The 72,089-nt window shown below is 45.1% G+C and overlaps 1 protein-coding gene across 1 annotated transcript; it reads left to right on the top strand.

Moving 5' to 3' along the window:
• Positions 1–15,692: 15,692 nt before the first annotated feature.
• On the top strand, positions 15,693–53,037 carry LOC143765025 (uncharacterized). Its single transcript, XM_077251254.1, has 7 exons — positions 15,693–15,820; positions 48,664–48,811; positions 48,941–49,120; positions 49,195–49,318; positions 49,402–49,487; positions 49,627–49,717; positions 51,234–53,037. Exons 2-7 carry the CDS (start codon positions 48,734–48,736, stop codon positions 52,739–52,741), a joined length of 2,067 nt encoding a protein of 688 aa, XP_077107369.1. The 5' UTR covers positions 15,693–15,820; positions 48,664–48,733; the 3' UTR covers positions 52,742–53,037.
• The last annotated feature ends 19,052 nt before the right edge of the window (positions 53,038–72,089 follow it).

Here is a 72,089-nt window from a genome sequence, read left to right as displayed (position 1 = left end):
AGATGTTTTGCCAAGGCATTATCAGTGAGTAAAACAGACCAATGCTTGGTCATAATTTCACGGATCCGATCCCAGCGGCAATTAGCCGTAGAAACAAATCTGGTCACACTATCTCTTGAGGTGTCAACTTTCTTTAGTGATGGTAGCAGTAGGTCCTCCCTACGGGCCTGTTTGGCTCGTCTGTACCCAGCCCTAATGCACCGATTGCTGTACCCCCTGGCTCTAAACCTATTCATAAGGGTCATGGACTGTCCCTCGAAGCGGGCTTCTGTTGAGCAGATACGCCTATTCCTCAAGAACTGGCCAACTGGGATGGCCTTAATAGTTGAATAATTGTGTGCCGAGGAGGCATGCAGTAATGCATTAACTGCTGTCTCTTTGCGATAGAGATCTGTCTCAATAGATCCATCCTCGGCAACACAAATGGTAATATCCAAAAAATTAATCCGACTGTAATCATAAACATATGTAAATTTCAAATTAAAACAATTGGTGTTGAGGTACTGCATAAATTGGGTCAGGCTGGTCTCGTCACCGTTCCAGATCATAAGCACATCATCGATGTACCGAAACCAGCCCACCACTTGGTCCGCGGCATGTGCTCCGTCTCCCTGGAAGATGGTACGTTCCCAGTAGCCCAAAAATAAATTAGCATAAGACGGAGCACATGCCGCCCCCATGGCAGTACCCTGTATTTGTAAATAAAATTTATCTTTAAATACAAAAAAATTGTGCGTCAAAACAAATTCCAACAATTCCAAAATAAATTCAGAAAAATGTCCATCCCAGTTGGCTGTCTCGAGGAAGAAGCGTGCCGCCAACAGACCATCACAGTGCCTGATTGAAGTGTACAATGATTCTATATCAATCGTAACCAGGAGCATGCCCGCCTCAAGAGACAGGCCATTGACCCTTGTAAGTACATCAGTAGTATCCCTGACATAGGAGGGGAGTGTTTCTACAAGTGGTTTGAGATAGAAATCAATAAACTTACACACATTGTCACTCAACCCCCCTATGCCAGAGACTATAGGTCTGCCAGGGGGGTTAACAGCATCTTTGTGCACTTTGGGCAATAGGTAGAAAGTAGCAATTTTTGGTGATTTAGGTAAAAGACCATCCAAAACTTTTTTAGGAATCAACCCTGACTCATATGCATATGATAAGATGGATTCCAACTCCCTGGTGAAGCCCTGTAAGGGATTACTCGTCAAGATCTGATATGTAGTTTTATTTCTCAGTTGACGGAACGCCTCTCTTTCGTATTTATCGGTAGGCCAGATGACCACATTCCCTCCCTTGTCCGCCGGTTTATATACCACTGAGTCCAAAGATTGTAGGTCCCTCAGGGCCTTCCTCTGTACACTTGTAAGATTGTCATTACATATGTATTTTGGTATTTTTTTAAGATCCTCTGTAACCAATCGACAAAAGATCTCTACCTGAGGGCAAAGGGACAAGGGAGGGAATGTGAGAGATCTGGGTACAACCGATGCAGGAAAATTACCTAAAGGTTCGGGTTCTTGTTCCCTCAATAGATCCTCCAGTGCATTTAACGCTTGACGTTCCACATCCGTAAGTGGGCCTAGGTCCGGCTCTCTCTTGCTATATAATTTCTTAAGTATCAGCTTACGACAAAAGAGATGTACATCTTTTAAGACTGTGAAGAAATCAAAATTATTGCAAGGTACAAAATTCAGACCCAGTTTTAACAATTCAATCTGTGTTTTAGAAAGAGCATGGGAGGATAGATTGATTACCTCCAAATTGGTATTTTTCACTTTACAATCATATTGCATTGGAGATGTAATTTTTCTTTTATGATTGTATCGTCCTTTTGCTGCTCTTCCAGGTTGAATTTTTCTATTTGTTGCTCTATCAGTGGATCTTGATTGATCAGATGCAGCACTCGATTCTTCAACCGAGGTCAGGGATGTAATGGAACCGGACCTAGGTTGTGATGGAGGGCGTGCCTTTTTGGAATGATTTCTCCACCGATAGACTTTATTGTCTTGATAATCAGTGTTATCCCTTTGTAGTTTTTTAGTCTTGACTGCACCTATTTCTTGCTCCCATTTAGTGAAATCCTTATCTAGATCACCATTGAGTTTCACCAGGGCTTCTGGTGTCAAATCTTCTTTGATTAATATCTGTAGAGTATCAATCTCTTTCTCAATATCATTCAATTTGGTTTCATCCAATCCCATTAACAGTTCTATGAAACCTCTAGAACATTGGGTGGCCAGCTCCTCCCACTTCCCTTTAAAGACCTCATCTTCAATTACAAATGACGGGAAGATTTGGATGCGCAAACCCCTGGGTATTAGATTACGGGCCAGATACTGACCCAAAGAGGCCCTGTTCCACCACAACCTCGTCCTCCTGTATAAGAGCGACTTTAAACGACTAATCCTCTCCCCTGAGTCTCCTCCGTCTAGTGTTAAAATACCACCAGAGTCCTCTTTAAACACCTCTTGCAACCGGGAAAGCCATGTCTGGTCCCGGGTACGAAAATCCATTTGTTTAGAGTTTGACGCTGTGAAAAGCACAGAAAAATTATTTTCAACAGAAAACTCAAAAAACCTACAATAGTTTTGTGGCCAGGGGTTCAGTCGTATATCCCCTCCAGTAATGCTGTCCAAATCTAAAGGACCATTCAGGAAACTCCCACACATATATAATACAAGAGAACGGAGTAACAAAATCCCAAAACTCATGTTAAAAGTAGTATAAATTTTATTCAACCAATACTTACAACTCAAATAACAATACAAAACAGGCACATAGCCAAAAATAAGGTGTGGAGGAAACTAATGGTATGCATGAGGAATAGGAGGGAACAATCAAAAAATTAGCACCCTGGGTTGCTGAGCAAACATGTGCTAATCGTATTATGGGTGTGTGCCACAATCACACAGTCCCACATGACTCCATACAGAGTCCATTGTACCATCAGGACTATTGTACTTACAAATCCAATATCTCAAACTCGTATGTGAAGGCACAATTGTTAATACAAGTGAATCAGCTTACCCATAATGGTGGATGGTTCCCTCCGGTTCCACAGGCGGCCCCCTGACGCACGTTTCGCGGTCTGCTTTCTCAAAAGGGGTATGTCTATTGGTCACTCATATGGGTTTAAATGGGGAAGAAACCGGAAGTGTATTTGGCATGTCGGCGCGTGCGCACTTGAGATCAGGCTCCTGTCTCCATAGCAGCCGTCATTGCCGTGTGCGCATAGGGCGGAAGTCCGCCTATCGACGTCATGTTTATATGCGCACACAGCTGTGTCAGATAGCCCCACAGGAGAGAGGAGAGGTGTGGATCCGAAGCGCGCATGCGCACAGCCAGTGGCCATCTTGCCGAAGACCATACAGACCGCCATATTGCCAGGGAGATTTTTACAAGAGCGATATAAAGTAAAAACGCTATTATAAGGTAAGGTAATGAATTATACATAACAGCAAGTTACTATATCACACTATTGAACCACAATTAGTAAACAAATAATAAAAAAATCCCCCAGCTCATATACATAATCAGCGATCCTACTCTCATGACCGCAACAATAGTACTATCAACAAAATACGTGCCAAAATAACATGGTGTTACACTGTAATATCTGATAGCGAAAGGGCAATACAGATTTGTGCAAATAAGACGTATATCTAAAAAAGTATACAGCATACATGATTAATAAAACATTTTTCCCCCATGGTGCTTATCCGTATACTACAACAACTAAAGTGTACAGATGCAATATATGTGTAAGAAAGTGCAAAAGTGCATAATATATAAAACATTTTTTCTAAAGGCAAAAATACACATAACACAAATGATAGTACAATATTAAAATATTGAAAAGAGGTCCATTTCATCCATAGGAGACATGTAGGATGTCAATCTCTGTAGTCCGGCGGTTGAAGACAAGACTAAAGGCCCGATAACATTAACCCCATATAGTCAGGATAGCTAAAAAGAAAGAACAATAAACATTAAAAACAAATTAAAACCAAAGAGGGAGGAGAAATATACAGGGGAAGAGGAGAAGTCATCATAAGTCAAAAAATGAGGACGAAAAGTCCCCACCAATATCGCAAAAAAATATATATATATAGAGGACCAAGGAAGTGGTGGAACATAGTGGGAAGCCCCCCACCTACCACCCATCACAAGAAAGGAACAAAACTGAGTTGTTCATTTAATCCTTTGGGGGATACAGTATCAAGGGTGACAATCCACCTACACTCACGTTGTGCAAGTAATTGTTTTAGATTGCCACCCCTGATACCCCCATGGACTATCAGGGGGACTAGAAGAGGACTAGGAAGAAGTAGTATACAGATTGCAATAACATATTTACCACTGTACCTCTTACGCGCCTTTCGCTGCGTCAGCTTCCTTAGAGAGTATGGATAAGTGTTTCCAAGGGTGTTTTTATATGGGTTTATGGTAAGCCAAAAGACCTGGACTGATTAGAACACATGGCAAGTGTTTTTTTTTGTAAAGAGTAAAGGCCCCGTCTCACTAAGCGATTTACCAACGATCACGACCAGCGATACGACCTGGCCGTGATCGTTGGTAAGTCGCTGTGTGGTCGCTGGGGAGCTGTCACACAGACAGCTCTCTCCAGCGACCAACGATCAGGGGAACGACTTCGGCATCGTTGAAACTGTCTTCAACGATGCCGAAGTCCCCCTGCAGCACCCGGGTAACCAGGGTAAACATCGGGTTACTAAGCGCAGGGCCGCGCTTAGTAACCCGATGTTTACCCTGGTTACCAAAAAAAACAAACACTACATACTCGCCTTTCGGTGTCCAGGTCCCTTGCCGTCTGCTTCCTGCTCTGACTGAGATCCGGCCGTACAGTGAGAAGTGAGAGCAGCAGTGACGTCACCGCTGTGCTCTCACTTCTCACTGTACGGCAGTCAGTGAGAGCAGGAAGCAGACGGCAAGGGACCTGGACACCGAAAGGCGAGTATGTAGTGTTTGTTTTTTTTTGGTAACCAGGGTAAACATCGGGTTACTAAGCGCGGCCCTGCGCTTAGTAACCCGATGTTTACCCTGGTTACCAGTGAAGACATCGCTGGATCGGTGTCACACACACCGATTCAGCGATGTCAGCGGGGCCTCAACGACCAAAAAAAGGTCCAGGCCATTCCGACACGACCAGCGATCTCGCAGCAGGGGCCTGATCGCTGGTACGTGTCACACATAGCGAGATCGCTATGGAGGTCGCTGTTGCGTCACAAAACTTGTGACTCAGCAGCGATCTCGCTAGCGATCTCGCTATGTGAGACGGGGCCTTAAGGGGTTGTCCCCAGGTATTAGCTCCAAAGCATGTATCTGTGTTAATCAGTGCATTGCAATCACATTGGTAGTTGCTATTTCTTCCATCTTTCAAACCTTATTTGACCCGTTAGAAATGCCATGCCAGATTGGACACACCCTTGGCATACCATTGGCCTATAGTACCACAACATATTTTTCCTGTGGGCATTTTTCTGGTCACCATGCTTCTGCGACGCTCCCGGCTGATGTGGCGTCCAGGAAGCAGAGTCATAAGCGATACCTAGTAACTAGTAACTCCGCCCCTGGGCACCCCCGATTGGAAGGTGTCACTGAGGGGAAGTGTCCGGAACGACGCTGGATAGACGCATCGTCATGGAGACCAGACGGGTCGACACACAGCGAGAGTTCAACACCTCCAATGAAGCAGGAGGTTCAGGATGAACAATAAAAGTAAAGATAAAGTATTTTTACTGCCTAGTACCGAATCATCAAGTTCCATAGCTATGATAGACAATAAATGTAGAGGTAAGTGTTAAACAAAACAGTCCATTTGAATGAGATAAGAGAGCAACCAAAGTGAAATTGTGAAGGTGCCAGTGCCACTTAATATATATATATAGGCTTGAAAAAGGCTCAGTGTGAGCCGAAACGTTGCACAGAGATGTGGGCTGAATAAATCCCTCTTGTTTTCACCTTGATAAGTATCTGGAGTGCTGCCTTCTTTTTGCTTTTTTTTATATATATATATATATATATATATATATATATATATATATATATATATATATATATATATATATATATATATATATATATATATATATATATATATATATATATAAAAAAAATTCAAAGTATGAATAAATATGTTGGAATTGACCAAAACTGAATAAGTTCAAAGTAAATATAAATAAAATATGTAAAAAAAGGTGTGTAGAAAAACTTGTTTGAGTGAAATAGTGATTCATTATAAATGTCAGATGGTGTATAATGTATAAAAGGGGTGTAATATACAATTTTTAATATATATATAATTTTAAAATAATTCAATATATAATTTATTATGTGCGATCATAAAACTGAAATACCTGGTATACTTACCAATGTATTGCACTTCCATCATAGTCCTGTTTGCTCAAATAGGGGAGAAAGGAGGGGGGGGGGGGGCAAAAAACACCATATAGGACAATCACTCTCCATAAGGAGAAACACTACCCCTTAGACCCCAGTCCAGAGCCTCTCACCTAGCCAAATCAGTTCTCATGCTTCGCACTGACGAGGGCCAACAGCCCGAAACACCGTGTCTGCGAATTGAGATACTGATTTGGCTTTTATCCTAAGTCATATTGCACGACTCGTTAAAGGGTTGTTTGTGACTTGTAGGATCGCTACTTCCAACAGGTGGCGCTATAGAGTTTAAGTCCTCTTTTTCTCAGAAGAGGCAATTTGCATATAGGACAAAACATACAACTTAACCAATGAAAAACTTTTTTTTTTTTTTAATTATTACTTGCAAAAATGCAATATTAGTAGATTTTGGTCTGTGTCCCCCAAAATATGTCATCATTGTATTCAATGTACAAAGATAAAAAAGTGGGGGAGGGGGAGAGAGTGTGGCACATAACGATTATCCGGAGTCTATAGGGTCTTCGCCATAGGAAATAACAGTCCAGATAAATTATTTGGTGGTCATTAGACCGTGGGGAGACCTGTTGAAATAAAAAAATAGAAGAAAAAATAAGACACATAAAGTCAATTAAAAACCGTTTTTTTAAAAAGTGTAGAGAAAACATTCAAACCAAAACCTCATAGGAAAGGGTAAAAACTGAGAACTTCATTTAGGCTATTTGGACGCATGGTGTTAAGTTGCCAGATCCAATTGGTTTCTAGTAGTGAAAGATCTTTTTCCAATCACCACCTCTGTTTGTGACTAAGACCCTATCATTGCCGGAGACACGTAATAAACTAGAATCACAGTTGTGTTTTGCTTTAAAATGTCTCGGCAGGGGTTTTAATTAAGTCAGATCAATCTTCCTTGAATTATTAATGTCTCAGACATGTTCCCTTATTCTGACTTTGAGTTTCTTGATGTGAGTCCTATATACATCAGCTTACAGGGACAGGTGGCCAGATAGAAGACAAACTCTGTCTCACATGTTATGTGATGGATAATGTCGACATTCCATCACTCAAGCTAAATGTCCCCCTCCTCGCCATATTGGGGCAAGCAATGCATTTATGACACCATTTGGGGCCTTTTGCACCAAAGAGATTTGGGTTTTGTCACTCCTCTAGTGGCTTCTCACCAAATATATGCATGAACAACAGTCTATCAGACACATGCGACCTATTTGGCAGGAGCTGCTTTACTCTGCCTTCCGCTGATGACCCCCTGACTGCATTTATGAGGGGAGAACTCTGGATGGGGTACTCTGCTTTGAACATCTTATATGAGGGATTTATTATAATCCTATATGTATTATATGTCTTAAATTTTGCTATATGAAACCTGTCTTTCATGTATGTACTATCACAGGCTGTAAGAAGGGTGCATGATAATCCCATACATGCCATATTTGTGATTCTGCTTATGACACATTTTATTATTTGCATGTGCATTATCATGTTAGGGGTCTGCAATCCCATATGTGCCATACTTGTAAAATTAGTGTCATCCCTTGTTATGTGCATATATGTGCCCATTGTAGAGAGGGTCACACATGTTAGAGTAAATCGAGCACGCTTACTACTATTTGGCCCTATCTGTGACTGATACTGATATATGTGATCGCAGTCACTCTATCACATATGTACAGTATTCCTTTTAGTGTAAAGTTTACTAAACAGAGTGAGCACATAGTGATCTATATGTAATAACAAGGGGCACTCACACAGCTATTATCAAAAAGGAAATAGTGATAGGAAATATCTGTATAGCACTTAAGCATTTTAAGCCATGTCCACACGTTGCGGATTTTACCACAGATCTGCGGTGCTTTTGACGCTCTGGATCTGCGGCAGTTTTCCATGCGGTGTACAGTACCATGTAAATCTATGGAAATCCACTGTGCACATGCTGCAGAAAAAAACGTGCAGAAACGGAGCGTTGTTTTTTCCGCAGCACGTCAATTCTTTGTGCAGATCTGCAGCGTTTCTGTACCCATTGACTTGCATTGAGTGGGGCACATCCGCAGCAAAACCGCAGATGTAAAAAGATCTGCGGTTTAGCTGCGGGTGAAAGGCTGCAGATCGGGAGGAGGGAAGTGTGCGGAGACTGTGCGTGTAAGTGTGTGCGGGCAGGGGGTCTGCGTGTGTGTGTGGGTCTGCGGGGCTGTCAGGGGTCTGTGCAGGGCTGCCGGGTCGTCTGTCGGGGGTCTGTGCGGGCTGTCGGGGGTCTGTACGGGGCTGTCGGGGGGTCTGCCGTGTCTGTCGGGGGGGTGTGTGTGTGTAGGCATCGTCCGATGGGACTGCAAGTCCCATCGGGCTATGCCTGCTACAGTGACAGTGATTGACACATTAGCCAATGATGGGACAGTAGTAGTCCCATAATCCGGCTAACGTGTTGAATGTAAAAAAAAAAAGACACAAACATATAACAGTACATACAACATATAACAGAACATACAACATACAAAAGTACATACAACATATAACAGTACATACAACATATAACAGAACATACAACAGTACATACGACATACAACATATAACAGTACATACAACATATAACAGAACATACAACAGTACATACGACATACAACATATAACAGTACATACAACATATAACAGAACATACAACAGTACATACGACATACAACATATAACAGTACATACAACATATAACAGAACATACAACAGTACATACGACATACAACATATAACAGTACATACAATATATAACAGTACATATAACAGTACATACAACAGTACATACAACAGTACATACAACATATAACAGTACATACAACATACAGTACATACAAAATATAACAGTACATACAACATACAGCACATTCATACATTACATACAATACATACATATAGACATACAGTACATACAACACAGAGTACATACTCACCATCACCTTGATCCCCGAAGCCAGTCACCTGTAAAAAATATTAAAATAACAAACAAAAAATATACTCCCTGATCCGCAGATATCCAATTAATACAAGTGTCCCACGACGATCTCCCGTGGAGAGCAGCCACATCAGCTGATGCGACCGCTCACCAGGGGCTCCAGGAATGCAATGACGGAAGGTATCCTTCTTCAATATATTCCTCCTCCACTGTAAAAAATAGTCCCTAGTCTCACTTGTGGCACTGCTGTGTGGGAAAATTCCCGCACAGCTTTGCCATAAAGTAAGACCCTGAACTAAGGTAACCTCAGTAATGCACTGCAGGAGCCATTGTCTCCTGTCAGTGTGTCACTGAAGGCCAATAAAGCGGTGACATCACCTGATGTCACTTTTCTATAGGGGAGATCATCGTGGGACACTTGTTATTAACCCCTTCCCGACATGTGACGGTATAGTACGTCACATGTCGGGACCCCCGCTTTGATGTGCGCTCCGGCGGTGAGCGCACATCAAAGTCGCGACATGTCAGCTGTTTTTTACAGCTGACATGTGCGCGCAATAGCGGCGGGTGAAATCGCGATCACCCGCCGCTATTAACTAGTTAAATGCCGCTGTCAAGCGCAGACAGCGGCATTTAACTACCGCATCCGGCCGTGCGGCCGGATATGAGCGCATCGCCGACCCCCGTCACATGATCGGGGGTCGGCGATGTGTCAGGAAGGTAACCATAGAGGTCCTTGAGACCTCTATGGTTACTGATTGCCGGTGGCTGTGAGCGCCACCCTGTGGTCGGCGCTCACAGCACACCTGCAAATCTGCTGTGTAGCAGCGATCTTATGATCACTGCTGCATAGCAGAGCCGATCGGGCTGTGCCTGCTTCTAGCCTCCCATGGAGGCTATTGAAGCATGGCAAAAGTAAAAAAAAAAAGTTTTTAAAAATGTGAAAAAAATAAAAAAAATATAAAAGTTTAAATCACCCCCCTTTCGCCCCAATCAAAATAAATCAATAAAAAAAAAACCCAACCTACACATATTTGGTATCGCCGCGTTCAGAATCGCCCGATCTATCAATAAAAAAAAAGCATTAACCTGATCGCTAAATGGCGTAATGAGAAAAAAATTCGAAACGCCAGATTTACGTTTTTTTGGTCGCCACGACATTGCATTAAAATGCAATAACGGGCGATCAAAAGAACGTATCTACACCAAAATGCTATCATTAAAAACGCCAGCTCGGCACGCAAAAAATAAGCCCTCACCTGACCCCAGATCACGAAAAATGGAGACGCTACGAGTATCGGAAAATGGCGCAATTTTGTTTTGTTTTGTTTTTTGCAAAGTTTGGAATTTTTTTTCACCACTTAGGTGAAAAATAACCTAGTCATGTTAGGTGTCTATAAACTCGTAGTGACCTGGAGAATCATAATGGCAGGTCAGTTTTAGCATTTAGTGAACCTAGCAAAATAGGCAAGCAAAAAACAAGTGTGGGATTGCACTTTTTTTGCAATTTCACTGCACTTGGAATTTTTTTCCCGTTTTCTAGTACACGACATGCTAAAACCAATGATGTCGTTCAAAAGTACAACTCGTCCCGCAAAAAATAAGCCCTCACATGGCCAAATTGACGGAAAAATAAAAAAGTTATGGCTCTGGGAAGGAGGGTAGCGAAAAACGAAAATGGAAAAACGGAAAAAGCTCCGGGGGTGAAGGGGTTAATTGGACTGCGTCGGACAGGGAGTATACGGTTTATTATTTTTAATTTTTTGCAGGCGATCGAGTATGGTAAGTATGGTTAAATTAAGAATAGCAAAATAATTTTTTTCTGGCTGTGTCTTTATTTTTTTAACCCTTTCACTAGTATAGGATTAGCAATGGATAGACATCTTATTGACGCCTCTCCATTATTAACTGGGCTTAATGTCACCTTACATTAGCAAGGCAACATTAACCCCTTATTACCCCATATCCCACCATTACAGGGGAATGGGAAGAGAGGGGCTAAGTGCCGGAATTTGCGCATTTTACAGATGCGCCATTTCTGGGGCGGCTGCGGGCTGGTATTTGTAGCCGGGGGGGGGGGGGGGGACCAATATCCATGGCCCCTCTCTAGGCTATGAATATCAGCCCGCAGCTGTCTGCGTAGCCTTTCTAGCTATGAAACTTAGGGGGACCCCACGTCATTTTTTTGGGGGAGGTCACCCTATTTTAATAGCCAGTAAAGGCTACGCAGACGGCTGCGGGCTGATATTCATAGCCTGGGAGGGGCCATGGGTATTACCCCCTTCCCAGGCTACAAATATTGGCCCCCAGAGCCCACACCATTTTTTTCCCCCTTTTTTTTTTTTTTAAACGTTCATTTTGTTGCCTGGTTGCTAGGGAATCCCCACATGTACTTATGCTGGCTAACAGATGTAAATCATTCAGCTGCGGCAAGAAAAACTAAATCTCAGAGCACTAAAAAATACCCGGAGGTCCCCTGAGCATGCTTGAGAAATCTCGAGTAACGAGTATATTCGCTCATCACTACTATCTATCTATGTGTGTAAATGGAGTGTGGGTTGGACAAATGTAAAAGAGGAGGTTGGACAAGACATGACATCACAAATCATTTTTTTTTTGTTGTTTCTTTATTTAGCTTTGAAAAACGCATCAAAACCGTGCAAAAAAACGCATAAAACCGCGCAAAAACGCATCAAAACCGCACCTGCGTTTTCTGCCAAGAGCTGCGGATTTAGTGCAGAAAAATCTGCCGGCAAGTCTGCAACGTGTGCACATACCCTTAGACGAGAGTTGCTGGTGGCTTTTTTTTTTTTAAGGGAGCGGGGGCGCCAGTGTTTCCCCTTTAGGGTGCCAACCTCCGCCGGTAGGTAGGGAAACAGAGAATTAGGCTCTTTTCCCTAGATCTTTATCATCAATATTTAACATAAGAGCAGATGTGTATCTGTTATCTGACCCTGATCTGGTCCCTCCATAATTTGTCTATATAGACTGACTTTTTTTTAGAGTTTATTAATAAAAGCTATATTCTAGAGGTTTATTTTCTTCTCTTGGCTCGATACACTAACCAACATGGCTACAGCATTATTGTGATTGGCAGGCAATCCGCACATGTTTAGTGGCTGATAATCACCTTGTACACACACGGTTCTACTCCGTACACCTCGTACACACGTGGCTCCACTTCATACACCTCGTACACACGCGGCTCTGTTCCATACCTCATACACACACACGGCTGTGCTCCGTACAACCTGTACACATGCGTCTCTGCTCCAAACACCTCGTACACACGGCTCCACTCCATACACCTTGTACAGTCATGGACAAAAATTTTGAGAATGAGACAAATATTAATTTTTCCAAAGTCTACTGCTTCATTTTTTCTAATGGCAATTTGCATATACTCCTGAATGTCAGAGTGATCAGCTTAACAGCAATTACTGTACTTGCAAAGTCAATATTTGCCCAGAAAATGAACTTTAACCCCCAAAACACATTTCAACATCATTGCAGTCCTACCTTAAAAGGAGCAGCTAACATCGTTTTAGTGATTGATCCATTAACACAGGTGTGGGTGTTGATGAGGACAGGGCTGGGGATCAATCAGTCATGATTAAGTAAGAATGACATCACTGGACACTTTAAAAGGAGGCTGGTACTTGGTATCATTGTTTCTCTTCAGTTAACCATGGTTATCTCTAAAGAAACACATATGCAAATTGCCTCTGCTGAAAAAAAGAGGACTTAACTCTATAGCGCCACCTGTTGGAAGTAGCGATCCTACAAGTCACAATCAACCCTTTAACGAGTCGTGCAATATGACTTAGGATAAAAGCCAAATCAGTATCTCAGTTCGCAGACACGGTGTTTCGGGCTGTTGGCCCTCGTCAGTGCGAAGCATGAGAACTGATTTGGCTAGGTGAGAGGCTCTGGACTGGGGTCTAAGGGGTAACGTTTCTCCTTATGGAGAGTGACATACCAGCTGGCTTGTCAAGGTAAGGAGGCTTATTCGCCGTGCAATGCTCCTCTGGGAATTTAAATATGCAAATTGCCTCTGCTGAAAAAAAGAGGACTTAACTCTATAGCGCCACCTATTGGAAGTAGCGATCCTACAAGTCACAATCAACCCTTTAACGAGTCGTGCAATATGACTTAGGATAAAAGCCAAATCAGTATCTCAATTCGCAGACACAGTGTTTCATGGTGTTAAAGAAACACATGCAGCCATCATTGCACTGCACAAAAATGGCCTAACAGGGAAGAGTATCGCAGCTACAAAGATTGCACCTCAGTCAACAATCTATCGCATCATCAAGAACTTCAAGGAGAGACCTTCCATTGTTGTCAAAAAGGCTCCAGGGCGCCCAAGAAAGATCAGCAAGCGCCAGGACCATATCTTAAAACTGTTTCAGCTGCGGGATCGGACTCCCAGCAGTGCCGAGCTTGCTCAGGAATGGCAGCAGGCTGGTGTGAGTGTTTCTGCACGCACTGCGAGGCGGAGACTCTTTGAGCAAGGCCTGGTTTCATGGAGGGCAGCAAAGAAGCCACTTCTCTCCAGAAAAAACATCAGGGACCGACTGATATTCTGCAAAAGGTACAGGGAGTGGACTGCTGAGGACTGGGGCAAAGTCATTTTCTCTGATGAATCCCCTTTTCGATTGTTTGGGACATCTGGAAAACAGCTTATTCGGAGAAGAAGAGGTGAGCGCTACCACCAGTCTTGTCTCATGCCAACTGTAAAGCATCCTGAAACCATTCATGTGTGGGGTTGCTTCTCAGCCAAGGGAATCGGCTCACTCACAGTCTTGCCTAAAAACACAGCCATGAATAAAGAATGGTACCAGAATGTCCTCCAAGAGCAACTTCTCCCAACCGTCCAAGAGCAGTTTGGCGCCCAATAATGCCTTTTCCAGCATGATGGAGCACCTTGCCATAAAGCAAAGGTGATAACTAAATGGCTCATGGAACAAAACATAGAGATTTTGGGTCCATGGCCTGGAAGCTCCCCAGATCTTAATCCCATTGAGAACTTGTGGTCAATCATCAAGAGACGGGTGGACAAACAAAAAACAACAAATTCTGGCAAAATGCAAGCATTGATTATGCAAGAATGGACTGCTATCAGTCAGGATTTGGTCCAGAAGTTGATTGAGAGCATGCCAGAGAGAATTGCAGAGGTCTTGAAGAAGAAGGGTCAACACTGCAAATATTGACTTGCTGCATTAACTCATTCTAACTCAATATAACCTATTGGTACTCATAATATGATTGCAATTATATTTCTGTATGTGATATAAACATCAGACAAACACTAATAAAAACCAGAGGGCAGCAGATCATGTGAAAATATAATTTTGGTGTCATTCTCAAAACTTTTGGCCATGACTGTACACCGCATTTCCGCTCCGTACGCCTTGTATACACACAGCTCCACTCCATACACGCATGGCTCCCCTCTGTACACCTTGTACACACGGCTCCACTCTGTACACCTCGTACACACATGGCTCCTCTCCCTACACCTCGTACACACATGGCTCCTCTCCCTACACCTCGTACACACATGGCTCCTCTCCCTACACCTCGTACACACGTGGCTCTGCTCCATACACCTCGTACACACACGGCTCCTCTCCGTACACCTCGTACATGTGCGGCTCCACCTAGTTCACACGCATCTCTGCTCCGTACACACGGCTCTGCTCCGTACACCTCGTACATGCGCATCTCCGCTGCGTACACCTCGTACACACAGCTCTGCTCCGTACACCTGGTACACACACTGCTCCGCTCCGTACACCTCGTACACACAGCTCTGCTCCGTACACCTGGTACACACACTGCTCCGCTCCGTACACCTCGTACACACAGCTCTGCTCCGTACACCTGGTACACACACTGCTCCGCTCCGTACACCTCGTACACACAGCTCTGCTCCGTACACCTGGTACACACACTGCTCCGCTCTGTACACCTCGTACACACAGCTCTGCTCCGTACACCTGGTACACACACTGCTCCGCTGCGTACACCTCGTACACACAGCTCTGCTCCGTACACCTGGTACACACACTGCTCCGCTCCGTACACCTCGTACACACAGCTCTGCTCCGTACACCTGGTACACACACTGCTCCGCTCTGTACACCTCGTACACACAGCTCTGCTCCGTACACCTGGTACACACACTGCTCCGCTCTGTACACCTCGTACACATGGCTCTGCTACATACACACAAGGCTCTGCTACATCCACCCTGTTTAAACCCTCTTGACCCCATACATATACATAAACTTCTCCTCATCCAACACCAAGACAACCAACACAGCAGAGTCTTGCATACCCTGAGGCCCCTGATCATGTGACACCTTGCTCCTCCCCTCCTGTGACCTCATCACAGGTCCTGTGCGCACAGAACACCAATACATGTGGAGTGCAGCTTTGTAGGTATGTGGAGATTCCTTATTACTGAGCACAGGGAACATTAACCCCTTCAGCACTGAGACTCTTATAGTGTTTTTGTTGCCAATTTATAAGAATCATAACATTTTTGTTCTGTTTCCTGTAAGAGATATATACGGCCCAACTATGGAAGACAGGAAGTGAGGAAATGGATTGTTCTCATAGTACATGGCCTCTTTCTTGGCCACCACACAGTGTAATGTACCCACAGTTCCCCCACATACAGTATAATATTCTCATTGTACCGCCATCCCCCCCTTACACAATATAATGTTCCCACAGAACCGTCATCCCCTCACACACACAGTATAATGTTTTCACAGTACCGCCATCCCCCCACACAGTATAATGTTCCCCCAGAACGTCATCCCCTCACACACAGTATAATGTTCCCCCAGTCCTGTCATCCCCCAGACAGTATAATGTTACCCCAGTACCGTCATCCCATCACACAGTATAATGTTCTCACAGTACCACCACCCCCCACACACTGTATTATATTCCCACAGTACCTCCATCCCCTACCCCACAGTATAATGTTCCCACAGTTTCGCTATCCCCCACAGACAGTATAATGTTCCCATAGTAAGCCATTCCCCCACACACAGTATAATGTTCTACGGTACTGTCATACCCCTACTCACAGTATAATGTTCCCACAGTATCGCCATCCCCCCATACAGTATAATGTTCCCATAGTACCGCCATCCCCCAGATACAGTATAATGTTCCACAGTACTGCCATCCCCCCCACAGACAGTATAATGTTCCCATAGTATCGCCATCTCCCCCACACACAGTATAATGTTCTACAGTACTGCCATCCTTCCCCCCACAGACAGTATAATGTTCCCATAGTATCGCCATCCCCCACACAGTATAATGTTCCATAGTACTGCTATCCCCCTACACACAGTATAGTGTTCCCACAATACTGCCATACCCACACGCACAGTATAATGTTCCCACAGTACTGCCATCCCCCCCACAGACAGTATAATGTTCCCATAGTACCGCCATCCCCCCACACACAGTATAATGTTCCACAGTACTGCCATCCCCCTACACACAGTATAATGTTCCCATAATACTGCCTTACCCACACGCACAGTATAATGTTCTCACAGTAACACCTGAGGTCCTGTAGTTGGAATAATACCTCTTGAAAATGGTTTTGCCTTTGCCTGCTCCCCTACATGTATACATGTTTTTGAGGCTTTGTATAGTAATATACCGCATGAGAATGGTATCAGAGGTTTAAGACATTTCTTGAAAGCAAGATCGATAGAGTGTAATAGACATAACGTCTACATGAAGGATCTTCTAAAAATCATTCTTAGGCCAGGGTCACACACAATGTATAAAAAATCTGTCCGATTATGTCTGCTGAGAATCGCACAAATGTTCTCCGTATGGTGATCCGTATCTCGTCGGTGTGCAATGCCAGGATACGTTTTTTTCTCAAAAAAGTATCCGTGTGTCATCCGTATGTCATCCATATGGTGAGATTTTCTCACACACTTGCAAAATGAGCAAATAATGGCTGAGCCTTTCGTGTCACCTGCCCAATGCCTGAGAATTTCTCGCAAGTCACACTGATGGTCCGTGTGCTCTGCAATTTTTTCTCACACCCATAGACTTGCATTGGCATTTCTCAGCTGAGATACGCAGACAATCGGACAAAATGGGAGAAACAGACACTCCTCCATACTTAACCAAGAGTCCAAGAAAAAGATGGGATAACACGAGTAACAGAATCTTATGACAATCAGAGTGACACACTTGTGGCCGACCCAGATCTGAGGGGTGCTGTGGGATCTACTCTCAGAATAACTTTCAGAAAGGGTGGGTCAATTAGGGACCATTTAGTGCACAGTTTCTATAAAAAAAAAACCTAGTCAAGTCCCCTTGGGTGCAGAAGAATGTGTGGTTTCTTTAGATGTGGAGAATGTTGTATATGTAATTGGATGAGACCATGTAAAACTTTCTTGAGTTCCTCCAAGGGTAAAATCTTTTTACAGTGGGATTATTCCAACTCTCAAGCCATAGGTCTTTTATATGTGGTCACATGCACCTGCCCCCTAGATTATGTAGGCATGAACAAGTGGGAGTTTAGGAGGAGGGTGGAGGAGCATTTGGGTGATAGACACCATGGTTGGGACACCCCATTAACAAAACACATAAACAGTGTACATCGAGGTGAAACCAGAGACATCTCCTTTTGTATCATTGAGGTGATTAAACCCAATCTGAGAGGAGGTGATCACAACAGATGTAGCCTCAAAAAGGAAAGTGAGTCGATTTTTAGACTGGATTCACTAGCTCCTAAGTGTCTCAATGAGCACATTTCTTATGCCTGTTTTTTGTGAATACAGCCCCATTCTGGATTACATTTTTGAATTTTATATTCTACCCATTGCTACTCAGTTAATAATAATAATAATAATAATAATAATGATAATAATAATAATCTTATATTCTGCAGCGCTTTACAGCTTAACAGTTTCAAACACAACAGTCATAAGTCACGTTAGCAATACAATAATTAAAGCAAAATAAGACGACCCTGCTCGTGAGAGCTTACAATCTACAATGAGGTGGGGGAGATACAAAGCACAGGTGTGTATTTACAATGATGTATTTACAATGATGGTCCAGCCATCTTCAGGGGGTGGGGGATAGATGGGGATAGTGAATGGGCTACACACACGCAAACATAAAATGACTTTGATTAGTGAATGTGAATGGGGGTTCTCATATTATTGTACTTCATCGAAATATCTGAGCTTGTATATCAGAATTATTTCTTATCAGTTATATCCCACATATACTATTTCATAATTAACAAGTGTGGTGATCCTTGTGTGTCTCTAATTATACAATAGGGGTCACATTTGACCATTTTGGAACATACTGTGGGCCATCATTCCCATATTTTATGTAGTGATAAAGTATAGATCTACATGCTTATTGCATGATGGGAGGATGTGCAATACTTGTTTTTAGTATCTGATCTCAGAGATGGGACTTTTCTATATTGGTGGAATGCAATCCAAATTTATCATGGGCTTCAGCATGGAACACAAGCTTCTGGACATGCACAGTCGCAAATAGGAGACTGGGAAGCCCTCCAACTTGAAACACAAACATCCGGGAATATGCAATGGCAGATAATGACCATAGATGCGCTTCGGCGTGAAACGCATAACTACCGGCATGTGCAGTCCGGGGTATGAGTGGCAGCAATCAGTTTATCTGGCGTCTAAGTATATAGCATGTTACTTCCAGACATGCACACTAGGTGTCAGACATTATGGAACCTCTAGCGAACGAGAAGTAGCGCAGGCGATGTACATTATTGTAGACAGACTCCATTCTATATGCGCTATGACAATTCACCTCTAGTAATGGGAATGGGTGTCCTAGTCTGGGGAGTGGTTTTGGATGAAGTGGGATATTTAAACATTGACACCTGGCTATTAGGCACACTATGGTGAACATCATGAATTATCATCCCTATAGCAAGCCTCGTGATGAAGCTGTTGGGGAAACGCTTTAAGGCGGATTATTGAAACTTTATCTGATGAGTACCATAACCTTTCCTTTATGTATAGTTTGAGACATATCTGGTTCTATTTAATGTAGCAGTCTATTTTTTATATATACTGTATATACGTAATTATAAGTCAAGTATTTCAGCACATTTTTTATGCTGAAAAAGCCCCCCTCAGCTTATAGTCGATTCAGGTTCCCACAAGACCGAGGGGGAGCAACAGCGGCGGACCAGTTTTTCTGATGAGGGGCCATGCATACCAGGACAGGGATAAGGGGGCCATGCAAACAGGATAGGGATGAGGGGGTCATGGATACCAGGATATGGATGAGGAGGCCATGCATACCAGGACATGGATGAGGAGGCCATGCATACAGTATAGAAATGAGGTGGGCATGCATACCAGAATAGGGATTCGGAGGCCATGCATACCAGGATAAGGATGAAAATGCCATGCATACCAGGTTGGGGATAAGGGGCGTGCATACCATGATAGGAATGAGGAGGCCATGCATACCAGGATATGGATGAGGAGACCATGCATATCAGGATAGGGATGAGGAGGCCATGCATACCAGGATAGGGATGAGGGGGTCATGATTACGAGGATAGGGATTAGGAGGCGAAGCATACCAGAATATGGATGAGGAGGCCATGCATACCAGTATAGGGATGAAGGGACCATGCATACCAGTATGAGGGGGGCATGGATATCACGATAAAGATGAGGGGGCCATGCATGCCAGTATAAGGATTTGGAGGCCATGCATACCAGGTTGGGGATAAGGGGACCATACATACCAGGATAGGGTTGAGAAGGCCATGCATACCTGGATAGGGATGAGGAGGCCATGCATACCTGGATAGGGATGAGGAGGCCATGCATACCAGGATAGGGATGAGGAGGTCATGCATACCAGGATAGGGATGGGGAGGCCATGCATACCAGGATAAGGATGGGGAGGCATGCATACCAGGATATTGATGAGGGGGCCGTGCATACCAGGATAGGGATGGGGAGGCATGCATACCAGAATAGGGATGAGGGTGCCATGCATACCAGGATAGGAATGAGGAGGTCATGCATACCAGGATAGGGATGGGGAGGCCATGCATACTAGAATAGGGATGAGGAGGCCATACATACCAGGATAGGGATGGGGAGGCATGCATACCAGAATAGGGATGAGGGGGCCATGCATACCAGTATAGGGATGAGAGGGCCATGCATACCAGGATAGGGATGGGGAGGCCATGCATACTAGAATAGGGATGAGGGTGCCATGCATACCAGGATAGGGATGAGGGGGCCATGCATACCAGGATAGGGATGAGGGTGCCATGCATACCAGGATAGGGATGAGGGTGCCATGCATACCAGGATAGGGATGAGGGTGCCATGCATACCAGGATAGGGATGGAAATGCCATGCATACCAGGTTGAGGATAAGGGGACCATGCCTACCAGGATAGGGATGAGAGGGCCATGCATACCAGGATAGGAATGAGGAGGCCATGCATACCAGGATATGGATGAGGAGGCTATGCATACCAGGATAGGGATGATGGGGCCGTAACTACCGTAGGGATTAGAAGGTCATGCATACCAGGAAATGGATGAGGAGGCCATGCCTACCAGGATAGGGATAAGGAGGCCATGCATACCAAAATAAAGATGAGAGGGCCATGGATACCAGGATAGGGATGAGGTGGCCATGCATACCAGGATAGGGATCAGGAGGCCATGCATACCAGTAAAGGGATGAGGTGGGCATGCATACCAGAATTGGGATGAAAAGGCCATGCAGACCAGGTTGGGGATGAGGGGGCATACATACGAGGATAAGGATGAGGAGGCCATGCATACCAGGATAGGGATAAAGGGGCCATGCATACCAGGACAGGGATGAGGAGGCCATGCCTACCAGGATAGGAATGAAGGGGGCCGTGCATACCAGGATAGGGATGAGAAAGCATGCATACCAGGATGGGGATGAGGGGGCCATGGATACCAGGAAAGGGATGAGGGAGCCATGGATACCAGGATAGGGATGAGGAGACCATGCATACCTGGATAGGGATGAGGAGGCCATGCATACCTGGATAGGGATGAGGAGGCCATGCATACCATGACAGGGATGAGGAGGCCATGCATACCATGACAGGGATGAGGAGGCCATGCATACCAGGATAGGGATGAGGGGGCCATGCATACCAAGATAGGGATGAGGGAGCCATGCATACCAGGATAGGGATGAGAAGGCCATGCATACCAGGATATGGATGAGGAGGCCATGTATAACCGAATAGGGATGAGGAGGCCATGCATACCTGGATATGGCTAAGGAGACCATGCATACCAGGATAAGGATGAAGGGACCGTGCATACCAGGATAAGGATGAAGGGACCATGCATACCAGTATAGGGATGAGGGGGGCATTGATATCACTATAAGGATGCATGCATACTAGGTGGGGGATAAGGGGACCATGCCTGCCAGGATAGGGATGAAGGGGTCATGCATATCGTTATAGGGATGAGGGGGCCATGCATACCAGAATAATGATGAGGAGGCCATGCATACCAGGATAGGGATGAAATGGCCATGCATACCAGGATAGGGATGAGGAGGTTATGCATACCAGGATATGGATGAGGTGGCCATGTATACCAGGCATACCAGGTTAGTGATGAGGGGGCCATGGATACCAGGATAGAGATGAGGAGGCCATGCATACCAGTTTAAGGATGAGGAGGCCTTGCATACCAGGATGAGGATGAGGAAACCATGCATACTAGCATAGGGATGAGGGGTCATGCATACCAGGATAGGGATGAGGAAACCATGCATGCCAGGATAGGGATGAGGGGGCCATGGATACCAGGAAAGGGATGAGGGGGCCATGGATACCAGGACAGGGATGAGGAGGCCATGAATACCAGGATAGGGATGAGGAGACCATGCATACCTGGATAGGGATGAGGAGGCCATGCATACCATGACAGGGATGAGGAGGCCATGCATACCAGGATAGGGATGAGGGGGCCATGCATACCAGGATAGGGATGAGGGGGCCATGCATACCAGGATAGGGATGAGGAGACCATGCATACCAGGATAGGGATGAGGAGGCCATGCATACCAGGATAGGGATAAGGAGACCATGCATACCAGGATAGGGATGAGGAGGCCATGCATACCAGGATAGGGATAAGGAGGCATGCATACCAGGATAGGGATGAGGAGGCCATGCATACCAAGGTAGGGATAAGGGGGCAATGATTACCAGGATAGGGATAAGGAGGCCATGCATACAAGGATAGGCATGAGGAAGCCATGCATACCAGTATATTCATGAGGGGGCATGGGTACCATCATATGGATGAGGGGGTCATGCATACCAGTTTAACCCCTTCACCCCCGGAGCTTTTTCCGTTTTTTTCATTTTTTTCATTTTTCGCTCCCCTCCTTCCCAGAGCCATAACTTTTTTATTTTTCTGTCAATTTGGCCATGTGAGGGCTTATTTTTTGCAGGACGAGTTGTACTTTTGAACGACATCATTGGTTTTACCATGTCTTGTAGTAGAAAACGGGAAAAAATTCCAAGTGCGGTGAAATTGCAAAAAAAGTGCAATCCCACACTTGTTTTTTGCTTGGCTTTTTTGCTAGGTTCACTAAATGCTAAAACTGACCTGCTATTATGATTCTCCAGGTCATTACAAGTTCATAGACACCTAACATGACTAGGTTGTTTTTTACCTAAGTGGTGAAAAAAAATTCCAAACTTTGCTAAAAAAAAAAAAAATTGCGCCATTTTCCGATACTCGTAGCGTCTCCATTTTTCGTGATCTGGGGTCAGGTGAGGGCTTATTTTTTGCGTGCCGAGCTGGCGTTTTTAATGATTCCAATTCAGTGCAGATACGTTCTTTTGATCGCCCGTTATTGCATTTTAATGCAATGTTGCGGCGACCAAAAAAACGTAATTCTGGCGTTTCGATTTTTTTTCTCGTTACACCGTTTAGCGATCAGGTTAATGCTTTTTTTTTATTGATAGATCGGGCGATTCTGAACGCGACGATACCAAATATGTGTAGGTTTGATTTTTTTTTATTGATTTATTTTGATTGGGGCGAAAGGGGGGTGAGTTAAACTTTTATGTTTTTTTTATTTTTTTCACATTTTTTTAAACTTTTTTTTTTTTACTTTTGCCATGCTTCAATAGCCTCCATGGGAGGCTAGAAGCAGGCACAACCCGATCGGCTCTGCTATGTAGCAGCGATCATAAGATCGCTGCTATACAGCAGAAATGCAGGAGTGCTGTGAGCGCCGACCACAGGGGGGCGCTCACAGCACGCCGACATCAGTAACCATAGAGGTCTCAAGGACCTCTATGGTTACCTTCCTGATGCATTGCCGACCCCCGATCATGTGACGGGGGTCGGCGATGACGTCATTTCCGGCCGCCCGGCCGGATGCGGTAGTTAAATGCCACTGTCTGCGTTTGACAGCGGCATTTAACTAGTTAATAGCGGCGGGTGAATCGCGATGCTCCGAGCGTCTCCCCCGTCCTCCTCCCTGCAGGCCCCGGATCCAAAATGGCTGCGGGGCTCCTTCCGGGTCCTGCAGGGAGGTGGCTTGCAAGCCTCCTGTAGTGCCTGTCAGATCACTGATCTGACACAGTGCATTGCAAAGTGTCAGATCAGCGATCTGGCACTATAACATGATGTCCCACACTGGGACAAAGTAATGAAAATAAAAAAAAAAATATGTTTACATGTGTAAATAAAAAAAAAATCCTAAATAAAGAAAAAAAAATATATTGCTCCAATAAATACATTTCTTTATCTAAAGAAAAAAACAAAACAATAGAAATACACATATTTAGTATCGCCGTGTCCGTAACAACCCGACCTATCAAACTGTCCCACTAGTTAACCCCTTCAGTGAACACCATAAAAAAAAGTCAAAAAACAACGCTTTATTATCCTACCGCTGAACAAAATGTGAAATAACCCACGATAAAAAAGATTGATATAAAAAAATCATGGTACCGCTGAAAATGTCATTTTGTCCCGCAAAAAACGAGCTGCCATACAGCGTCATCAGCGAAAAAATAAAAAAGTTATAGTCCTCAGGATAAAGCGATGCAAAAATAATTTTTTTTAATATAAAATAGTTTTTATCATATAAAAGAGCCAAAACATAAAAAAATAATATAAATGAGGTATTGCTCTAATCGTAGTGACCCGAAAAATAAAACTTCTTTATCAATTTTACCAAACGTGGAAAGGTATAAAAGCCCCCCCCCCCCCCCCCAAAAAAAAAGAAATTCATGAATTGCTGGTTTTTCGTCATTCTGCCTCACAAAAATCGGAATAAAAAGCGATCAAAAAAGTCGTGTGCCCGAAAATGGTACCAATAAAAACGTCAAATCGTCCCGCAAAAAACAAGACCTCACATGACTCTGTGGACTAAAGTAGGGAAAATTTATAGCTCTCAAAATGTGGAGACGCAAAACAATTTTTTGCAATAAAAAGCGTCTTTTAGTGTGTGACAGCTGCCAATCATAAAAATCCGCTACAAAACCCGCTATAAATAGTAAATAAACCCCCCCCTTCATCACCCTCTTAGTTAGGGAAAATTATTAAAATGAAAAAAATGTATTTATTTCCATTTTCCCATTAGGGTTAGGGTTGGGGCTAATTTTAGGGTTAGGGTTGGGGCTAAAGTTAGGGTTGGGGCTAAAGTTAGGGTTAGGGTTGGGGCTAAAGTTAGGGTTTGGATTACATTTACTGTTGGGATTAGGGTTAGAGGTGTGTCAGGGTTAGGGTTCGGATTAGGGTTAGGGGTGTGGTTAGGGTTTGGATTAGGGCTAGGGGTGTGTTGGGGTTAGGGGTATGGTTGGGATTAGGGTTAGGGGCATGTTCAGGTTAGGGGTGTGGTTAGGGTTATGGTTAGGGTTGGGATTAGGGTTAGAGCTGTGTTTGGGTTAAGGTGTAAGTTAGAATTGTGGGGTTTCCACTTATTAGGCACATCAGGGGCTCTCCAAACGCGACATGGCGTCCGATCTCAATTCCAGCCAATTTTGCACTGAAAAGTCAAACGGGCTACTTCCCTTCCAAGCTCTGCCATGCGCTCAAACAGTGGTTTACCCCACATATGGGGTATCAGGACAAATTTCACAACAACTTTTGGGGTCCAATTTCTTCTGTTACCCTTGGAAAAATAAAAAATTGGGGGCAAAAAGATAATTTTTGTGAAATAATATGATTTTTTATTTTTACTGCTCTACATTATAAACTTCTGTGAAGCACTTGGGGTACCGTCACACAGTGCCATTTTCATTGCTACGACGGCACGATCCGTAACGTCGCAGCGTCGTATGATTATCGCTCCAGCGTCGTAGACTGCGGTCACACTTTGCAATCACGGCGCTGGAGCGATGCCGAAGTCCCCGGGTAACCAGGGTAAACATCGGGTTACTAAGCGCAGGGCCGCGCTTAGTAACCCGATGTTTACCCTGGTTACCAGCGTAAACGTAAAAAAAACAAACAGTACATACTTACATTCTGGTGTCTGTCCCCCGGCGCTGTGCTTCTCTGCACTGTGTAAGCACCATAGCCGGAAAGCAGAGCGGTGACGTCACCGCTGTGGCCGCTTTCCGGCCGGCAGGCGCTCACAGTGCAGAGAAGCTGAGACGCCGGAGGACAGACACCGGAATGTAAGTATGTACTGTTTGTTTTTTTTACGTTTATGCTGGTAACCAGGGTAAACATCGGGTTACTAAGCACGGCCCTGCGCTTAGTAACCCGATGTTTACCCTGGTTACAAGCGAACACATCGCTGGATCGGTGTCACACACAACGATCCAGCGATGTCAGCGGGTGATCAAGCGACGAAAGAAAGTTCCAAACGATCTGCTACGACGTACGATTCTCAGCGTGATGTCTGATCGCAGTAGCGTGTCAGACACAGCGATATCGTAACGATATTGCTACAACGTCACGGATCGTACCGTCGTAGCGATGAAAATTTCACTGTGTGACGGTACCCTTGGTCAAAGTGCTCACCACACATCTAGATAAGTTCCTTAGGGGGTCTACTTTCCAAAAACGTTTCACTTGTGGGAGGTTGCAATGTTTAGGCACATCAGGGGCTCTCCAAACGCGACATGGCGTCCTTTCTCAATTCTAGTCAATTTTGCATTGAAAAGGCAAAAGACGCTCCTTCCCTTCCGAGCTCTGCCATGCGCCCAAACAGTGGTTTACCCCCACATATGGGGTATCAGCGTACTCAGGACAAATTGTACATCAACTTTTGGGGTCCAATTTCTCCTGTTACCCTTGGTAAAATAAAAGAAATTGGAGCTGAAGTAAATTTTTTGTGAAAAAAAGTTAATTGTTCATTTTTTGTTAAACATTTCAAAAATTCCTGTGAAATAACTGAAGGGTTAGTAAACTTCCTGAATGTGGTTTTGAGCACCTTGAGGGGTGCAGTTTTTAGAATATTGTCACATGTGGTTATTTTCTATCATATAGACCCCTCAAAGTGACTTCAAATGTGATGTGGTCCCTAAATGAAAATGGTGTTGTAAAAATGAGAAATTGCTGGTCAACTTTTAACCCTTATAACGCCCTAACAAAAAAAATGTTGGTTCCAAAATTGTGCTGATGTAAAGTAGACATGTGGGAAATGTTACTTATTAAGTACATTGTATGATATATCTCTGTAATTTAAGGGCATAAAAATGCAAAGTTTGGAAAATTGCGAAATTTTCAAAATTGTCACAGAATTTCCGTTTCTTTTTCACAAATAAACGCAGGTAATATCAAAGAAATGTTACCACTATCATGAAGTACAATATGTCATGAGAAAACAGTGTCAGAATCATTAGGATCCGTTGAAGCGTTCCAGAGTTATAACCTCATAAAGGGACAGTGGTCAGAATTGTAAAAATTGGCCCGGTTATTAACCCCTCTGTGACCTTTGACGTACTATCCCGTCGAGGTGACCTGGGCCTATCTGACCCTTGACGGGATAGTACGTCATAGCCAATCGGCCGCGCTCACGGGGGGAGCGCGGCCGATCGCGGCCGGGTGTCAGCTGACTATCGCAGCTGACATCCGGCACTATGTGCCAGGAGCGGTCACGGACCGCCCCCGGCACATTAACCCCCGGCACACCGCGATCAAACATGATCGCGATGTGCCGGCGATGCAGGGAAGCATCGCGCAGGGAGAGGGCTCCCTGCGGGCTTCCCTGAGCCCCCCGCAGCAACGCGATGTGATCGCGTTGCTGCGAGGGTCTTACCTCCCTCCCTGCCTGCTCCAGACCCGGATCCAAGATGGCCGCGGATCCGGGTCCTGCAGGGAGGGAGGTGGCTTCACAGAAGCCTGCTCAGAGCAGGCACTGTGAAGCAGCCTGCACTTCTCTCAGATCGGTGATCTGTCAGAGTGCTATGCAAACTGGCAGATCACCGATCTGTATTGTCCCCCCCTGGGGCAAAGTAAAAAAGTAAAAAAAATTTTTTCCAAATGTGTAAAAAAAAATAAAAAAAAATATTCCAAAATAATGAAAAAAAATAAAATATATTATTCCCATAAATACATTTCTTTACCTAAATAAAAAAAAAAAACAATAAAAGTACACTTATTTAGTATCGCCGCGTCCGTAACGACCCAACCTATAAAACTGGCCCACTAGTTAACCCCTTCAGTAAACACCGTAAGAAAAAAAAAAAAAAAACGAGGCAAAAAACAACGCTTTATTATCATACCGCCGAACAAAAAGTGGAATAACACGCGATCAAAAAGACAGATATAAATAACCATGGTACCGCTGAAAGCGTCATCTTGTCCCGCAAATAACGAGCCACCATACAGCATCATCAGCAGAAAAATAAAAAAGTTATAGTCCTGAGAATAAAGCGATGCAAAAATAATTATTTTTTCCATAAAATAGTTTTTATCGTATAAAAGCGCCAAAACATAAAAAAAATAATATAAATGAGATATCGCTGTAATCGTACTGACCCGAAGAATAAAACTGCTTTATCAATTTTACCAAACGCGGAACGGTATAAACGCCTCCCCCAAAAGAAATTCATGAATAGCTGGTTTTTGGTCATTCTGCCTCACAAAAATCGGAATAAAAAGCGATCAAAAAATGTGACATGCCCAAAAATGTTACCAATAAAAACGTCAACTCGTCCCGCAAAAAACAAGACCTCACATGACTCTGTGGACCAAAATATGGAAAATTTATAGCTCTCAAAATGTGGTAACGCAAAAAATATTTTTTGCAATAAAAAGCGTCTTTCAGTGTGTGACGGCTGCCAATCATAAAAATCCGCTAAAAAACTCGCTATAAAAGTAAATCAAACCCCCCTTCATCACCCCCTTAGTTAGGGAAAAATAAAAAAAATGTATTTATTTCCATTTTCCCATTAGGGCTAGGGTTGGGGCTAGGGTTAAGGCTACAGTTAGGGTTGGGGCTAAAGTTAGGGTTAGGGTTGGGGCTAAAGTTACGGTTAGGGTTTAGATTACATTTATGGTTGGGAATAGGGTTGGGATTAGGGTTAGGGGTGTGTCAGGGTTAGAGGTGTGGTTAGGGTTACTGTTGGGATTAGGGTTAGGGGTGTGTTTGGATTAGGGTTTCAGTTATAATTGGGGGGTTTCCACTGTTTCGGCACATCAGGGGCTCTCCAAACGCGACATGGCGTCCGATCTCAATTCCAGCCAATTCTGCGTTGAAAAAGTAAAACAGTGCTCCTTCCCTTCCGAGCTCTCCCGTGTGCCCAAACAGGGGTTTACCCCAACATATGGGGTATCAGCGTACTCAGGACAAATAGAACAACAACCTTTGGGGTCCAATTTCTCCTGTTACCCCTAGGAAAATACAAAACTGGGGGCTGAAAAATAATTTTTGTGGGAAAAAAATTTTGTTTTATTTTTACGGCTCTGCATTATAAACTTCTGTGAAGCCCTTGGTGGGTCAAAGCGCTCACCACACATCTAGATAAGTTCCTTAGGGGGTCTACTTTCCAACATGGTGTCACTTGTGGGGGGTTTCTACTGTTTAGGTACATTAGGGGCTCTGCAAACGCAATGTGACGCCTGCAGACCATTCCATCTAAGTCTGCATTCCAAATGGCGCTCCTTCACTTCCGAGCCCTTCCATGCGTCCAAACGGTGGTTTCCCCCCATATATGGGGTATCAGCGCACTCAGGACAAATTGGACAACAACTTTTGGGGTCCAATTTCTCCTGTTACCCTCGGGAAAATACAAAACTGGGGGCTGAAAAATAATTTTTGTGGGAAAAAATTTTTGTTTTATTTTTACGGCTCTGCATTATAAACTTCTGTGAAGCCCTTGGTGGGTCAAAGCGCTCACCACACATCTAGATAAGTTCCTTAGGGGGTCTACTTTCCAACATGGTGTCACTTGTGGGGGGTTTCTACTGTTTAGGTACATTAGGGGCTCTGCAAACGCAATGTGACGCCTGCAGACCATTCCATCTAAGTCTGCATTCCAAATGGCGCTCCTTCCTTTCCGAGCCCTCCCATGCGCCCAAACAGTGGTTCTCCCCACATATGGTATATCATCGCACTCAGGACAACTTGGACAACAGATTTTGGGGTCCAATTTCTCCTGCTACCCTCGGGAAAATACAAAACTGGGGGCTAAAAAAATAATTTTTGTGGGAAAAAATTTTTGTTTTATTTTTACGGCTCTGCATTATTAACTTCTGTGAAGCCCTTGGTGGGTCAAAGCGCTCAAAACACATCTAGATAAGTTCCTTAGGGGGTCTACTTTCCAAAATGGTGTCACTTGTGGGGGGTTTCAATGTTTAGGCACATCAGTGGCTCTCCAAACGCAACATGGCGTCCCATCTCAATTCCTGTCAATTTTGCATTGAAAAGTCAAACGGTGCTACTTCCCTTCCGAGCTCTCCCATGCGCCCAAACAGTGGTTTATCGCCACATATGGGGTATCAGCGTACTCAGGACAAATTGTACAACAACTGTTGGGGTCCAATTTCTTCTCTTACCCTTGGGAAAATAAAAAATTGGGGGCGAAAAATAATTTTTGTGAAAAAATATGATTTTTTATTTTTACGGTTCTGCATTATAAACTTCTGTGAAGTACTTGGTGGGTCAAAGTGCTCACCACACATCTAGATAAGTTCCTTAGGGGGTCTACTTTCCAAAATGGTATCACTTGTGGGGGGTTTCAATGTTTAGGCACATCAGGGGCTCCCCAAACGCAACATGGCGTCCCATCTCAATTCCAGTCAATTTTGCATTGAAAAGTCAAATGGCGCTCCTTCGCTTCCGAGCTCTGTCATGCGCCCAAACAGTGGTTTACCCCCACATATGGGGTATCAGCGTACTCAGGACAAATTGTACAACAACTTTTGGGGTCCACTTTCTCCTGTTACCCTTGGTAAAATAAAACAAATTGGAGCTGAAGTAAATTTTTTGTGAAAAAAAGTTAAATGTTCATTTTTATTTAAACATTCCAAAAATTCCTGTGAAGCACCAGAAGGGTTAATAAACTTCTTGAATATGGTTTTGAGCACCTTGAGGGGTGCAGTTTTTAGAATGGTGTCACACATGGGTATTTTCTATCATATAGACCCCTCAAAATGACTTCAAATGAGATGTGGTCCCTAAAAAAAAATGGTGTTGTAAAAATGAGAAATTGCTGGTCAACTTTTAACCCTTATAACTCCCTAACAAAAAAAAATTTTGGTTCCAAAATTGTGCTGATGTAAAGTAGACATGTGGGAAATGTTACTTATTAAGTATTTTGCATGACATATCTCTGTGATTTAAGGGCATAAAAATTCAAAGTTGGAAAATTGCAAAATTTTCAAAATTTTCGCCAAATTTCCATTTTTTCTGCAAATAAACGCAGGTAATATCAAAGAAATTTTACCACTATCATGAAGTACAATATGTCACGAGAAAACAATGTCAGAATCACCGGGATCCGTTGAAGCGTTCCAGAGTTATAACCTCATAAAGGGACAGTGGTCAGAATTGTAAAAATTGGCCCGGTCATTAACGTGCAAACCACCCTTGGGGGTGAAGGGGTTAACATACAAACCACCCTTGGGGGTAAAGGGGTTAAGGATGAGGAGGCCATGCATACCAGGGTGAGGATGAGAAAGCCATGCATACTAGGATAGGCATGAGGGGGCCATGCATAGCAGTATAGGGATTAGGGGGCCATGCATACTAGGACAGGGATGAGAAGGCCATGCATACCAGGATAGGGATGAGGGGGCCATGGATACCAGGATAGGGATGAGGGGGCCATGGATACCAGGATAGGGATGAGGGGGCCATGGATACCAGGATAGCGATGAGGAGGCCATGCATACCAGGATAGGGATGAGGAGGCCATGCATACCTGGATAGGGTTGAGAACGCCATGCATAACTGGATAGGGATGAGGAGGCCATGCATACCACGATAGGAATGAGGAGGCCATGCATACCAGGATAGGGATGAGGGGGCCATGCATGCAAAGATAGGGATGAGAAGGCCATGCATACCAGGATAGAGATGAGGAGGCCATGCATACCAGGATAGGGATGAGGAGGCCATGCATAATAGGATAGGGATGAGGAGGCCATGCATACCAGGATAGGGATGAGGAGGCCATGCATAATAGGATAGGGATGAGGAGGCCATGCATACCAGGATAGGGATGAGGAGGCCATGCATAATAGGATAGGGATGAGGAGGCCATGCGTACCAGGATAGGGATGAGGAGGCCAGGCATACCAGAATAGGGATGAGGAAGCCATGCATACCAGAATAAGGATGAGGAGGCTATGCATACCAAGATAGGGATGAGGAGGCAATGATTACCAGGATATGGATAAGGAGGCCGTGCATACCAGGATGGGGATGAGGAGGCCATGCATACCGGTATAGGGATGAGGGGGCCATGCATACCAGGATAGGGATGAGGGGGGCATGCAAACCAGTTTAAGGATGAGGAGGCCATGCATACCCGGGTGAGGATGAGGAAACCATGCATACCAGGATAGGGATGAGGGGGCCATGCATAGCAGTGTAGGGATTAGGGGCCATGCATAATAGGATAGGGATGAGGAGGCCATGCATAACAGGATAGGGATGAGGAGGCTATGCATACCAGAATAGGGATGAGGGGGTCATGGATACCAGGATAGGGATGAGGAGACCATGCATACTAGGATAAGGATGATGGGGCCATGCATACCTCGATAGAGATGAGGAGGTCATGCATACCAGTATAGGGATGAGGGGGGCATGCATACCAGGATAGGGATGGAAAGACCATGCATACCAGTTCGGGGATGAGGGGACCATGCCTACCTGGATAGCGATGAGTGTGCCATGCATACCAGCATAGGGATTAGGAGGCCATGCATACCAGGATAGGGATGAGGAGACCATGCATACCAGGATAGGGTTAAAGGGAACCTGTCACCCCCCCCCCCCAGTCGTTTCCAACTAAAAGAGCCACCTTGTGCGGCAGTAATGCTGCATTCTGACAAGGTGGCTCTTTTAGTTCTGGATGCTGTAACTAGAGAAATAATCAGTTTTATAATTTGTCAGAAATACCTGGTCTTCAGTCAAGTAGGCTGACGTTTCCTCCCTGCTTTAGACGCCACACAGCTGTCACTCACATTTTCTTGGCGCTGGGCGCTGCCTCGTCCTCACTGCTGTTTTGAAAATAGCCAGCGCCTGCGCTCTTTTCCCCTGCCCGGTGCAGGCGCAGTGAGTGATGCCCGTCTTTCCCGCTGACTGTGCCTGCGCGGCCGCCCTGCCTGTGAATCCTAGCCCCGCAGTGAGTTATGATTTATTCACATTGCGGGGCTGAGATTCAGTGACAGCTGTGTGGCGACTAAAGCAGGGGGGAAACGCCTGCCTCCTTGACTGAAGACCAGGTATTTCTGACAAATTATAAAACCGATTATTTCTCTAGTTACAGCACCCAGAACGAAAAGAGCCACCTTGTCAGAATGCAGCATTACTGCTGCACAAGGTGGCTCTTTTAGTTTGAAACAACTTGGGGGGGGGGGGGGTGACAGGTTCCCTTTAAGGGTGACATGCATACCAGTACAGGGATTAGGGGGCCATGCATACCGGGATAGGAATGAGAAGGCCATGCATACCAGGATAGGGTTGAGAAGGCCATGCATACCTGGATAGGGATGAGGAGGCCATGCATACCAGGATAGGGTTGAGAAGGCCATGCATACCTGGATAGGGATGAGGAGCCACGCATACCAGGATAGGGATGAGGAGGCCATGCATACCAGGATAGGGTTGAGAAGGCCATGCATACCTGGATAGGGATGAGGAGGCCATGCATACCAGAATAGGGATGAGAAGGCCACGCATACCTGGATAGGGATGAGGAGGCCATGCATACCAGGATAGGGTTGAGAAGGCCATGCATACCTGGATAGGGATGAGGAGGCCATGCATACCAGGATAGGGTTGAGAAGGCCATGCATACCTGGATAGGGATGAGGAGCCACGCATACCAGGATAGGGATGAGGAGGCCATGCATACCAGGATAGGGTTGAGAAGGCCATGCATACCTGGATAGGGATGAGGAGGCCATGCATACCAGGATAGGGATGAGAAGGCCACGCATACCTGGATAGGGATGAGGAGGCCACGCATACCAGGATAGGGATGAGAAGGCCATGCATACCAGTATAGGGATGAGAAGGCCATGTATACCAGTATAGGGATGAGGAGGCCATGCATACCAGTATAAGGATGAGGAGGCCATGCATACCAGGATAGGGATGAGGAGGCCATGCATACCAGTATAGGGATGAGGAGGCCATGCATACCAGGATAGGGATGAGGAGGCCATGCTTACCAGTATGGGGATGAGGGTGCCATGATTACCAGGATAGGGATAAGGAGGCCACGCATACCAGTATAGGGATTATGGGCCATGCATACAAGGATAGGGATGAGGAAGCCATGCATACCAGTATAGGAATGAAAGGGGCATGAATACCATAATAAGGATGAGGCGGCCATGCATACCAGGATAGGGATGAGGCGACCATGCATACCAGGATAGGGATGAGGAGGCCATGCATACCTGGATAGGGATGAGGAGGCCATGCATACCGGGTTGGGAATGAGGGGACCGTGCATAGCAGTATAGGAATGAGGGTTCATGCATACACTGATAAGGATGAGGGGGTCATTCATACCGGGCAAGGGATGAGGAATCTATGCATATAGTCCAGTCAAAATACAGTTTGACCCGGAACAAATTCCAAGAAAGCGTTTTATGATTTTTTTTTATTACTATTATATGTGGGGAACAACATATTAAAAGTTTTCCAAAAATTGATCACCACAAAGGTCCTAACTATGACGTCATAATACGATGACAGCCATCGCACTAAAAATAACGAATATTTCCCTATTTCAAAGCTGTAGCTTTAGGTTTCCGAAGAGTTTGCATTTTGTATAATATATTTTCATATAACAATTTTTATACAAAGTTTTATACTAACTACATGGACAGGCGAGGTCATGACGTCATCAATGACGTCATGACATATACGGTATGTACATTTCTAGAAATTATAGAATTAATACACAGTGCATTTTAAGACCTACTTCATCACTGAATAAGTCAATAGTCACTATTTTCAGCATCAGACACTGCTTCCTCACTCATTGTCACAATGCCCTTCTTGACATGGTCCGCATACCCGTGAACAGGTAAGTCCATGTCTTTTGCAAGTGCACCGAAGTGTACTACAACCATGAGAACAAATGCAGTGAATTATTTTCAGAAGTGTTTCTGGCACGGTTGAAGTATCCGGGGGGTCTATAGCGGGGTCTATTGTTTTGTCCTTAGCAACGTCAATAGCCTCACTGGATGCCAGGGTCTTTCATTGACCGCTTGTACTTAACTGAAAACAGTGATTGACCCTCCATTGTTGCCACTATTTCTCTGCCAATGGGGAACAGGTTATGGACATTCTCATCCTTATTTGCACTGACACCAGTGATAATGTTGCGAAGAGACACTTCATCAGAGAAAGGTGAAAAGGTCTTGAGTTTATCTGCAATTTTCTCCAGGTCTTCACGATCTCTTCTCGTCCTTGACGTTCTTGCCTCCTTGTGTTGTTCACTGGTGACAAAGCTCTGGCGATTGAAACCCTGCATTGCATCACTGTAGGAAGAGGACACTGGCACAGAGTCCACAAGGCCCTCTGATGTTCGAACATTCCACTTCCTCTGGTGAGTCCTCCTGCAGTTTTTAGGGAGCGCATCAGAGCTAGCTCGATGACTAGGTCACAAACCAGGCCTGCCCAGTACTGATCAGTCCGCCTTACAACATGCAAGCCATTCATAAATCTATGGAAGACTGATGGCATATCATCTTCCAGAGTGGTCATAGACTGGAGGTAAAGGTAGGCGGCCTTCACATAGTTCCCATGCCCAGCAGCTGCAAGAATGGGCAAATGTTCGGCTACAGCATGAAGGTGCATCAGCCAGGATCCTGTACGATCGGCCTCGATAAGCTCCATTTCAATTCCAAACATCTGTTGGTAATTCAGCCATAGTTTACTGGTGCGAGAGTGACAGGATAATCCATTTCTTTTGGTGGACAAGAGGTGGAAAATTTCACTAAGGTAGAAGTGATGACCGAATTAAAGTCACTCTCCCCTGTCAGTGTCCGAGCAAACAACTGCTCAAGTTCTTGCAACAGGCCTGCAAAACCAGGATGGTCGCAAAGTAGTTTGTCTGCAACTTGCTGATTAAGACACTGATCAAGGAGGAGATGGCCACGAACTGCACGCTGAACTGCCTTTCCAGTCATGATGTGTTGCACAGCATTGTCACCGTAAATTGTTCCCAAGATCTCTTTGATTCCACTCCCATTCATCAACGTTCCTATGGCACCCATAAGATTTATCAATGTGTGGAAGCTCCCGAGCATCAGGACAACATCTTGAAAGGGCTGTCTTCAGGCACCTCATGTTTGATTTCTGACGCTTTCCAGTAGAGTGGCTGATCGAATGTAACAACTGCAGCGGATCGGTGTTTATCAGCAAGGTTGCACAGATACTCAAGAGTAGAGAAGATGCATGACTTGTCTCCGGAATACATGTCAATGATGGGCAGGAAGATTACCGAAGACGACCCCGGATGATCACAGTCATTATGTAGCATGTGCATCATTCCATTCCAGCTCGGTGCAGGCTGTTTGAAGCGTAAAGACATCTCCCACAATACATCAACACGATGGTCAATGGCGTCGAGAAATGGCAAGTGCTTGAATTTTATGTTTCGGCGAGTGTGTTTTGCGAAACGGTATTCCCTTACATCAACTCTGCTTTGTTCATCTCCAAGTCCGCAGTCTTCCGTCTGAGAACAGTGCGACTGACCTTCCTTCCTGGAGTCACAGTAGCTACCATCCCCATGCCGTGGAAAGTCCCCTTTCCATCTAACTTGATGATATTATGATCGACGTTGTCCACAGCGAACAGCAGTGCCGTATCTAGTCTATGGTACCACTGAGTACATCCTGGCCAACAGAAGCGGCAGCGTTTTCCTCGAATCGCTGAACTGCTGAATATGATGAACAATATCCCATGGCTGAGAGACTGTCTACAAGAAATCGAGACCTGAAATGATGATGATGGAGCTGGACTGCAAACCAAAGCAGCAATGGAGCTACTACAGCCCTGGGATGTACAGCCTGAACAACTGATTGTCCAATGCTTGCGACTTTCCTGTGAATGTCCTTTCCAACGAAGAGGGTTTCAAGCAAGCAAAGCAAACTCAGGGGGAGATAATCTAAGGCAGGCTGACATTCAAGCGAAGAAGTCTTTGGATATTCATCGGTTGAAGATGGGATCTTAGACTTGATATCGCTCTTGATTAGTTGGCCGCAGTCTCTGATGTCTCTCTTCTGTGCTTCTTCATCCGTTTCCTGACTACAGAAATAGTCCCTCAGGATTTTTCTGGTCTTTTCACGGAACGTTACAATGTTAGGCAACCCTTCACACTCTGCTATGAATAGCGAATCGCCATACCTCTCCTCCGGCCTATACCTCAGCCATTTATTACTATAGGCAGCACTGTCTCCTTCGACAAGATACTCCGTCATTTTCTTTGCAAGATCTGTGACAGTCAGTTGCTCTTCATCGTTGTCCTCGAGAAATGCACACATTCTCAAGAACGCTTGCTCTTGGTCCATGTTCATCAGCCTCCCTACCTTCCGCGGTTTCTTTGTAGTAGATCCACAACCATGACGCATAGGAATTCCGTAATTTGTCCAAAAGTTAATGTCACATGAACGATGATACAGACAGTCTGCAGCATGTAAGTCCTTCCCAAAGTACGCGATTCTCCCTTGAATGGTGATTGCCCAGTCATCATTATGCTGTTTGCAATGTGACATGATGGACCTTACAAATCCATCCGTTTTAACAAAACTATAGTCATCGAAATCACTGCTAGATCTTGTCTTCACCACTTCATGTCCACAGAACAAACACTGCGTCGTGCTATCATAGGATCCAGTAGACACCCGTGTACCTCTCTTGGCAGGTGAACGATGAACGGAAGTAGCTTTCTTATGCAAGTCTATTTGCTTCTTGTTTATGTAGTTCATACCACATCTCTTGTGCACCACTGCTCCAGCAGCTACCACAGTGCTAACGCCCCTCTCAATACTGGCTTTATTGATCCCTTCAGCTCCTTTCCCACCAATCACCACTCTTTCTCAGTCATCTTCTACTTCATGGCTGCATAACGGGCAAGTTTCTTGACTTTCCATCATTCTCAGCTTTGTAAAAGAAGATAAATAAATCGTTAAATAATAAATATAATAATAGTAGTAATTGTAAAAGAAATATGATAGACACTGAAAGGCGAGTCGCATTTAACATTTTACAGCTTTGGCGGCCATATTCTTTGACGTCACATTTGGACCCTTTGTGGTAACCCTATCTTGGTAAACTTTTAGTATGTTTTTCCCTACATGTAATACTACAAAAAAAAACTATAAAACGCTTTCTTGGAATTTGTTCAGGGTTAAGTATTTTTTTTCGTATTTTGACTGGACTAATACCAGAATAGGGATGAGGGGGCTAGGCATACCAGTATATGGATTAGGGTGGCCATGCATACCGGGATAGGGATGAGAAGGCCATGCATACCAGGATAGGGATGAGGAGGCCATGCATATCAGGATAGGGATGAGAAGGCCATGCATACCTGGATAGGGATGAGAAGGCCATACATGCCTGGATAGGGATGAGGAGGCCATGCATACCAGAATTGGGATAAGGAGGCCATGCATACCAGGATAGGGATGAGGAGGCCATGCATACCAGGATAGGGATGAGGGGGCCATGATTACCAGGATAGTGAAAAGGAGGCCATGCATACCAGTACAGGGATGAGAGGGGCATCGATACCATGATAAGGATGAGGGGGCCATGCATACAAGTTTAATGATGAGAAGGCCATGCATACCAGGATGAAGATAAGGAAACCACGCATACCAGGATAGGGATGAGGCTGCCATGCATACCAGGATAGGGATGAGGAAACTATGAATATCAGAATAGGGATGAGGGGGCCATGCATACCAGTATAGGGATGAGAGGGCCATGCATACCAAGATATGGATGAGGAGGCCATGCATACCAGGATAGGGATGAGGGGGCCATGCATACCAGGATAGGGATGAGGGGGCCATGCATACCAGGATAGGGATGAGGGGGCCATGCATACCAGGATAGGGATGAGGGGGCCATGCATACCAGGATAGGGATGAGGGGGCCATGGATACCAGGATAGGGATGAGAAGACCATGCATACCTGGATAGGGATGAGGGGACCATGCCTACCAGGTTAGGGATGAGGGGTCATGCATACCAGGATAGGGATGAGGAGGCCATGCATACCACTATATGGATGAGGGGGTCATACATACCAGTATAGGGATGAGGGGATGGCAGGCATACCAGGATAGGGATAAGGAGGACATGGATAACAGGATGGGGATGAGGAGTCAATGCATACCAGGGTAGGAATGAGGAGGCCATGCATACCATGCGTTCCTTAGAGTGCCAACCTCCGCTGCTAGGCAGTATCAGCTTTGTTTAGGTACAGGATAGGGTAAGGTAGTGACGATCAATTATTCAGCATCATCATTGTTTACTTCTGTTTATATACATCCATAACAAGTCATTCCGCTTGTAATATTCCTAGTTTTAAGTATACATATATTGTTAGTCCAGTTTTTATTGCATACAGGGGCGGATTATCAGAGGGTCAATATGGGCAGTAGACCAGGGCCCAGTGGTGTGGGGGGGCACTGGGCTACCGCACAGATTGACCCTCTGATAATCCGCCCGAGTGTGACTGTGAATGCCCGCCGGCATTTATGTGCCCCCGGGCCCGGTGGGCAGAGAGAGGGGGCCCGCATCGGGCCCCTTCTCATCTGCTCACCGGGCCCCTTCCGGTGCTGCGGCGGTTTCCTATTGACGTGCGGGCGCGCGCCCGCACGTCAATAGTTAACAACAGCTGCCAGCCAATTGGAGGCTGGCAGATGAAGTCGGCCGCAGCGCACACGTCACCGGCGTCTGACGTCATTGTCAGTCGCCGGCGAGTGTGCGCTGCTGGAGGGAGCTCGCCGCCTGGAGCGCTGGTCAGGTGAGGAGACTGTTTGTTTTTTTTGTTTGTTTTGTTTTTTGATAAGCTAACGGTGGACACACTGGGGCAATGCTGGAGACAATGGGGCAATGCTGGAGACACTGGGGCAGATTGCTGGACACACTGGGGGCAATGCTGGAGACACTGGGGCAATGCTGGAGACACTGGGGCAATGCTGGAGACACGGGCAATGCTGGACACACTGGGGCAGATTGCTGGACACACTGGAGGCAATGCTGGAGGACACACTGGGGCAATGTTGAACACACTGGGGGCAATGCTGGAGACACTGGGGCAGATTGCTGGAGACACTGGGGCAATGCTGGAGACACTGGGGCAATGCTGGAGACACTGGGGCAGATTGCTGGAGACACTGGGGCAATGCTGGAGACACTGGGGTAGATTGCTGGACACACGGGGGCAGATTGCTGGACACACTGGGGCAATGCTGGAGGACACACTGGGGCAGATTGATGGAGACACTGGGGCAGTGCTGGAGACACTGGGGCAGATTGCTGGAGGACACACTGGGGGCAATGCTGGAGGACACACTGGGGCAGATTGATGGATACACTGGGGCATATTGATGGAGACACTGGGGCAATGCTGGAGACACTGGGGCATATTGCTGGGCACACTGGGGGCAATGCTGGAGGACACACTGGGGCAATGCTGGAGACACTGGGGCAGATTGCTGGACACACTGGGGGCAATGCTGGAGACACTGGGGCAGATTGCTGGACACACTGGGGCAATGCTGGAGGACACACTGGGGCAGATTGCTGGAGACACTGGGGCAGATTGCTGGACATACTGGGGGCAATGCTGGAGGACACACTGGGGCAGATGATTGCTGGAGACACTGGGGCAATGCTGGAGACACTGGGGCAGATTGCTGGAGACACTGGGGCAGATTGCTGGAGACACTGGGGCAGACTGCTGGACACACTGGGGCAATGCTGGAGGACACACTGGGGCAGATTGATGGAGACACTGGGGCAGATTGCTGGAGGACACACTGGGGGCAGTGCTGGAGGACACACTAGGGCAGATTGATGGAGACACTGAGGCAAAGGTCACCGGAGCGTCGCGAGGAGCCGGAAAGGCCTGGTTTGGATTCGGGGGCTGACAGATGGTGAGTATATAACGATTTTTTATTTTTTTTTACTATTTTTAACATTAGATCTTTTTACTATTGATGCTGCTATAGTCAGCCTTCACAAATTTGGAAACAAATGACAAGTCACTCTTGTCATAAAGACCTAATGTACTTAAGGTACCTTCACACGAAACGACGCTGCAGCGATAGCGACAACGATGCCGATCGCTGCAGCGTCGCTGTTTGATCGCTGGAGAGCTGTCACACAGACAGCTCTCCAGCGACCAACGATGCCGAGGTCCCCAGGTAACCAGGGTAAACATCGGGTTACTAAGCGCAGGGCCGCGCTTAGTAACCCGATGTTTACCCTGGTTACCATCGTAAAAGTAAAAAAAAACAAACAGTACATACTCACCATCTGATGTCCGTCAGGTCCCTTGCCGTCTGCTTCTTGCTCTGGCTGAGCGCCGCCGTACAGTGAGAGCAGAGCACAGCGGTGACGTCACCGCTGTGCTGTACTTTCACTTTCACTTTACGGCGCTCAGTCAGTGTGGGAAGCAGATGGCAAGGGACCTGACGGACATCAGATGGTGAGTATGTACTGTTTGTTTTTTTTACATTTTACACTGGTAACCAGGGTAAACATCGGGTTACTAAGCGCGGCCCTGCGCTTAGTAACCCGATGTTTACCCTGGTTACCAGTGTAAAATATCGCTGGTATCGTTGCTTTTGCTGTCAAACACAACGATACACGGCGATCGGACGACCAAATAAAGTTCTGAACTTTATTCAGCGACCAGCGACATCACAGCAGGATCCTGATCGCTGCTGCGTGTCAAACTAAACGATATCGCTAGCCAGGACGCTGCAACGTCACGGATCGCTAGCGATATCGTTACAAAGTTGTTTCGTGTGAAGGTACCTTTAGAGATTATCCTGTGAATTCATAATCCTAGATTTTTCTTTACCTGAAAAAAATAGTGTTAATCGCAATCGTCTAAACAGAGAGAACAGATCATTATCAAGATTAAACCTATTGACATTACTGGAAGGACAAAAAGACAACCCCCCTAGAAAACACCCGTATTTGAACATCCGAAAGAGGCAAGGAAGAGATATTTACCACTAGAGATGGCGTCACCTTCACTTCTTCTTCACCTTGGACCTCGTCACCAGGCCCTGATTTCCTCTTTCTATGTTTTCTGCCACCCCTGTGGTCCTTCCGTTTTTTTCGGGGCATGGCCCCCTGATCCTTGACTAAAAAACAGGAGGCACCAGCATTCATCATACCACTATCATCCGTGGAATCTGACTCGCCACCCGTAAAGCCAAATATGGATTGCGCCGCCATACGTTTTTGAGGTTTCCTTGGCCTCCTGGGATTGCTTCTAGAACGACTCGGTCCTGGCATGCCAGTCATAGCCATGGAATTTCTAAACTGCCAACCATATACACTGCCGTTATTATAATCATCCAAATCCCTGAACCACTTGGATCTTTTAGTGTGCTCAAGTTCAGTTCTATATTATTTTCTTCAATTCTGGAGTCAATAGTGCCCAGCTCCTCTTCCGAGGCAACAGACGTGAGTAAAATCTTTGTCTCACCCTGTTTCAATTTAAGAGCTTCCATTTCTTTCTTTAGAAACTCTATATTCAGCAACATAATGTCAAAGACATATTTATTTCAAATAGCCTCGAATTTTGCACAGAATTGAGTGTTATTCGGCCTCAATCCACAAGGGATCCTTTTAGCCTTAAAGTACTCCACAAGTGTCCCAGCATGCAATTCCAGCGGGATAAGCTTCTTCCTCTCATTTTCCCATCTCATCTTAAGTACATTAATGAAAATCAAAAAGGTTACCTCTTATTTAATGGACACCAAAAGTATACATAGAGCTAGAGAATTAGAATAAAATGATGGCGTCCATTTACTAGTGGGCGGCACGTGTTCTACGCTACTTACATATTTTCTATCTATTATCTCTTTTTATTTGGTTCTCTTGCTGTATATGCAGTGAGCTTATGCTGCTGTCATCTATGTTTATCTAGGCTTATAAATAGGGGTTACTCTGGTATGCCACTATGGCTTAACTAACTTACTGGTACTAGTGTATATTGTGAGTGACCCTTTCAGTTCCATTTTGGATTACAATAGTGATAGCAACACCTTAGATTATGTGTCTTCTATTGAGTCTTGCTAAACCATCTGCTCAGTGATGGTGCCACCCAGTTTTGTTTGACTTACCAATCTAACACCTTTTGTGGCTGCTATTTTTAGATTTTGTATGTTTTTATTCTAATAAAGATTATTATAAAGTTTGTTCGTTACACGCATTTTTTTATATGATCTTAAGTACATTAATGCATGGTTGACTCAAACAGGAATTGTCAGATCCAATGTCCGACATAATTCTTATGGCATCCTCATCAGTATAATAAAAACAGGCAGATACTGGTTCACCAGTATCTCAAGTGGGACTGTTTTTATCTTTTGTCTTTTGGGTTTTGATGGGAATGTATTCATTATTGTGTGTGTATCCTATTGGTACTAAGTTAATTGGTGGTTTGTATTTGTTGTATATAATGGTGGTTAAAATGCTCTGTACTGTGCTTGAAAAAGGTCTTCGGACCGAAACGTCGCCACAGGAGGCAGAATAAAATGTAAGGCTTATTTTTCACCACTGTGTGAGGCGGTAATAAGTTCAGGTCCTATGAGATATTTTTCACACCATAGTTGAAAAGTCAGGGGCGTATCATCCATAGTGAAAGCCAACGCGGCCTGTATAATTGAGAGGGTTCGGGGCGACTCGTCACGGGGCACTCTCCTCCCCATCATCACAATTTCAGCTCTATCCACATTCCCATGACGGTGATACCATTGAATAGAATAGTGAATGAGGGAGTCAAAAGCTCCTGATCCACCATTCAGCCTTTGCCTGTGAGTCTGAGACTCCGTGCACTGTAGGTAAAATGACGTCCCTACACCATACCTGTAGTATGGAGCCTCGGTACTCACAGCGCACAGACCGGAGCAGCGCACCTCTGGAACTGGGTTGGTTGTGCTGTGTATGTGTTTTTGAATTTGAAATATCACGATTTGTGGGCACAGAGGCACTGTAGGGGGGCATCGTACTGTGAGGAAGCCCTCATTCTGAGCTACATGAGCACAAAAGAGAACAATTTCCTGATGAGTCAGATAGGGATAAGTGAGAAATATAGACCTTTGGTCTATCTGGTTGCTGACCAGAATTGATATGGTGTTGTGTGCCAGAAGGGAGACATTAAATAGTATGTTCTGAAAGAAAGCAAAGATATAATGGCAGTGGAAATCCGGATTCCAGGAAGAGCGCATAGCAGAGACAAAGACCAATGCGAGGTCCTTAGCTCAGGCTCAGTCTCCAAACGGGCACACGAGCTAAAGCTGCAGTGCTACAGCATGGAGTGTGTGGCGCTCATTGAATGTACTTTGAGAGCACTAGTACGGAGTCTTACCGATGCACCTCAGCCAGTGAGGTCCTCACAGATCAACTGGGAGCTGAGAGTAGTTCTGAGGGGCGAAGCGACACATCTCAATCCGTATGGTCCCCACAGGGATAATGGGACTTCCCATAATGGTTTGCTGGACTGTTGTAGCTTGTTAAAAAAGTTATGTACTACCACATCTAACTGGAAAGTTCCTGACTCTGCATAATGCAGAAGAAGCATTCATAAAGTGTTGTGCCTGATGTATATACTCGTGTATAAGCCGAGTTCTTCAGCACGTTTTTTTGTGCTGAAAATGTCCCCCTCAGCTTATACATGAGTCACAGTCCCAGAAAGCCAGCGGGGGAGGGGGAGCAGTGGGTCACAGAGGCCGGTGGCTGTGGCTAAAGCCTGTGCCGCTGCTGTAATAGCGCGCAGTGCCAGCTGCAGCCCCCAGCTTCCAGCATTCATCATACTCACCTACCGGTGCCCTTGGTGCCACAGCTCTTCCTGCCAAGCGATTATGTTGCACCCCTCATTAAAGTAATGAATATGTACGCCTCTCCACTCCAATAGGCGTGGCGCGCATATTCATTACCTTAATAAGCGGAGCCACGTGATCGCTCGGCAGGTAGAGCTGCTGGAAGGCGGAACAAGATGCAGTGCCACCAAGGGAGCGCAGGCAGGTATATAGGATTTTTTTTTTTTAACAGGAATCATACATAGGGATAAGGCGCTATGCACACTAGGACAGGGACTGGGAAGTCATGCACACCAGGACAAGGACTGGGGACCCATGCACACCAGGACAGGGACTGGGGTGCCATGCACACCGGGACTGGGGAGCCATGCACACTAGGACAGGGACTGGGGAACCATGCACACCAGGACAGGGACTGGGGAGCCATGCATACAATGACAGGGACTGGGGAGCCATGCATACAATGACAGGGACTGGGGAGCCATGCATACAATGACAGGGACTGGGGAGCCAGTCGTACAATGACAGAGACTGGGGAGCCATGTGTACAATGACATGGACGGGGGAACCATTCATACTTCGATAGGGATAAGGGGACAATGCATACCCGGCTTATACTCTAGTCAATAAGCTTACCCAGCTTACCCAAAAGTAGGTGCCCCGGCTTATACTCGGGTCAGCTTATACTCGAGTATATACGGTACTTCTCATCGTGTTCTTCTGAAGTAAAGAAAAAAGTTTATTTTTGGACTTTGGGCTCCCTGTCTCCCTCATTCATTTCCATACCATCTGGACTGAGAAGAGAATGCCAAGAGTGTGCAAAGCAGTCATCACAGCAAAAGGTGGCTACTTTGAAGAACCTAGAATATAAGACATAATTTCAGTTGTTTCACACTTTTTTGTTAAAGGGCCACTGTCACCCCCTCCAGCCGTTATAAACTAAAAGAGCCACCTTGTGCAGCAGTAATGCTGCAGTCTAACAAGGTGGCTCTTTTAGTTTTTGGTGCAAGTATTCCCAAAATAAAGCTTTTTGAAACTTAGCCAAATTACCTGTCTCTAGCCAGGGAGGCGGGTCCTCCCTGGCTAGAGTGAGTGAGGACCCGCCTCCCTGGCTAGAGACAGGTAATTTGGCTAAGTTTCAAAACGCTTTATTTTGGGAATACTCACACCAAAAACTAAAAGAGCCGCCTTGTTAGAATGCAGCATTACTGCTGCACAAGGTGGCTCTTTTAGTTTATAATGGCTGGAGGGGGTGACAGTGGCCCTTTAAGTATATAATTCCACATGTGTTAATTCATAGTTTTGCCTTCAGTGTGAATGTACAATTTTCATGGTCATGGTCATGGTCATGAAAATACAGAAAAATCTTTAAATGAGAAGGTGTGTCCAAACTCTTGGTCACAAGAGTAGAAATGATAGGAAATCAGGAAGACAACCTCTATAAAAGAGAAGACCTGCAGGGGATGTCTACAGACAATTTCTCTGTTCTCATCCCTTTTGGCTGTTGTTTTGGTCACTTTTGCATTGTGTCATTGACCCCTAGAGGTACTGTAGCATGAGGTGGTGTTTACAGTGCAACCCACATAAGTTGCTCAGGTATTCCAGCTCATCCAGGATGGCACATCAATGGATATTGTTCTGACAGACAAAACTACCTTTCTTGCCACAATTCTCAGAGTATGGATCAGATACCAGGAGACAGGACAGTACATTAGGAGATGTGGAGGGGGCTGTAAGAAGGCAAAAACCCAGCAGCAGAATCGCTATCTCCTCCTTTGTTCAAGTAAGAACAGAAGGAGCAGTGCCAGAGCCCTACAAAATGACCTCCAGTATACCACTAACATCCATGTGTCTGCTTAAACTGTCAAAAAGACTCCATGATGGTGGTATGAGGGCCCGATGTCCGCAAGTGGGTGTCGTACTTACAGACCAACACCGTGCAAGGCGAATTGGCTACTGAAATGTAAGATTGGCAGATTTGACATTGGTGCCCTGTGCTCTTTATGGATGAGAGCAGGTTCACACTGATTACATGTGACAGAGTCTGGAGACACCGTGGAGAACATTCTGCTGCCTGCAAAATCCACAGCATGACCAGTTTGGCAGTGGGTCAGTAATGGTGTAGGAAGGCATTTCTTTGGAGGGCTGCACAGCCCTCCATGTTCTAGCCTGAGGTACCCTGACTTTCATTAGGTATAGGGATGGGATCCTCAGACCCATTATAAGATCATATGCATGTGCAGTGAGCCCTGAGTTCCTTATGATGCATGACATTGTTAGGCCCCATGTGGCTGAAGTGTGTCAGCAGTTCCTGCATAATGAAGGCATTGATGCTACGGACTGGCCTGCCCATTCTCTAGACCTTAATCCAATCGAGCACATCTCAAACCTCATGTTCCGTTCCGTTCCATCCACCAATGCCACGTTGCACCACAGACTGTCTAGGAGTTGATGGATGCTTTAATCCAGGTCTGGGAGGAGATCCCTCAGGAGAAGATCTGCCACCTCATCAGGAGCATGCCCAGGTATTGTAGAGAGGTCATAAAGGCATGTGTAGGCCGCACATACTACTGAGCATCATTTCCTTGTCTTGAGGAATTTCCACTGAAGTTGCATCAACCTGTAATTTGATTTTCTACATTGATTTTGAGTATCATTCCAAATCCAGAACTCAATGGGATATTAATTTTGATTTAAATTGATAATTTTTATGTTTTAGTGTTCTCAACACATTACACTATGCAATGAATAAGATTTGTAACTGGAATATTTCATTCATTGATATCTAGGATGTCGTATTCCAGTGGTCCCTTATTTTTTTGAGGAGTGTATACTAGATATAAAGAAGAAAACTAAATACTATAAAATAATAAATCTCATATGTTTCACCTTATTATCTCCAGTAGCCAATTACCCCTTAGACACCAGTCCAGAGCCTCTCACGTAGCCAAATCAGATCTCATACTTTGCACTGAGAAGGGCCAATAGCCCGAAACACCGTGTCTGCAAATTGAGATTCTGATTTGACATTTATCCTAAGTCATATTGCAAGAATCATTAAAGGGTTAATTGTGACTTGAAAGATCGCTACTTCCAAAAGGTGGCGCTATATAGAGTTCAAGTCCTTTTTGTCTCTGAAGAGGCAATTTGCATATAAAATTTCCCAGAGGAGCATTGCACGGCGAATAAGCTTCCTTACCTTGACAAGCCAGAGCTGGTATGTCACTCTCCACAAGGAGAAGCCTTACCCCTTAGACCACACTCCAGAGCCTCTCACCTAGCCAAATCAGATCTCATAATTTGCACTGACGAGGGTCAATAACCCAAAACACTGTGTCTGCAAATTAAGATTCTGATTTGGCTTTTATTCTAAGTCATATTGCAAGACTCCTTAAAGGGTTGATTATAACTTGTAGGATCGCTACTTCCAACAGGAAGAGGCAATTTGCATGTATTATTACACAGAATTTTTATGATGTTCCATCGGATCATCTTCTTCTCATTCAGCTCTACAATATTGGATCCTCTCAGTGAAGATATTCTATATAAGAGAATTTTCCTGATTTACCCATCAAAGATGGATATGGACAGAGACAAGATGGCGGAGAAGATATTACACCTCACCCTAGAGATCATCTTCCAACTTACTGGAGAGGTGAGAGCTTCTGATGTCGTCACATTACATCATCCTTATCTTTGGGAATAACATTTGGACAAAACTGGAGAGGTGAGGACTCTAAAAATGTCTGTAGTGAGATTTATTAATGAGTCTCTCCATAATCAGGAATACATAATAGTGAAGAAGACCTCTAGCGAGCGCTGTCAGGACCCTGTATCTGAGGGATGGGGAAGACCCCTGAGCCCAGTCACAGGGCCTCCACCTCACCCCCTGATACCTGAGGACATCAATGACCAGAAGACCCTCGAACTCATCTTCAAGATGATTGAGCTGCTAACTGGAGAGGTGACACTGCTGGGACATTATGGAGTAATGCTATGAAGTGATCTGGGGCATGATGATATCATTGTATCTGTCAGGTTCCTATAAGGTATCAGGATATCGCAGTCTATTTCTCTATGGAGGAGTGGGAGTATTTAGCAGGACACAAAGATCTGTACAAGGACGTCATGATGGAGATTCCCCAGCCCCTCACATCACCAGGTAATTGACCGTACTAAATACACATTGACTATAATTATCTGTATGTAAAGAATGAATTTAGTTCCTGTATTTGTTTCCTCCAGATCTATGCAGTAAGAGGACAACACCAGAGAGATGTCCCCATCCTCTTCCACAGGATTATAAACGAGAAGATTCCAATGTTTCTCAGGTAGATGGAGAGAAGGTGTCATGAGATCTCCACTATGATGTTTAGACGGGTGTGAAGGTCTTGTGTTCAGTCTTGTTTTATCCACCAATAGAGATGTGACTTTTCTGTCTGACTGTGACTTTAACAATATTTGTTTCAGGGTGAAGATCTGACCCATATTATTACTACAGAGACAAATATGAGGGGTGATGAACAGTGTAAAGAGGAGATTCCTACATATGATTACCCAGGTGAGTAGTAACCACTTAATGCAGAGAAGTCACAGATTCATCTCAGTCAACGGCTGTTGCTGCATTATCAATTGTGTAGTCTGGCCATATCACAATCATGTGATCACCATTTTGCCTTTAGATCACAACATTCTCCTCCACCCAAAACTGTTCAAATAACTTTAGGTAAGCCCTTTTCTATAGAACTTACAACCTGGAAGATCCACCTACCCCCTGGGATTAAAAGATGCTGATCCTCACCTGTCCAGATATCTAAACTACAAAGCCAAATGACAGTGTACGTAGAATGTGCTGACAATTAGAAAATCACTTGAAGAAATATATTATGATGGGCCTCTAAGAGAAAGCGGAGGGTAATGATGCTGTTGGCTTGCTAGATCCCTGATATCTTATTGGATGAATCTACCTTCTCTCCGTTCTTTGCTGCTGAATGTGCTCATATGGTCCCTTCAAGACCAGGTCCAGTCTTTCTTACCAAACTTCACTTTTATGAGCAACAAAATTAACTGTGCAGTAAGGCCAAGTGTGAATTTCTGTATAAAAACAACAGAGTTTCCCTTTATCCTGACTTTTGAATTTCATTTCAACTAACGTTAAGGAGGATTGTGATAGACTACACAAAAAACACTACACATGTGCCATGATATATGCCTAAGCTGTGCGTTACTGATGGCTATAATATTCATTTATTCATGCCTGCGGATGTGTTGGCATGGCTCGAGTCCTGGTTTCATTGAATCACTCCACATCATAAATTCCATTATGTTTTCAATCCTGTGGAATTCAGATTACTGCACAATATCTCCTGAAATGGGGAGCACTAATACTTTCTCTACTCTTCTGCTCAGGACTCATAGTGGCTTCAATGGTCCACCATAAAATAGTACAACTACGGTTTACTGTTGGAGCTCTACCCTCATACATACGTTGTTTTTGGGATGTAACATATTTTTCTATTCCATGTCTTTTTTGCAGGTTTATTCTGTATGATAGTTTGATTGTGGTGGGATTGACCTGCCTGACTTATGTGAGTGTGGACCTTACCAATTATTTTCCAACTTCTCTTAAATCCGGCAATCCCCTATATATGGTGGTACACTACTGTCTGGGTACATCGCAGGATTAAGAAGGGAAGGAGCAACATTTAGCTATTTGAATGCAGATTTTGCTGGAATATTTTGCCAACACAATGTAGTGGGTGCTGTGTTTTCCATTGACGGGTGATGGACCTGAGCGGATGAGTAGAGCTTTTTATTGGTATTTTTTTTGGCCTCATACATTGGTTGCTGCTTCTTCCATTTTTAGGAGGCAGAATGAAAAAACAGTTGAACACCGCACTATACTGGTTCATTTTATGAGGTTTTCTATTATACTGTGAACTTTTATTGTCTTGGTGAATAATTAAATATTTTTACATAACTTATAATTTTTACGGACAGCTTAAGTAGAAATGTTGAAAAATATAAAATTGAAGGATGTTTTATTAAAAAATAATAACTCATTTTATTCTTTGCAGATGACTTTACCAGATTAGAGGGACAGCTGACACCTTCAATTTTTAAATCAGATGATCTTGAGATCCCACAGGATGCAATTGAAGTGAATGCCATTACTTCAGATATAACATCATCCATTCACAGCAAAGTTCTATCATCTGATCCTTTGAAACAGGTCCTGTCTTCTGATTTATTACCAGCTACTAAAGAAAATCAAAGTCATAAAATAAGCATTAAAAAACTAACTGCTCCAGAAGCAAAGAAGCCATTTTCACGTTCAGAATGTGGAAATGGTTTTCCCCTCGAAAAGTCTGTTCTTAAACATCAAACAATTCACACAGCAAAGAATAGATTTTCTTGTTCCAAGTGTGGAAAAGTTTTTAACCAGAAATCAGATCTTATTAGTCACCAGAGAACTCACACAGTGGAGAAGCCATTTTTATGTTCAGAATGTGGGAAATGTTTTTACTGGAAATCGCGTCTTGCTATCCACCAGAGAATTCACACAGGAGAGAAGCCATTTTTATGTTCAGAATGTGGAAAATGTTTTTACTGGAAATCGCGTCTTGATAGCCACCAGAGAGTTCACACAGGGGAGAAGCCTTTTCCATGTTCAGAATGTGGGAAATGTTTTCAAGATAAATCAACTCTTTTTACTCATCAAAGAACTCATACAGGGGAGAAGCCTTTTTTATGTTCAGAATGTGGTAAATGTTTTATCCATAAATCAGCTCTTTTTAAGCACCAGAGAGTTCACACAGGGGAGAAGCCATTTTCATGTTCAGAATGTGGGAAATGTTTTCGAGTTAAATCAACTCTTTTTACTCATCAAAGAACTCATACAGGGGAGAAGCCTTTTTTATGTTCAGAATGTGGGAAATGTTTTACCTATAAATCAGCTCTTTTTAAGCACCAGGGAGTTCACACAGGGGAGAAGCCTTTTTCATGTTTAGAATGTGGGAAATGTTTTAACAGGAAAGGGCATCTTGATAGCCACCAGAGAACACACACAGGGGAGAAGCCTTTTTCATGTTCAGAATGTGGGAAATGTTTTTCAGAAAAATCAAAGTTTATCAAACATCAGATAACTCATACAGGGGAGGGGGAGAAGCTATTTTCATGTTCAGAATGTGGGAAATGTTTTCACCATAATTCAGCTCTTTATAAGCACCAAAGAGTTCACACAGGGGAGAAGCCTTTTTCATGTTCAGAATGTGGGAAATGTTTTAAAAGGAAAGCGCATCTTGATAGCCACCATAGAACACACACAGGGGAGAAGCCTTTTTCATGTTCAGAATGTGGGAAATGTTTTGTTGAGAAATCAAATCTTAATAAACATAAGAGAACTCACACAGGGGAGAAGCCTTTTTCATGTTCAGAATGTGGGAAGTGTTTTAACCATAAATCGTCTCTTAATAACCACCAAAGAATTCACACAGGGAAGAAGCCTTTTTCATGTTCAGAATGTGGGAAATGTTTTAAACGCAAAGCGGACCTTGATAAGCACAAGAGAAGCCACACAGTGTAGAAGCCTTTTTACTGTTCAGAATGTGAGAAACGTTTTGTGAAGAAATCTTCTCTTCTTAGTCACCAAAGAATTCACACAGGGGAGAAGGCTTTTTCATATTCTTATTGTGGGAAATGTTTTACACGGAAATCAACTTTTAATAAACTTCACACAGAGGGGAAGCTTTTTTCATGTTCAGAATGTTGGAAATATTTTAACCAAAAATTGTATTTTCTTAAAGGGATTATTCACTACTAGGATAACCCTTTGTCATTCCTCATGTTTGGCCTTTTTAAAATAAAAACACTCATTCTTGCGTTCCGTTATGGCTCTTTTCCAGCGGTGTCGGGACTCGCATTCCATGTCACAGCTTACTGACCAGGTACAGAGATTACAGGATGATGTCATATAAGGTGTGGGCCATCATAATGCTCATAAACAAACACTTAATGACAATGCACCTAGACTGGATAAGGAGCCTGCCAATCATATGAGCTCCTGAAATTAATCTTGTCTTCCCTGATGAGAGAGACAGTTTGCAGATGATTACCGTATATACTCGAGTATAAGCCGACCTGATTATAAGCCGAGACCCCTAATTTTGCCACAAAAAACTGGGAAAACTTAATGACTCGAGTATAAGCCTAGGGTGGGAAATGCAGCAGCTACTGGTAAATTTCAAAATAAAAATAGATACCAATAAAAGTAAAATTAATTGAGACATCAGTAGGTTAAGTGTTTTTGCCCCTTAGAAACATTTGCCCCATGCTGCATAAAGGTTGATTATGGCCCCATAGGGTGCTCCATAGAAACATATGCCCCATAGAATGCTGCACAAAGGTTGATTATGGCCCCATAAGATGCTCCATAGAAACATTTACCCCCATATAATGCTGCACAAAGGTTGATTATGGCCCCATAAGATGCTCCATAGAAACCTTTACTCCATACAATGCTGCATAAAGGTTGATTATGGCCCCATAAGATGCTCCATAGAAAATGTGCCCCATGTAATGCTGCATAAAGGTTGATTATGGCCCCATAAGATGCATAATAGAATATTATGCCCCATATGCTGCTGCTGCGATTGAAAAAAAAAAAATTACATACTCACCTCTTGTCCTGAGCAGGCAGGGACACCGGCACTTGCGATATTCACCTGTCCCCGTTCCACCGCCACGTGCCGCTCTGTCTTCTGGGTCTCTGCAGTGACTGTTCAGGCAGACTAAAGACGTCATCGCGCCCTCTGACCTGAACGTCTCAGCCAGAGCACGCGGAAGACACAGCGCGGCGGTGGAACAGGGACAGGTGAATATCACATGGCTCACTCTCCCCCTTAACACTCACCCTTCTTGCGTGGTTTACACGTCCCTGGTTCTCCGATGGTCTCTGGACGCCGGCAGCTTGTTCCTATATTCAGCAGTCACTGGTACCGCTCATTAAAGTAATGAATATGCGCTCCACCCCTATGGGAGTGGAGTCACGTCCATATTCATTACTTTAATGAGCAGTACCACGTGACCGCTGAACACAGGATGAGCTGCCGGCGCCTGGAGACCATCGGAGAACCAGGGACGTGCAGAGACCGTGCCGGGAGAAGGTGAGTATGATGTGACAGCTGCTGCCCCCTTTCCCCCCACCAACCCCCTGGGACAATGACTCGAGTATAAACCGAGAGGTGCACTTTCAGCCTAAAAAAATTGGCTGAAAAATCTCGGCTTATACTCGAGTATATACGTTGCTTATTTCTTTAAGAATGTAATTAGATATAGCTAAATAGAGTTTTAGTTGCCATTCTCCCACTATAGAGAATGTCTCTGTTCACACCTTAGAACGGTATATAAGTTAAAGTCATATTATTTTAGTGTAATATCCGGCTGTATTACTTTACTCGCTATATATTCCGTGATTTCCCTTCATAGGAACCTAAAGACTGAAAGTTTGACAACCCTCAGATAGGGACTTGCATTGGAATCTGCTTGTTTTGCATGCTGATCGGTAGACATTACTATGTAACATCTATACTTCCTCCCTTAATCTTTCTGTCTTTTTTCCTTTCCCTCTTTGTTTTCTATATAATATGGCACAACTCAAAACTAGAGATGAGCAAATATTTCAGTGTTCAGTTCAGATTATGATCACCGAATTTGCAATATACGCCGATTAAATTATCAAATATTTGCAGAATACAGTGGGGCAAAAAAAGTATTTAGTCAGTCAGCAATAGTGCAAGTTCCACCACTTAAAAAGATGAGAGGCGTCTGTAATTTACATCATAGGTAGACCTCAACTATAGGAGACAAACTGAGAAAAAAAAATACAGAAAATCACATTGTCTGTTTTTTTATCATTTTATTTGCATTTTATGGTGGAAAATAAGTATTTGGTCAGAAACAAACAATCAAGATTTCTGGCTCTCACAGACCTGTAACTTCTTCTTTAAGAGTCTCCTCTTTCCTCCACTCATTACCTGTAGTAATGGCACCTGTTTAAACTTGTTATCAGTATAAAAAGACACCTGTGCACACCCTCAAACAGTCTGACTCCAAACTCCACTATGGTGAAGACCAAAGAGCTGTCAAAGGACACCAGAAACAAAATTGTAGCCCTGCACCAGGCTGGGAAGACTGAATCTGCAATAGCCAACCAGCTTGGAGTGAAGAAATCAACAGTGGGAGCAATAATTAGAAAATGGAAGACATACAAGACCACTGATAATCTCCCTCGATCTGGGGCTCTACGCAAAATCCCACCCCGTGGGGTCAGAATGATCACAAGAACGGTGAGCAAAAATCCCAGAACCACGCGGGGGGACCTAGTGAATGAACTGCAGAGAGCTGGGACCAATGTAACAAGGCCTACCATAAGTAACACACTACGCCACCATGGACTCAGATCCTGCAGTGCCAGACGTGTCCCACTGCTTAAGCCAGTACATGTCCTGGCCCGTCTGAAGTTTGCTAGAGAGCATTTGGATGATCCAGAGGAGTTTTGGGAGAATGTCCTATGGTCTGATGAAACCAAACTGGAACGGTTTGGTAGAAACACAACTTGTCGTGTTTGGAGGAAAAAGAATACTGAGTTGCATCCATCAAACACCATACCTACTGTAAAGCATGGTGGTGGAAACATCATGCTTTGGGGCTGTTTCTCTGCAAAGGGGCCAGGACGACTGATCCGGGTACATGAAAGAATGAATGGGGCCATGTATCGTGAGATTTTGAGTGCAAACCTCCTTCCATCAGCAAGGGCATTGAAGATGAAACGTGGCTGGGTCTTTCAACATGACAATGATCCAAAGCACACCGCCAGGGCAACGAAGGAGTGGCTTCGTAAGAAGCATTTCAAGGTCCTGGAGTGGCCTAGCCAGTCTCCAGATCTCAACCCTATAGAAAACCTTTGGAGGGAGTTGAAAGTCCGTGTTGCCTAGCGAAAAACCCAAAACATCACTGCTCTAGAGGAGATCTGCATGGAGGAATGGGCCAACATACCAACAACAGTGTGTGGCAACCTTGTGAAGACTTACAGAAAACGTTTGACCTCTGTCATTGCCAACAAAGGGTATATTACAAAGTATTGAGATGAAATTTTGTTTCTAAAATGCAAATAAAATGATAAAAAAACAGACAATGTGATTTTCTGTATTTTTTTTTCTCAGTTTGTCTCCCATAGTTGAGGTCTACCTATGATGTAAATTACAGACGCCTCTCATCTTTTTAAGTGGTGGAACTTGCACTATTGCTGACTGACTAAATACTTTTTTGCCCTACTGTATAACCGAACGCCATTCATCTCAATGGGAGGCAAAAACAAACGCATGCACAACACCTTATAAAGGCCCCAAATGCTGCCAAAACACATCAAATGAGGGTCAGACATCAGGAAAGTAGCCTCAATTCACCCACAGTACACGTTGTAGCATGGCACTGTAGCAATCAGCCAGGCATGAGGTATCGGGGTCTGAGACAGCATTTACAGCTTTCAATTGAACGTCAGAGTAAGACAAGGTGGCTGAGGGATCGGTGTAGGCCCCCTGTGCTGGGAGCACTGATACCACATGCAACAGCTCAACCTGCTTTCATACTCTGCCATACTCAGGTGGCACAAATGTCATAGAAATTTTGTAGACTACTATTGTCAGAAAAATCTAAGGACTAAGGATAGAAACACGGGTAGTTGACTCCAAGGAAGTGGAGGCCTGACAGTCTTGGAGGCCTACTGCTACAGGCAACAAGCATCAAGGAGACCCAACCAGGAGTCTACACATTTACAAAAATTAGTGGCAGACTCCAACAAAGTGGCATCAATTGCAATAGAGTAGAACTAGTATAGCGGGGACCGACACCTCTTCTACTACAGCCAACCCAGCAGATGGGAGACTGTAAAAGGCAAGATGGTGGAATCACTGTTCCGTATCCCTCTGAAAGCCTGGAAGGGGCGTAACTAGGTGGCCTACCATATCCCTACTTGCACAATTGGCAGCAGGCGAAAACTGCGACCCAAGGAGGGACAAAGAGGCGGTACCAGGTGCTACTCCATGGCTAACCTACAGAAGGTGGCAACTTCTGTAGGTTAGCTGCTACGACCCGAAGGAGGGATGAAAATGCAGGCAGGCACTGTAGGGAATCTGGAACCACGGGTGCAGATGGGACCGGCTGAGGAACAGAAAAGCATTGGCAGGTGCAGGCTGGACCAGGTGTGAGACAGATGGGCATGGCAGGTGCGATCCGGACTGGCTGATGGACACAAGAGCACAGACAGGTACGAGCACACAGGCACAGAAAGGTAAGAACAGATGGGTACAGGGTAGAAAAGGTGACAGGCGGATTTGGGGAACCTGATAACTAGAAAGCATGCAAGACAAACTAACAATGTAGCTCAGGCACTTCCATATTGGAGGAGAGGCCTTAAATAGATGGTGTCGCCCAGCTATAGGCTAGGAATACCTTAGGTTGACGTGGGCGGTCCCTTTATGAGGGAGGGTGTTATGATCTGGTGACCTTGGAGCCGTATGGACTTTCTCTGGAGTAGGTGGAACCTATACTGACCGCAATCCCTAAACTGACACCGCAACTAGAAGTAGCCGTGGGGTGTACCTAACACGTCCTAGACACCTCGACACAGCCGGATGACTAAATACCCTTATAGATGGAAAATGGAATTCTATCTTGCCTCAGAGCAGAACCCCAAAGGATAGGCAGCCCCCACAAATATTGACTGTGAGTATAAGAGGAAGGACACACACAGGCAGAAAACAGGATTTAGCAAAAGAGGCCACTCTAGCTAAATAGAAAAGAATAGGACAGAATACTAAGCGGTCAGTATTAAAATCCTAAAAATATCCACAGCAGATAATACAAAAATTCCACCATCTAACTAAAGACATGGAGTGTATATCTGCATCTCCTGAGAATCCAACTTGACTGAATAAATCCAAACACAGTCAAAGCTGAACTAAGAAAAACAATGAATAGCACTGAATTGTAAAGCACACTGCATGTGTGCTGCAGAAACAAAACCAGACACTTATCTTTGCTGATTTTGGCAGCAGGGCAGAAGGAACCAGACAGAGATGCAAAACCTCCAAGAACAATGGACAACTGGCAATGACTAATGAATCCTGCAAACCTAAATAGCCCAGTCAGAGCTGCAATCATCAGAGACACCTGCCCAGGATTGCAACCCAGGGACAACTGCATTACCACCAACAACCACCGGAGGGAACCCAAGAGCAGAATTCACAACAGGAGGGAACACATGCTTGAGCACTCTAAGCATAGTTTCCAGTCCTACAGCTGAACCTTGGTGGACACCGACATGTAGGGGGCAAGATGAGGTGGTTTGTGAGTGGGAGACACTGAATGTCCTCTCTGTTAGGTATGAGGAGATCCAACAAAGGGCCAAGTCTATAATGTCAACAGATCAGAACGTCTGTAGTAAGAGGAACTGTTCCACTGTGTCAAAGACAGATGCCAGGTCCAGGAGAAGAAGGAGGACAAACTCGTCGCTTTCATTTGGCGGTTAGTAGGTGGTTGGTGACTTTCGTGAGGGCAGTTTCAGTGGAATGGTGCTTTCTGATGCCAAATTGTAAGCGGTCAAAATGGGAGCAAAAGAAGAGGTGGGAGGACAATTCAAAATGGATATGTTGTTCCTGTAGTTTGAAGGCAAAGGGGAGAAATGATAGGGGGCGATAGACACAGAGGATGGGTCAAGGGTAGGCTTTTTGAGGATGGGTGTGATCAAGGTATGTTTAAATCAGGATGGAAGACACCAGTTGTTAGTGACAGGTTGAAGATGTGGGTTAGGCTTGTGATGAAGACTGGTAAAGTTTGGAATGAGGTAAGACGTTAGTGTGCCAAGTTCACAGGTGAAATAACTTGTAGGAGAGAAGCGCAAATAGTGTCTTATCTCACAATTTATAGAGGATTTACCTGTAAAATTACCTGCTCACCTGATGTAGAATATTCACAAGCATATATTGCCAGCTGCCGCAGATCCACCGGTCGGCATGCGACCGTAGTTAAATTGCTGAAAAAGAGGATTTGTTGGTTATGATCAGTGCTGCCAGCACATCCAAAACCAGACCAATTGTATAGTTGAACAGTGGTTCAGCTATACAATTGGTCTGGTTTTGGATGTGCTTGCAGCACGGGTCATAACCCACAAATCCTCCTTTTCAGCGAAGTTCACAGGTGGTGAGGCAACTGAGATGAGAGGGGGGGAGCTGATGGACGCAGGATAGAATTGAAAGTAAGGTTGAGCGACTTTTACTTTTTGGGGGTCGAGTCGGGTTTTGCGAAACCCGACTTTGTCAAAAGTCGAGTCGAGTGAAATCGGCCGATCTTCTTGAAAAGTCGGGGTCGTTGATCGGCCGAAACACGAAACCCAATGCAAGTCAATGGGGAAGCATAGTCGGCAGTGAGTGGAGGCCAGGAAAACACCTACAGTGCACATTTTAATGCCAAAAACATCAATTCTTGTTACCTAAGCTTGTCAATCTTAATTTACCTTATAATAATAGGTAGCCATTGAAAATTTGGGGGTCATCTGCCTAAAGTTGTGAGAGTTAGGGCTGGTTCAAGTTTTTAGTGGGCCCAGGAAACGTGGACTACGTCACGGCGGTGGAGCAGTTAGAGGTAAGTATTGCAACGTTGCAAGTGCTGTGATCCTGAGCAAGCAGGGGGTCCCACTCGTTCGCATTGGCACTGGCACTGGCACAGGGCCCCTCACAGTACGGCGGTGTGTTTGCACGGCGGGGGCGCCTCCCACCGGCAGCGACACTTTTGCGTACTATGAGGGGCCCTGTGCCAGTGACGTCGCCAACGAGTGGGCCCCCCCACCTGATGAAGGAACCTGCACTTTCACCTGCACCTTCCTCTTTGTCCCCATGTAAGGTGGTATAGTATGCGGGAAGAGGAACCAGACTTTCAGCAGGGTCAGATTCAGGCTGTGTAGAGTGCAAGGGGAATGTAGTGGTCTGGGTCAATGTACCAGCGGGCTCATCTAGCAGTGGCTGGGTGTTGTGAATTCTGCTCTTGGGCTCCCTCCGGTGGTTATAAGTGGTAGCGCTGCTGTCTTCGATCACAGCATTTCATCAGGTGTGTGTTGTGAATTCCGTTCTTGGGCTCCCTTCGATGGTTGTGAATGGCACTTTTGTGAATTCTGCCCTTGGGCTCCCTCTGGTGGTTTCAAGTGGAACTGCTGCTCCTTGGGTTTAGCATTAGCAGCTGCTTTCACTCATCGTTTCTCCTGGTTCTGCTATTTAACCTGGCTGTGGTCTTCAGTCAGTGCCAGCTGTCAATGTTTCTGGGTTGGATTCAGATCTTTCCTTGGATTTCTCTTATGCCGGTCCATTTCAGCAAAAGATAAGTTCTTACTTGTTCTTTTGGTTGTCCATTTGCTGTGGACTTAATCGCTCAGCTCATGTTATGTCTTTTTCTTGTCCAGCTTGTCAGGATGATATATTCAGTCTAGCTGGAAGCTCTGGGGAAGCAGATTTGCCCTCCACACCGTGAGTTGGTGTGGAGATTATTTTTGTAAACTCTGCGTGGACTTTTAGTTTTTAATACTGACCGCACAGTGTCCTTTCCTGTTCTGTCTATCTAGATTAGTAGTGGCCTCCTTTGCTAAAATCTGTTTTCATTTCTGTGTATGTCATTTCCCTCTCCACTCACAGTCAATATTTGTGGGGGGGCTATCTTTCCCTTTGGGGGTTTTCTCTGATGCAAGATAGCTTTCTGTTTCCATCTTTAGGGGTAGTTAGTTCTCAGGCTGTGACGAGGTGTCTAGGGAGTGACAGGAACATCCCACGGCTACTTCTAGTGTTGGTGTTAGGATTAGGAACTGCAGCCAGTACAGATACCACCTCCTCAGTGCTCGTCCCATGTTGCTCCTTAACCACCAGGTCATAACAGTACAGCTGGCCCGCAATGTGTTGAATGCATCTCAAAAGAAGGGAAAAAAAGTTCTGAGCCATTTTTTTTCTTTGCAGTCTGTTTTGTCTTTTTTTTCCCCTTAATCTCTGGGTGGTTCAGGACTCTGGTGCTGACATGGATGTTCAGAATGTGTTCTCTCGTGTGGATCAACTCGCTACAAGGGTACAGAGTATCCAAGATTATGTTGTTCAGACTCTGGTTTTAGAGCCTAGAATTCCTACTCCTGATTTGTTTTTTGGAGATAGATCCAAATTTTTGAACTTTAAAAATAACTGCAGATTGTTTTTTGCTTTGAGACCCCGTTCCTCTGGTGACCCAATTCAGCAGGTGAAGATTGTCATTTCTCTGCTGCGTGGAGACCCCCAGGGTCAGGAAGCGGCAGAAGTATACTGCCAGAAATTTAGAAAGTGGTCTGTGCTCACAAAATGGAATGAGTATGCCCTGGCAGCAATTTTCAGAAAGGGTCTTTCTGAAGCCCTTAAAGATGTTATGGTGGGGTTCCCCACGCCTGCTGGTTTGAACTAATCAATGTCTTTGGCCATTCAGATTGATCGGCGCCTGCGCGAGCGCAAGGTGGTGCACCATATGGCGGTGTCCTCTGAGCAGAGTCCTGAGCCTATGCAATGTGATAGGATTTTGACTAGAGCAGAACGGCAGGAATTCAGACGTCAGAATAGGCTGTGTTTTTACTGTGGTGATTCTGCTCATGCTATTTCTGATTGCCCTAAGCGTACTAAGAGGGTCGCTAGGTCTGTTGCCATTAGTACTGTACAGCCTAAATTTCTCTTGTCTGTTACCCTGATTTGCTCATTATCGTCCTTTTCTGTTATGGCATTTGTGGATTCAGGTGCTGCCCTGAACTTAATGGACCTAGAGATCGCCAGACGCTGTGGTTTTTCCTTGCAGCCTTTGCAGAGCCCTATTCCCTTGAGGGGGATTGATGCTACACCATTGGCCAATAATAAACCTCAGTACTGGACACAGTTGACCATGTGCATGGCTCCAGCACATCAGGAAGATTGTCGTTTTCTGGTGTTGCATAATTTGCATGATGTGGTTGTACTGGGTTTTCCATGGTTACAGGTACATAATCCAGTGCTGGATTGGAAATCTATGTCTGTGACTAGTTAGGGTTGTCAAGGGATACATAGTGATGTTCCTTTGATGTCAATTTCCTCTTCCCCCTCTTCTGAAGTTCCTGAGTTTTTGTCGGATTTCCAGGATATATTTGATGAGCCCAAGTCCAGCTCCCTTCCTCCTCATAGGGACTGCGATTGTGCTATTAACTTGATTCCTGGCTGTAAATTCCCTAAGGGCCGACTTTTCAATCTGTCTGAGCCAGAGCATGCCGCCATGCGGAGTTATGTTAAGGAGTCTTTGGAGAAGGGACATATTCGCCCGTCTTCGTCACCATTGGGAGCGGGATTCTTTTTTGTTGCCAAGAAGGATGGCTCCTTGAGACCCTGTATAGATTATCGCCTTCTCAATAAGATCACGGTCAAATTCCAATACCCTTTACCTTTGCTTTCCGATTTGTTTGCTTGGATTAAGGGGGCTAGTTGGTTTACTAAGATTGACCTTCGAGGGGCGTATAATCTTGTTCGTATTAAACAGGGTGACGAATGGAAAACAGCATTTAATACGCCCGAAGGCCATTTTGAATACCTTGTGATGCCATTCGGGCTCTCTAATGCTCCATCTGTGTTTCAGTCCTTCATGCATGATATCTTCCGGAATTATCTGGATAAATTCATGATTGTATATTTGGATGAAATTTTGTTTTTTTCCGATGATTGGGAGTCTCATGTGAAACAGGTCAGGATGGTATTTCAGATCCTTCGTGCTAATGTGTTGTATGTGAAGGGGTCTAAGTGCCTTTTTGGAGTTCAGAAGGTTTCTTTTTTGGGTTTCATTTTTTCTCCCTCGGCTATTGAAATGGATCCTGTTAAGGTCCAGGCCATTCATGATTGGATTCAACCCACATCGGTGAAGAGCCTTCAGAAATTTTTGGGCTTTGCTAATTTTTATCGCCGTTTTATTGCTAACTTTTCCAGTGTGGTTAAGCCCCTGACCGATTTGACGAAGAAAGGCGCTGATGTGATGAACTGGTCCTCTGCGGCTGTTGAGGCCTTTCAGGAGCTCAAACGTCGTTTTACTTCTGCCCCTGTGTTGCGTCAGCCGGATGTTTCTCTCCCTTTTCAGGTTGAGGTTGAAGCTTCTGAGATTGGGGCAGGGGCCATTTTGTCTCAGAGAAGTTCTGATGGCTCTTTGATGAAACCGTGTGCCTTCTTCTCCAGAAAGTTTTCGCCTGCTGAGCGTAATTATGATGTCGGCAATCGGGAGTTGTTGGCTATGAAGTGGGCATTCGAGGAGTGGCGACATTGGCTTGAGGGAGCCAAGCATCGCGTTGTGGTCTTGACCGATCATAAGAATCTGATTTACCTTGAGTCTGCCAAGCGGTTGAATCCTAGACAAGCTCGGTGGTCCCTGTTTTTCTCCCATTTTGATTTTGTGGTCTCGTATCTTCCGGGATCTAAGAATGTGAGGGCTGATGCCCTTTCTAGGAGTTTTTTGCCTGATTCTCCGGGAGTCCTTGAGCCGGTTGGTATTCTCAAGGAAGGGGTGATTCTTTCTGCCATCTCCCCTGAATTACGGCGGGTGCTTCGGGAGTTTCAGGCAGATAAACCTGACCGCTGTCCAGTGGGGAAACTGTTTGTTCCTGATAAATGGACTAGTAAGGTAATTTCTGAGGTTCATTGTTCAGTGTTGGCTGGTCATCCTGGGATTTTTGGTACCAGAGATTTGGTTGCTAGGTCCTTTTGGTGGCCTTCCTTGTCGCGGGATGTGCGTTCTTTTGTGCAGTCCTGTGGGACTTGTGCCCGGGCCAAGCCTTGCTGTTCCCGTGCTAGTGGGTTGCTTTTGCCTTTGCTGGTCCCTGAGAGGCCCTGGACACATATTTCCATGGATTTTATTTCAGATCTTCCTGTTTCCCAGAAGATGTCTGTCATCTGGGTGGTTTGTGACCGGTTTTCTAAGATGGTCCATTTGGTACCTTTGCCTAAGTTGCCTTCCTCCTCTGATTTGGTTCCATTATTTTTTCAGCATGTGGTTCGTTTGCATGGCATTCCGGAGAATATTGTGTCTGACAGAGGTTCCCAGTTTGTTTCTAGGTTTTGGCGGTCCTTTTGTGCTAGAATGGGCATTGATTTGTCTTTTCCTTCAGCATTTCATCCTCAGACAAATGGCCAAACTGAGCGAACCAATCAGACCTTGGAAACCTATTTGAGATGCTTTGTGTCTGCTGATCAGGATGATTGGGTGACCTTCTTGCCGTTGGCCGACTTTGCCCTTAATAATTGGGCTAGTTCGGCTACCTTGGTTTCGCCTTTTTTTTGTAATTTTGGTTTTCATCCTCGTTTTTCTTCAGGGCAGGTTGAGCCTTCTGACTGTCCTGGTGTGGATTCGTGTTATGGACCTGGTGGTTAGGAGCACCCGGAATGACCTGATGGTTAAACTAGAAATCTGGGACAAGCTCTGGGGAAGTGGGAACTCTACTGACCGCAAACCCTGATCCTATCACACACACTAGAAATAGCTGTGGAGCGTTCCTTACTCTCCCTAGACGCCTCTTCACAGCCTAAGAGCTAACTACCCCTAAAGATAGAAATAGAAGCCTTACCTTGCCTCAGAGAAATTCTCCAAAGGAAAAGGCAGCCCCCCACAAATATTGACTGTGAGTTAAGAGGGAAGTCACAAACACAGGAATGAAACAGGTTTTAGCAAAGGAGGCCCAATATTCACTAAATAGTCAGAGGATAGGAAAGGGAACTATGCGGTCAGTACAAAAACTACAAAAAACCATGCAGACTATGCAAAAGGACCTCCACACCGACTCACGGTGTGGAGGTGCAACTTTCCCCCCACAGAGCTTCCAGCTAGCAAGGAAATATCATGATAGCAAGCTGGACTAGAACTTAGCATGTACTAAGAAATATATTCAGAAAGCAATGAACAACAAATGAACTAGCAGGGACTTAGCTTCTGCTGGAGTAGACAGGTCATCAGAGAAATCCAAGAGAGATCTGAACCAGTACTGAGACATTGACAGCTGGCATGAAGTAACGATCTGAGTGGAGATAAATAGGGAAGCCAGCAGAGCAATAAACGAGGGCAGCTGAGCAAGCCAACCTCGAGGACCAGCAGTTCCACTCAAAGCCACCAGAGGGTGTCCAAGAACAGAACTCACCAAAGTACCATTCATGACCACAGGAGGGAGCCCGAGAACGTAATTCACAACAGATTCGGTGGTGGACAGGTTACAGCAGATTTGGACTCATGTGGTGGACAATTTGACGTTGTCTCAGGAAAAGGCTCAACGTTTTGCTAACCGCCGTCGGTGTGTTGGTCCCCGACTTCGTGTTGGGGATTTAGTCTGGTTATCTTCTCGTCATGTTCCTATGAAGGTTTCTTCCCCTAAGTTCAAGCCTCGCTTTATTGGTCCTTATAAAATTTCTGAAATTATCAATCCGGTATCTTTTCGTTTGGCCCTTCCAGCTTCTTTTTCCATCCATAATGTTTTCCATAGATCTTTGTTGCAGAGATATGTGGTGCCCGTGGTTCCCTCTGTTGATCCTCCTGCTCCGGTGTTGGTTGAGGGGGAGTTGGAATATGTGGTGGAGAAGATTTTGGATTCTCGTTTTTCGAGGCGGAAGCTTCAGTATCTGGTCAAGTGGAAGGGTTATGGCCAGGAGGATAATTCTTGGGTTGTTGACTCCGATGTCCATGCTGCCGATTTGGTTCGTGCTTTTCACTTGGCTCGTCCTGATCGGCCTGGGGGCTCTGGTGAGGGTTCGGTGACCCCTCCTCAAGGGGGGGTACTGTTGTGAATTCCGTTCTTGGGCTCCCTTCGGTGGTTGTGAATGGCACTTTTGTGAATTCTGCCCTTGGGCTCCCTCTGGTGGTTTCAAGTGGAACTGCTGCTCCTCGGGTTTAGCATTAGCAGCTGCTTTCACTTATCGTTTCTCCTGGTTCTACTATTTAACCTGGCTCTGGTCTTCAGTCAGTGCCAGCTGTCAATGTTTCTGGGTTGGATTCAGATCTTTCTTTGGATTTCTCTTATGCCGTTCCATTTCAGCAAAAGATAAGTTCTTACTTGTTCTTTTGGTTGTCCATTTGCTGTGGACTTAATCGCTCAGCTCATGTTATGTCTTTTTCTTGTCCAGCTTGTCAGTATGATATATTCAGTCTAGCTGGAAGCTCTGGGGAAGCAGATTTGCCCTCCACACCGTGAGTCGGTGTGGAGATTATTTTTGTAAACTCTGCGTGGACTTTTAGTTTTTAATACTGACCGCACAGTGTCCTTTCCTGTTCTGTCTATCTAGATTAGTAGTGGCCTCCTTTGCTAAAATCTGTTTTCATTTCTGTGTATGTCATTTCCCTCTCCACTCACAGTCAATATTTTTGGGGGGCTATCTTTCCTTTTGGGGGTTTTCTCTGAGGCAAGATAGCTTTCTGTTTCCATCTTTAGGGGTAGTTAGTTCTCAGGCTGTGACGAGGTGTCTAGGGAGTGACAGGAACATCCCACGGCTTCTTCTAGTGTTGGTGTTAGGAAAAGGAACTGCGGTCAGTACAGATACCACCTCCTCAGAGCTTGTCCCATGTTGCTCCTTAACCACCAGGTCATAACAGGTGTGTCCACTTAATGCAATCCACTGGGCTATTTAGTTTTGCTTCACTCTTTAGTCAGTGCCAGTTGTCCATTGTTCCTGGAGGATTCACATCTCTGTCTGGTCTCTCCTGCTTTGCTGTTCATTTCAACAAAGATAAGTTCTGGCTTTCTTTTTGCAGTCCACATGCTGTGGGCCTTATAGTTCAGTGCATTTCTATGTTTTGTCTTGTCCAGCTTGGTCTGTATAAGGACTTGCTCATCCAAGCTGGTATCTCTGGAGATGCAGATATACCCTCCATACCTTTAGTTAGATGTGGAGATTTTGTATTTTCTGTGGTGGATATTTTCTAGTGTTTTAATACTGACCGCATAGTACTCTGTCCTATCCTTTCTATCTAGCTAGGATGGCCTCCTTTGCTAAATCCTGATTTCAGTCTGTGTATGTTAATTCCCTCTCCTCTCACAGTCAATATTTGTGGGGGGCTGTCTATCCTTTGGGGATTTTCTCTGATGCAAGATAGTTTTTCCGTTTCTTTCTCTAGGGGTATTTAGTCCTCCGGCTGTGTCGAGGTGTCTAGGGAGTGACAGGAACAACCCACGGCTACTTCTAGTTGCGGTGTTAAGTTCAGGGTCCGCGGTCAGTACAGGTACCACCTTCTCCAGAGTACGTCTCATGCTGCTCCTAGGCCACCAGATCATAACAGCTGGGCAATGGGCAGGATGAGGAGGAAACACAGATCTAGGCCCAAATAATAAAGTGGCCTAAATGCAGTTCAAAATTGGTAACAGGACCAACCAGGCGGCATTGCTTTGTTCAGTGGAGGACAACTGTAATGAGAGGCTGACACAGTGAGTAGGGCCAAATAAGTAACTTGGCTAAATGCAGTTCTAAATTGCTAACAGTAGGAAACAGGCGGCACTGCTTTGTTCAGTGGAGGAGAACACCAAGCAGCGGCAGACACCGTTACTAGGCCCCAACCAAACTAGTAGGCCAACTGCAGTGTTACATTAACAACTACCTAATGAGAGCCTGAAGGTTGAAGCTCAGACAAGGAAACCTGGAGAACACCAAGGAGGAGGAGAACACCAAGGAGGAGGAGAACACCGTTACTAGGCCCCAACCCAAGTAGTAGGGCAACAAAAGTGTTACATTTAAAAGTACCTAATGAGAGCCTGAAGGTTGAAGCTCAGACAAGGAAACCTGGAGGAGAACACCAAGGAGGAGGAGAACACCAAGGAGGAGGAGAACACCAAGGAGCGTAAGACACCGTTACTAGGCCCCAACCCAAGTAGTAGGGCAACTGCAGTGTGACATTAAAAAATACTCAATGAGAGCCTGAAGGTTGAAGCTCAGCTTTTTCAGTGGAGGACAACACCAGGGAGTGGCAGACACCGTTACTAGGCCACAACCAAAGTAGTAGGCCAACTGCAGTGTGACATTAAAAAATACTCAATGAGAGCCTGAAGGTTGAAGCTCAGCTTTTTCAGTGGAGGACAACACCAGGGAGCGGCAGACACCGTTACTAGGCCCCAACCAAAGTAGTAGGCCAACTGCAGTGTGACATTAAAAAATACTAAATGAGAGCCTGAAGGTTGAAGCTCAGACAAGGAAACCTGAAGGAGAACACCAAGGAGGAGGAGAACACCAAGGAGGAGGAGAACGCCGTTACTAGGCCCCAACCCAAGTAGTAGGGCAACAAAAGTGTTACATTTAAAAATACTTAATGAGAGCCTGAAGGTTGAAGCTCAGACAAGGAAACCTGGAGGAGAACACCAAGGAGGAGGAGAACACCAAGGAGTGTCAGACACCGTTACTAGGCCCCAACCCAAGTAGTAGGGCAACTGCAGTGTGACATTAAAAAATACTCAATGAGAGCCTGAAGGTTGAAGCTCAGCTTTTTCAGTGGAGGACAACACCAGGGAGCGGCAGACACCGTTACTAGGCCACAACCAAAGTAGCAGGCCAACTGCAGTGTGACATTAAAAAATACTCAATGAGAGCCTGAAGGTTGAAGCTCAGCTTTTTCGGTGGAGTACAACACCAGGGGGAGCGGCAGACACCGTTACTAGGCCACAACCAAAGTAGTAGGTCAACTGCAGTGTGACATTAAAAAATACTCAATGAGAGCCTGAAGGTTGAAGCTCAGGTAAGGAAACCTGGAGGAGAACACCAAGGAGCGGCAGACACCGTTACTAGGCCCCAACCAAAGTAGTAGGGCAACTGCAGTGTGACATTAAGAAATACTCAATGAGAGCCTGAAGGTTGAAGCTCAGACAAGGAAACCTGGAGGAGAACACCAAGGAGTGGCAGACACCGTTACTAGGCTCCCACCCAAGTAGTAGGGCAACTGCAGTGTGACATTAAAAAATACTCAATGAGAGCCTGAAGGTTGAAGCTCAGCTTTTTCAGTGGAGGACAACACCAGGGAGCGGCAGACACCGTTACTAGGCCACAACCAAAGTAGTAGGCCAACTGCAGTGTGACATTAAAAAATACTCAATGAGAGCCTGAAGGTTGAAGCTCAGCTTTTTCAGTGGAGGACAACACCAGGGAGCGGCAGACACCGTTACTAGGCCCCAACCAAAGTAGTAGGGCAACTGCAGTGTGACATTAAAAAATACTCAATGAGAGCCTGAAGGTTGAAGCTCAGCTTTTTCAGTGGAGGACAACACCAGTGAGCGGCAGACATCGTTAGTAGGCCCCAACCAAAGTAGTAGGCCAACTGCAGTGTGACATTAAAAAATACTCAATGAGAGCCTGAAGGTTGAAGCTCAGACAAGGAAACCTGGAGGAGAACACCAATTAGGAGGAGAACACCGAGGAGGAGGAGAACGCCGTTACTAGGCCCCAACCCAAGTAGTAGGGCAACAAAAGTGTTACATTTAAAAATACTTAATGAGAGCCTGAAGGTTGAAGCTCAGACAAGGAAACCTGGAGGAGAACACCAAGGAGGAGAAGAACACCAAGGAGCGTCAGACACCGTTACTAGGCCCCAACCCAAGTAGTAGGGCAACTGCAGTGTGACATTAAAAAATACTCAATGAGAGCCTGAAGGTTGAAGCTCAGCTTTTTCAGTGGAGGACAACACCAGGGAGCGGCAGACACCGTTACTAGGCCCCAACCAAAGTAGTAGGTCAACTGCAGTGTGACATTAAAAAATACTCAATGAGAGCCTGAAGGTTGAAGCTCCGCTTTTTCAGTGGAGGACAACACCAGTGAGCGGCAGACATCGTTAGTAGGCCCCAACCAAAGTAGTAGGCCAACTGCAGTGTGACATTAAAAAATACTCAATGAGAGCCTGAAGGTTGAAGCTCAGACAAGGAAACCTGGAGGAGAACACCAATTAGGAGGAGAACACCGAGGATGAGGAGAACGCCGTTACTAGGCCCCAACCCAAGTAGTAGGGCAACAAAAGTGTTACATTTAAAAATACTTAATGAGAGCCTGAAGGTTGAAGCTCAGACAAGGAAACCTGGAGGAGAACACCAAGGAGGAGAAGAACACCAAGGAGCGTCAGACACCGTTACTAGGCCCCAACCCAAGTAGTAGGGCAACTGCAGTGTGACATTAAAAAATACTCAATGAGAGCCTGAAGGTTGAAGCTCAGCTTTTTCAGTGGAGGACAACACCAGGGAGCGGCAGACACCGTTACTAGGCCCCAACCAAAGTAGTAGGCCAACTGCAGTGTGACATTAAAAAATACTCAATGAGAGCCTTAAGGTTGAAGCTCAGCTTTTTCAGTGGAGGACAGCGTGATTTAGGGGCGCAGACAGACAAAGGTAGTATGTGTTAACTAAAAAAGGTGGCTCTATGCAGTTTTAAATTGGTTACAGGGGTACACAGGCAGCATTGGTGTGGTCAGCGGAGGACGATTGCAAGGAGGTACCGCAGACAGACTTACTAGGCCTAAAATAAATAAAAATAGGCTCAAGGCACTTAGAGTTATCTCGCAGGGGTACACAGGCAGCATTGGTGTGGTCAGCGGAGGTCGATTGCAAGGAGGGACTGCAGACAGACTTACTAGGCCTAAAATAATAAAATAGGCTCTATGCAGTTTTAAATAGGTTACATGGGTACACAGGCAGCATTGGTGTGGTCAGCGGAGGACGATTGGAAGGAGTGTCTGACACAGTTAGTACTCCCAAAAAATAAATAGATGTTAATGTCTCGCAAAACAACAAAACAAAAAAACAAAAGTGTGGAGTGTGGCATACTTAGGTACAGGGGTGGGCTCCTCTGCTGAGTTTCAGACATAGTAATTTGGCACTAAGTATTTACTGGTGTTAATATAGGACACTGACCCTGACTATTTTAACTAGCATCATACATGTCAACAAATTGGTATTGTCAGTGCCAGGCATTGAAGGATGTCAGCGCATAGACTAAACATTGTTGGAGCTGTGAGAGATAATTTTGCACGTGGTAGAGCACAGTTTGAGCTGGGGGGGGAACTCTCTTATGGCCGGCGGTACATGCCCAGGGCCCCTCATGTTACAACGGTGTGTGTCTGACGTTGGTTGCGCGCCACCACCGCCAGAGACACTTTATTGTACTATGAGGGACCCAGTGGCAGTGCCGTCGACCAAAAGCGGGCACACCCACCTCTTCAGACAAACGGCACTCTAACGAGTGCTTGCGCCAAGTGGCGAGACCACGGCCCCGTGGGGGGAGTTTTCCCATTTAGGGAGGTGTAAACATGTCGTATGCTGGACAAACAGCTGCTGCAAATTAAGAGATTGGAACACTCAGTAAGACCAGTCCACAAGCAAGACCTTTTTATAGGAAAGCTAGGTGTCAGCCGGGAAAGGTGGGGCAAAATAATTTGAAATCCAGGAGTGGTTCATTTTAATGAAGGTTAGATCATCAACATTTTGGGTAGCCAGACGAGTTCTTTTTTCGGTTAATATTGAACCAGCAGCACTGGATACTCTTTCTGATAGCACACTAGCTGCTGGGCAAGCAAGCTCCTGCAATGCATATTCTGCCAATTCAGGCCAGGTGTCTAATTTGGATGCCCAGTAATCAAATGGGAATGACGGTTGAGGGAGAACATCGATAAGGGCTGAAAAATAGTTAGTAACCATACTGCACAAATGTTGTCTCCTGTCACTTTGAATAGATGCTGCAGTACCTGTCCTGTCTGCGGTCATTGTGAAATCATTCCACAACCTGGTCAGAAAACCCCTCTGTGCAACGCCACTTCTGATTTGTGCACCTCTAACACCTCTGCCCTGTAGCCCCCTGCAGCTCGTGTGAGAACCATCA

Source organism: Ranitomeya variabilis, chromosome 4 (genome assembly GCF_051348905.1).
Source record: "Ranitomeya variabilis isolate aRanVar5 chromosome 4, aRanVar5.hap1, whole genome shotgun sequence".
Classification (NCBI taxonomy): domain Eukaryota; kingdom Metazoa; phylum Chordata; class Amphibia; order Anura; family Dendrobatidae; genus Ranitomeya; species Ranitomeya variabilis.
Note: the sequence above shows the minus strand (reverse complement) of the source record. Positions and strands in the feature narration are given on the sequence as shown.

Excerpts from the sequence above, each read along its gene's own strand:
- LOC143765025 (XM_077251254.1), top strand. The coding sequence starts at position 48,734 with ATGGATATGGACAGAGACAAGATGGCGGAGAAGATATTACACCTCACC. Across the intron at positions 48,812-48,940 it reads TCTTCCAACTTACTGGAGAG|GAATACATAATAGTGAAGAA; the intron begins GTGAGAGCTTCT and ends CTCCATAATCAG. Across the intron at positions 49,718-51,233 it reads TCCTACATATGATTACCCAG|ATGACTTTACCAGATTAGAG; the intron begins GTGAGTAGTAAC and ends TATTCTTTGCAG.